General features: G+C 27.5%; 1 protein-coding gene and 2 long non-coding RNA genes across 6 annotated transcripts; 1 reads left to right on the forward strand and 2 right to left on the reverse strand.

Moving 5' to 3' along the window:
• Positions 1-14468: 14468 nt before the first annotated feature.
• On the forward strand, positions 14469-15560 carry LOC105843598 (uncharacterized). The gene is made up of 2 exons (XR_010639425.1): positions 14469-14813; positions 15317-15560. It is a non-coding gene; the product is annotated as an uncharacterized LOC105843598 (long non-coding RNA).
• A 15695-nt stretch (positions 15561-31255) lies between these two features.
• On the reverse strand, positions 31256-33256 carry LOC136082370 (uncharacterized). The gene is made up of 2 exons (XR_010639638.1): positions 33096-33256; positions 31256-31605 (listed from the first exon to the last, which is right to left on the reverse strand). It is a non-coding gene; the product is annotated as an uncharacterized LOC136082370 (long non-coding RNA).
• A 971-nt stretch (positions 33257-34227) lies between these two features.
• Positions 34228-53090, reverse strand: LOC100215770 (histone chaperone asf1b). 4 transcript variants are annotated; one of them, XM_065801469.1, is made up of 4 exons: positions 52991-53090; positions 52781-52904; positions 42131-42240; positions 34228-34892 (listed from the first exon to the last, which is right to left on the reverse strand). In XM_065801469.1, exons 2-4 carry the CDS (start codon positions 52887-52889, stop codon positions 34653-34655), a joined length of 459 nt encoding a protein of 152 aa, XP_065657541.1. In that variant the 5' UTR covers positions 52890-52904; positions 52991-53090; the 3' UTR covers positions 34228-34652. The 4 variants fall into 4 exon arrangements, with proteins under 4 accessions (XP_065657541.1, XP_065657540.1, XP_065657542.1 ...); XM_065801468.1 differs by having other exon boundaries at positions 42131-42246; XM_065801470.1 differs by having other exon boundaries at positions 42131-42246; positions 52841-52904; positions 52991-53083.
• Between the last annotated feature and the right edge of the window lie 18999 nt (positions 53091-72089).

The raw sequence follows: 72089 nt of genomic DNA on the forward strand, positions 1-72089 counted from the left end.
TGACTATAATAAAAAAACGTGTGATTTTTTAGATTATACCATTAAAATTATTTTTTGATTTTAATTAGTCTAGACGTTACGTGTAAAAATATTTTGGAAATAATGTGGACATTACAAAAACTATTTAAAAAGATTAAATTTTATACCCTGAATAAGAAAAAAATATGCGAGCCTTTCTGAAAATGATTATGGAACAAATTTGAGGCATTTTTTGGTACTAATGGCGTTTCGCTTTAAAGAAAGTTTGCATTAAACAAAAAAGTATTTTTTGCCAAACGTCATGGTTACATATGCCATAGCTGGTTTTAAAACATTGTTTTAAAGCCGGCTATAGAATATGTAACCATAGCCGGCTTTAAAACACGGATCTCCAGTTTTGAAGCAAGAACTCTAACACTACGGCTGCTATATAAATTTAAAAAAGTAAAAACCTATTAAGTTCGAAGTTATGATTTAATAACGTCAAGTACATCATGACAAATTGTGCGTTGTGTACTTATTTTAGAAGTTAGACGGGATGTCGTTTCGCCATCTTTTTATAATGTTTAAACCTTCGCACCAATATTTTATATCTCATACAAACATCTATTTACTCAGTTTCAAAAAATCCTGAGCTTGTATTACTTTTTTTGGCAATAAACTTATGGTATCTTAATTTTTTGTATTATTGGATTTCAACCTATATAATTGACATGGAAATTTCACTATTTGATCAAAACACGTTACATCAAAGGATATATAAAGAGTCGTCATCACTTGCAAAAGTTTACTTGTACTGTTTAGCTTTATTTTTTTTTTTTTTTGTCCGAACAGTTTGAAAAATTTGACTTAGAGATTCCCTGAAAGGAATTTCCCGCTAAAATGCAAATGAGTTTTTGAATGAGAAGTTTTTAAGTGTAAAGTTTAAAAAAGTATAGTAATTGCAAACTTACAAAGAAATCATTTTTATTTAAAATTTGGTAATCTTATTGCCCATGAGACAATAATAAAGAAATTTACAGAAGTTATTTTGCAAGTTCTTTGTTAATAACTCCATGAAAAAAGAGAACTTTTTTGCAAAAGGTTGATGCATAAAAGATTTTCTTTAATAACCCTTATCAAGTCATCTCATCAGAAAGTCATTTCGAGTATATTTTTTTCATAAATAAAATCTTTTGACATATCTCTTGTGCAACTTAACCAATAAAGTGTTTAATTGGTTTAGGATAGATCATCTTTTTCAAGTTACAATTTTCTTCAAAAGAACTTTATTAAGGTTTTTTTTTTTAATGGTTTTGTTATATAAGAAAGAACAGCTGCTTTGGTGTGACCACAACCGAATACACCCGTTGAGTTCTGTAACAAAATCATCAGGCAAAGCCCTTTTATTTGGAATCTTTTCTCCATCTGTGCAGTTTTCCTAATTAAATTAGACTACTTTGTTTATACTAACAATCTCTATTCAGCATAATATGCGCGCTCTTTCTTATTCGAAAAGCAAAGATAATATTGCATCTTTGGTAAAATTAAAAAGATTACTCTGGAGTCTTGTGTGGTTGAGGTAAAAAAAAGCGACGATTGCGTAATTCTCAGGAGATAATGCTTTGCCATTCTATACCCTATATACATATTGCAGCCTTGGCACAGTGCTTTGAGTGCTGGTTCAGTACCATTAGGTCCGAGATTCAACGCTGGTAGTCCTATAAGCATCACTGATAAGGAAGGAGGCAGGAACTTTCTAGTTAAATGCTCTTCCGCGGTGCTCTGTGACAAAAATAAATGGACACTTGAAAAAATGGACATATTTAATTTAAAAAAAGTGGTACATTAAAAACAAGACATCAAACAACAATTAGAAACAAGAAAATTGATTTTTTTGTTTATTTTTTTTCCACTCAAGAGTTTAAAATTATTAGTAAAAAAAACTAAATTATTTTAAACCATTAAATTTTAGAAATGTACAACCCCCTGCAATCAATTTTATAAAATTATTCTAATTATTCTGGGGCACTCGATTTATAATCAACATTGGGGAAGCTTTACATTGAACTCTTTTCGTTTAGTTTCTTCTATTATTGTCTCGAAAAATTGTTTCTACACAAAGAACAGCTCAAAGGACTTCCACATTGTAATTAAAAAAGTTTTTGTAGCGTTTAACTGTGACTATGTTAACAATAATAACAGCGCCAACATAGAAAAGAAATAAATCTATTTAAGAAAGAAAATGTTTTTCTTTCTAGCAAACGTTTTTATTATGTAAGTAAGTTATATACCAAGATTTTGCAAGAAAAACAAGATGTAAAACATGTGAAGCTGTTTCGTCGATTTTTCAAATCTATCTTTCCACATTTTCATGAGTCTTTTAACAATATCTAAACAAATTAAATGCATATAAGCTATATGAATTTCATTAGCCTGAGAAATGTAGGTAGTTAGATTGTAATAAATTAAAGACATATTTTTATATATTCATAACTATATCTATTTTAAACTCTAAAAAGGGACGAATAAAAGGGAGAAAAGGAAGAACTCCCTACCCAATGTTCAAGAATGCTCTTTTTAGTAGGTAAAAAAAAATACAGAGTAAAAGGTTTTTTACTCCTTAACTGATTTTCAATAACAGAAAATATTTTTTCTATCTTGGAATAACGTTGTACACTATGCCTACGAGGGAAAGAAGTATTCATTTTCTAATTAATATTTTACACTAGAATTAATAAAGAAAGAAAATTACATTTGCAATTAACAAACTAATAAAAATCGAAGTAAACCAATTGAATGCTTATTCCATGCTTATGTATCACTAGTTGATATTTTGACTTTTTTCTTTGTGAACTTTAGGAAGTCAGACGAGAAAACTTTGCGCTAATGTATTATAGAATCTACAGAAACAAATATGTTCCTGCGGCTTTACTATGATGTTAGAAAAAAACAATAGGGTATTTTGTGAAACTTTTTGCGAAAGTTCTATTTTGTTAAAAAAAATCATTTTATTTAAATTTTCTTCTTTGATAATTTTAACTTATAATATTAGGTAAAATACATAAATAAATAATAATAATAAAACATAATAATAAGTAACAGCTTTATATGTACTATTATTTGCAATTTTATTGCACATAAAACAGTATCATTTTATTGCACATAAAACTGTATCATTTACTTCTTAACTAGTATCACACAAATTTGAATTTATTTTAATTATAGTCTTTCTTCTTTAATTATTTAATACAATTAATTATTATTACAATTTATTAATTATTTACAATTAGGATTACAAACTGAAAAAATATGTGAGAAGTAGAAAGCTTTAACAATAAACTGGTGTTAAGTAAAATGTTAAAAGTGCAAAGGTTTTATAAAAGTTACTCATGCACTAAAGCAAAACCTGTTTTTTTGTAAAAAACAGGTTTTGCATTTTTCTAGCGCCAATTCTCAAATTAACTTTTTTTTTTATAAAAAAAAAAGTTTATTATGTAACAGATTTTATGAAGGTTATTGACACTTATTGGTACATGTGTGGTCTTCTGTGGCGTCTATCATAATCCTATAGATGCTCTAGACGATATTTTGTCTAAATTTAAATGCGCTTAGTTGGGGAAAACTTTGATTAAAAAATTATGCGGAAACATATTTGTTTACCGTTTTTAATGATAGGGGTACAAAACTGCTTTTGTAAAAAGTTAAATAAAATGTATGAATAAAATAGAAATTTCATTTAATTCCTACTCTAAAACATCTTTCTTTTTATTATAACAAAACTGTGAAAACCTAATTTAAACTAAATTTGAATTTTTTAAAAAGACAAGAAAATAAACAATAAAGACCCCTTAAAACTACAAAATACCCTATTGTTTTTTTCTAACATCATAGTAAGCCGCAGGAACATATTTGTTCCTGTAGATTCTAAAATACATTAGCGCAAAGTTTTCTCCTCTGACTTCCTAATGTTCACAAAGAAAAAAGTCAAAATATCAACTAGTGATACATAAGCATGGAATTAGCATTCAATTGGTTTACTTTGATTTTTATTAGTTTGTTATTTGCAAATGTAATTTTCTTTCTTTATTAATTCTAGTGTAAAGTATTAACTAGAAAATGAATACTTCTTTTCCTCGTAGACATAGAGTACAACATTATTCCAAGATAGAAAAAATATTTTCTCCAAAAAAATTATAGACCAAAAACTAAACTCTGTGCCATGGCTCAAATTACTAAAGTTTTTGATAACAAATAGTGATAACAATGAGGGATTTACACTCTTGAAGTTTATATTACATAAGAAGCTTTAATTCAGTGGATTCGACTCTGAAGATTTTTTTTATTAAAAAAAAAAAAAATATTTAATAGTAATTCCTTTTAAATGTAGTCATATCATAAAACAAATTTATCTGGAACGAAAAAAAAAGTTTCCTCTTAATATGTTTTCGAAATATCTAAATGTCTAAATACTAAACAAGAACATACATGTAGAATCGTATTTAGAGCAACAAGAACAAAAAAGAAAAGAAACGAAGAAAATGTAGAACGGAGCATGAAGAGTTCAAAACCCTTTTAATAATTATATCAGAATTGCCATAAAAATAATTATATCAGAATTGCCATAAAAATGTTTTGAACACAATGATCGCTCAAAAACACTTAAACACTATGATCTCTCACAAACACTTTCGACGTTTTAAAAAAGCAGAGATTTTATTTTACACTAACTTTCAACAATTTAATCCATCTTTAGAATCAGAGCTACAAGCTACATAATCAATCATTGGATGTTTTCTTTGTTTGTTTATTTTTGCTTTGTTTTGAGTTAATTTTTTTTTGTTTTTTTTTGTTGCTACATATATAGTTAGTTCTATATTGTTTTATTAGCTTTGTTTAACTTTACTTATGTTATATAAAATAATAAACTTTAGCATACACCTTTTGGTTAGACTTACTAATGTCATAAAAATGGGAAAATGTTTCAATTCAAAAATATTGACCATTATTAATTTTGAATTTATTAAATCTATGTGAATTCAATTATCTAATATTTTTTAATACCCTATTACATTCTTTACATGAATGCTAACCGTATTTTATAATATTATATTTCAAAATACTGTTTAATATCCTAATTCTTAAATTTTCTTTTAAAATCTTTTAATAAAATATCCGCTGAATAAGCAATAATGCGTTTGAATTTTCTTTGTCATGAATTCCACCCAAAAATTGAACGATGAGACGAGGGGATTGTTAAAGGTTTTTTTAATTAAAGTCAAGCATTAGTTAACATATCCAGCATAAGGAATTGTTATTAATAGTGCACTATTACTGGATAATTATCAATTAACATAATTGACTTAATTTAATGTAGTTTAAAAAAAAGTTTTGCAACTGTAGACACTCGAGTTTTTCGAGTATTTTTAAAAAGATAAAGAATTAAAGCTCGTGTAAAGAGATCACAAAAAGATTGCAAAAAATTTGTTTCAGCAATAGGCTATGCTATAGCAAACATTTATATTGAAAACAATCTATTTGATAAAAGATAGTGAACACCTATGACAAATTTATTTAAATAAGTAAAGAATAGCATTAAAACAAATAAGATCTCCGAAAATCTAAAGAATTTAGAATAACTTAGCATCAATAGATTTATGATATCTTAGAACTTAGAATAACTTTGTAGAAATAGATTTATTTATATTTCACACTCACGTTTAAATACGTCGATATATTAAATAATTGTAATATAATTGTTTCATTAAAAGTTTTTTTTTATATTAACCGCGAAATATTAGTTAATAAAGAAATTCTTCACTGTCTTCCTTGCCGATGTTGTTTTTATGACCAGACCGCGGCCTCTTTAATTCCGTCAACGCTTTAACCGCGGTTGTTCATCAAATTTAAAAATGTTTAAAATTTAATAAAATATTTTTTTCTATATATATCAAATATTGATTTCATTTAATCAACGTAAAAGCAACATGAAATCAACGTAAAAGAAACCAGAAAATAACATGAAGAAAATCTTATAGAAACATATATAGTAAGAAATGTGAAAGCAGTATTTGTCATTTTCGCGGCTTTTTCACTAATGAAGCATCTGAAAACAGCAATAAACTTTGATATAAGTACTTTGATATTTTGCAGCAATAAACTTTGATAATTTTGTTTAGAGCGAAACATACCTGAAACAATTCTTTTTTTAAATTGTTTGAGTTTGGTGACCCAACCCTATAAACTTTAGTTTAACTATCAACTATAAACGCTAAAATAACGGTAGAGCACAATATTAGACTGTCACGTTGTGTTTTATTTTCACCCTTTAAAACTTTACGAAACTTAAGGTTGCTAAAAAGATATATTTTTTTCGTTGTACAAATAAAAACTTGGCTGTTACTAATACAGAAAACTTCAACATTAATATAACAGTAAAACAGGTTTTATTAAAATAAAAACAACTTTTAAGTAATTTGCAAATTAGAGCGTTGTTTATTTTATTAGTTTGATAAAAAAATATACCAAAAATTTGCATTTATAACACAAGTTATTTTTTTAAGAATACTAATACGTTGCAAAACCAAATGAAATAAGTTATACACAAATATATATTAATAAAAAACAGTTGATGTTATTAAAACGATTTTCTCTCATCATATTCTCTCTCTAATTCAATCTGTGGCAAATTTGTTCATCTTGAGATTGTCACCAACTTTATTTGCTTTAAACAATCGGAATTTAAATTCCTCAGGATCGTCATTGGCTTCCTCTATTGATAATAAGTCAAAAATTTTACTAATAAGGTTACTTAACGCAAGCATGACTTCTTTTTTATACGATTCTACCTTATAATGCTTTGCATCAATGTTCTTTTCGGTTTCCAGTGAGTTCTGGAAGTTTGTAAGTTCATCAAATAAGTTTCGAACCGGTACAGCGGAGAGCTGGTTGACGTTTAAAGCTATGGTAGCCAAGCAAATCAAAAATTGCACTTTCATTTTTATCAAATTTTTTCTGCCAAGATTTTTTAAAGTTTTTTTATAAATTGATTATTTGACGTTTAGCACCAAAGTGTTACCTTTTGACAACTCAAAACGTTTTGGCGTGTAGCTGATAAATTGACAAGCGCATGGTAATATAAATAGCAAAACCGTAACCGTCAATTAATTACCGCAAACAACGTTAACCTTTGCTATCCGTATTCTATTTAATATTGTTCTTTAATATCCTGTATTAATTAAAAGAATAAGCAAGCAACCTTTATATTTTCCCGCTTTTTGATCTAATTTAATATTGCGTTAAAGAAACACTTAATTACATAATGAAATTGCATAACCAATAAAAAAGTTCATAGCCTTATGTCAAAAAATAATAGCTTTAAATATTGACGGTAAAGGAAAAAAGTATTAGAAAACAAATATCTAATAAAAATAGACGTAAATATTCTAAAACTGTTATTTAGTTTAAAACATGTTAATGCTAGTTTTGTTTCTTAGCAACTAGTTACTAATAGCTACTTAGTGAGAAAGTTAATCTCAGTAAAAAAACTAGAAAAAAATTTTTATGTAGTTTCTATGAAATATTAGTTTACTTAGAAGTTCATTTACGTGCTCTAGATTACACTTTATTAATGATATGCATGTTATCTTTTTTTGTTAACATTATATTTTTAGGTTTAAAATTGGCTGAAGATAAATATTACAACATCATGAATACTCGTGAGTGCTCTGTTGATCGGTCACCGAAATATCCGACAAGAACATGTGAGCAGTGCTATAAAAGATTTAGATTCTAAAAATCCTTATCTTCTAGATTTGAAGCAATTATGTTGAAACTCACTCGACAGCAAAATGACCAAACGCAGCTTCTTTTTGATTCTTAAGGCAAGACATAAATTAAAAAAAAATTTGTTAATTTTAATAATTTTTTATTAATTTCCTTAAGGACAAAAATTTATATTTTAATTTTTTTAAATGGTATGGGTATTTTTTTTTTTTCTCAAAAAAAAAATAATAATAATTTTGTATATAAACTAAAAATTGATTTCGGATACATTTTAAATTGACTTTCAGTAAAGTTTTTTTTTTTTTTTTTTTTTTGCCATATAAATTTATTAAAGTCGTAAAGCATAATATAAATACAAATAGCAGGGGCAAGAAGAAGACATAATTGGTCTTATCACCAAGCCCCCTAGACTATACCTTAAATATAAGACAACAAAAATTAAAAAACGTAACACTATATAATATAAAACGTTTTTATAAAGACTTAATAAAATAAAAATCATCGGTCCTAAAGTCCTACTTTAAAAGGAATTTGTACAAAGAAACTATATTACTAAAAAGCAAGCAAGCAAATACGCATAATTCTGAAGCTTTCCTTTAACACCAGTTTATACGTTTAAATATGTGAATAATTCTTAAAAAAAAAGAAGAATTTAAGCAATAAAAAGTGGCACAATCCTTTTCTAAGATTGTCAAACCCATAATGACAAACCTCTAATTGTTGGGTAAATTTAACAATAGCAATCATTAAAACTTCAGAAAAAGCTGAGCGCTACGTCGATCATCAGTAGTTTTTGCTTTAACTTATACTTAAACTCATTAAGCGTAGAAATTGCTTTAAGTTCATTAGTTAATATTTTATTCCATAATTTCGGCCCTCTAATAGAAATTGAAAATTCGGTTGCCGCAAAATAACTTTTGGGTTGAATATAACTATTATTTGAAAATCTGGTGAGATATCTATTCTGATTTATTTTGAATAATGGGTAAAATATTTTAGGAGGTATATTTTTATTAATTTTGAACATAAATATAAGAACTTGATAGACATTTAATTGATAAACATTCATTATATTTAAATTAACAAATAATGCTTGGGAGTGAGTATAACGGCCCACATTGGAAATGATTCTGATTGCATGCTTCTGTTTATTAAATAGTTTTTTTATTTTATTTTTATTTGTACTGCACCAAGCAATATTTGCATAATTAAGATGGCAATGAATGAACGAGAAATACAAAAGCTTTAAGCAAGTTGGATTTAAAAAAGGCTCAGCTTTGCATAGCAGGCCTATGTTCCTTGAGATTGTATTTTCGAGATATTGAATGTGATCTCTCCACGTCACATTTTCATCAAGAAGCACGCCGAGAAATTTTAAAGTGGTTTCTCTTTTTATGTCCTGATTGTTTCAAGGGAATTTTATCTCGGTCATGAAAACGATGGAAAAAAGTATATTTTGTTTTGGTTACATTTAAAGATAATTTGTTTGCATTAAACCATTCAGTAAGATTTAATAGCTCTTTGTTTACTGACTTAAAAAGAATATTTATACCATTATGTGCATAAAATAGATTTGTGTCATCAGCAAATAAAATTGTATCTAGTTTAGTACAAGCTTTGCTTAAATCATTAATAAAAATGAGAAATAGGAGTGACCCTAATATAGATCCCTGAGGAACCCCACATGTTATGTTCATATTAGTTGTTTTACCTTCATTATAAGAAATGTATTGTTTTCTATTTGACAAATAGCTTTTAAACCACGCTATATTTATATGTTTAATACCATAGTTTTCTAATTTTGTTTATAAAATTTTAAATGTTAAAAAAACTTTATTCGCAAAATCAGATTATAAACTCATTTTTATGTACTTTAAATATCTTTAGTGAATAATTGAATGCGCTCTTAAGTTATCACGGCAGTTTTAGTCCAAGTGGTTACAGTTTATTTTAAGTTTTAAAGAAGGTTTCTAAAAGTTTAAAAATTTTTTTATTGTGCGCGTTTTGTTTCTTCGTCAGAGGGTAAAGCCATCAGACAATCAATTGATAAAATATTTTTCTAGAGGTTTCATAAAAACATTATCTGCAGCTAAGAATCTGTTGTTTTTTTTATCATAGTTTTTTTAACAATGAATATTGTATTGAATGTTTTCCCATGCCGACGGCGCTTTCCAAATGGCTATCGATACCAATTAGGTTATTAGCATACTACTGTAAATTTACGGGGGTTGCAAGTGTGACTCCGTCCCTAAAGAAAGTGATTTTTTTTTTTTATGAAATTAAATTCGCATCAGATCTTCGATTTGATTTAGATCTTCAATATAAAGATCAAATCATATTAAACATCAAAATAGTGTGCTTCATCAGCTCATTTTATACAAACTCGGGGTACCATATCAATCTATCTAAACTTGGGACTTTCATTTCTTGGGGTACTACCTTACGTTGGTACCTTATGAAATAAAAGTCAATTTTGAAGAAAAAAAATTGATTTGATTTTTGTTCATAGATAAAAAATTTTAATCCAACATTTTACCATTATGTATAAATGATTTGGCTTTATGTCGTAACAACACTATAGCAACTAATACATAAAAAAACATTTGTTAAAAGTTTGCGAAATGATTACTATTGAAATAGTTACGCTAAAGAGCTGAAATTTTGACATTTCTTGATAGTTTTTAATAGCAATAAAATTCTTTTGAGAGAAGGCGTTTTAGTTCTTGAAATTTTTGTAATACTTATCCTATTCGGCTCGACTAAATTTTTAGAGTTTCTTAAACTTTTATGCACTAAAAAAATAACAAAAGGTAGGAACAGCAAAGTAATTATTTAGCTTTTGCAGAATTCTTAGAAAAACTTCCAAAGTGTTCTTTTATTCTCATTTATTTTCACTCAAATGAATTATGTTATTATATTTAAAATATACTCCGAATTTTATTCTAAAATGACTGGTATATTTTGAGTATTTATTTCACAAAAATTTAGTTATATTTACTTATCAACTGGGTAATCGAGGCAAAGATTTTTAAACTAAGAAATCATTTTATCCAAATTTTAAATGATGTATTTATCTTTTTTAGAATGAAATTTGCTCTAGTTCCAATGAAATTATATTAAATATTGGCCTTGGAGTACTGCCCCAAGAAAAACCTTGAAAAAAAGTATAAAAAAGTTTCATTAAAAAACTTGGTAAAAGTTTCAAAAATTTCTGGCAGTGTATTTATACTTTAGATTTAGCAAATTACAACTTTATATCATTGTTTTGTAGCATGCAAAAAAACAGGTTATCAGAAGCATCTTTGCCTTTTGACACCGAAAATACTTATATAATTTATAATTGAAAGAGAAAGCCTTTTAAAAATGGCCACACTTTAAAAACTTTTATTTTCAAGTTATAATTTTTTATATATTGTATATATTTTTTTTATACATTGTGCTATATAAATGTATTTTGTTATATATTGTTGTGACTAAGTTTTTTAAGAATTCTAACTAATTCCTTTGCTGTTTCTAATTTTTATTAATTTTGCAAAGGGGTCGTCAATAAATTACGTCACGCAGTTTATGACATTTTTTGACAATAGTTCGTGTAAAATTGTATAAATTAACATCGCTATCCTAAATATGATACCAATTCTAAAAATCTATTCTTCCGATATATAATACATGCAAAATATTATATATATAATATATAATAAATGATAATATTTTATACATGAAAAATATTATTTTATGAATTTTCTTTCACTTTTGTGCACCAACTAAATAAAGTTCTGCACTTGAGCCATATAAATTGAAAGCGCAAGATGTACACTGCACACACAGCCGTAACAGCCCGTTAACAGGCTATAACCTCTCTGTTAACGGAGTGTACACATCGACTAAGTAAGATTTAAGCGTATTTGATTTTACAATCGACATGTAGATACACCAACTGAGGGTTTTGATTTGGTCAGATACTCTTTTAATTAAAAGAAAGTCTTCTCTAAAAAAAAAAAATTGTTGCGTAACAAAATCGAGATCCCCCCTCCCCCTCCTAACGAATCGTCATAAAATCGCCTCCCCCTCCACCCCCTCCTAAGCGTGACGTAATTTATCGACAACCCCAAAATTACACGGTGCTTTTTTACATTTATAAAAAATTATACATTGAATTAGTATAATTCTTTCTAAATGTAAAAAAGTAACTTGTATTATATAAACGCATGACCAATATTCCATGATTTTGTTACCTAACTGTATTACTTAAAAAAGATTATCTAATATAGTTATAAGTAAAAATAAAAAGTGACATTTGATTTATTCTTAACTAACTCGTGCTCAAGCCTTTAATGATTTTCTTTAGTTTTTTTGTTTAAAGTACTAAAAATTAAAGTTCTCAAAAACTAATTTGATAAGGGACAATAAAATTGTCGTACAATAAGAGAAGCCTAATTTTTTGCGATAAGTAAAAGTTATATGAATATGTATATAATTTATATACTAATTTATGCGTGCGTGCGTGCGTGTGTTTGTGTGTGTGTGTGTGTGTGTGTGTGTGTGTGTGTGTGTGTGTGTGTGTGTGTGTGTGTGTGTGTGTGTGTGTGTGTGTGTGAGTGTGTGTGTTTATACTTATGTCAAATAAGGATGCTTTGAAAAAAATTACGCTGGTTAAGCTTGAGAAAAGTTATAAAAATATAAAATTCTTAAAATTTATATTCATTGATAAATTTTAAATTTCATACAATGATCTCTTAGAGTTCAAAAATTATGAATAAAAATTATTTAAATTTGAATATGTATATATATATCTGCCCTACCCCCTTTTTATTTCTCTGAAAGATTCAGGATATAAATTTATATTGTGCTATTATTAATTATAACATAATTATTGTATAGATAAAAAATATAACGGATATTATCGTGATTGAATAAATCATCTTGATAAGCTATGAACAGATTTGCAATTATACACAAATATGTCAGAAAAAAATTAGCCAACTTAACTGTCTGACTTCTAAATAGAACTAATATCAAAAGTTTTATTCAGAGAAATAGTATAAACTTTATAAAAATGTTATTTATAAAGGTAAATGCTTTTCCGCGGTGCTCTGTGACAAGACAGTTAGGTCTTCTTGGGGCACCTAAAGCAAAAATAAAAAATAATAGCATTAATGCGCACTTAGCAGATGTGTAAAATAGTGGAGCGTTTAGTATTCCCCACGTTCTCTAGAACAGCAAACATGCAAATTGAATTTGCGATTTACATAAGTTTGTAATTAAAAATTCATAAGTTTACTTTAGCAAATAAATTGAAAAATTAAAGCTTGAAAACAACAAACAGTTGTATAAGTTTTAATCAACAATGATAAACAAACGTCTAACTGGATTGATTTTTATGAATTGATTCTGGATTTAACGTGGGCTTCTTGAGAGCATTAACATTGAATTATCGATAAATTGTATTGCTTCAATAAAATCTTAAAAATAATTTGTACAAACTAGTAAGAAAGTAAAGTCCTCCTTCCCAACCAATAATTTACTGAGCTTTATGTTATTGCTGTTTTAAACGAAACTTAAATTCATTAAAAAATTTATCTTTTATATGATAATACGTTAGGGTTTTATTTAAAAGGGGTGTTTATTTAATTTTCTAATCGTTAAATATAAAACTAAAAATTGAATCAAAATACATTGAAATCAAATGCATCCCCACTAAAGAACTTCTAAATGATGAAAAGAGCAGTAATTAGCCTTGTTTCTAACTTTGATTTTCTTCCTTCCCCCTTCCTCAATTCTGAAAATTGCTCCATTGCCATTCATTTTGTTTTAAACGTATTTTTAAAAAAATTTAACGCGCTTTTTAAATAAAAATAACGATTATAACAATTATAACAATAATAATAAGAACAATAGTAAAAATAATAACAATAATAACAGCAATAATAATTATAACAATAATAATGGTAAAGATAATAATATAAAGTATTTATTTTTGTGCTCCAAGGAGACGTAACGGTCTTGTTACAGTGCACCGCGGACGAGCACTTAACGAGGAAGTTAAGGCTGCCTCCTATACCGATGACGCTCTTACGGCTAGAGCAAACACAAAACCTCGCATATCTTGATTTCAAGTTCAGAACGGTAACTACTGCGCCAAGGTTGTTATGCTTTATTAAAAGGATCTCCCAAAATTTCATTTTTATCAATAAGTACTCGAAGAAACTTTAACAAGTTTTTTTGTTTTAACTTAAATCAATCACATTATAAATAGCCCTTCTTTTTTTGTTCACGAATTATTTAAATTCATTAATAAGGTGCTAAATCTTTAAAACTCTTTTTTTTTAAAGATAAGTTTCTCTTACTTTTGCTTCAGTTCGGGATAAATTAGAGTTATCGTAATTTTTTTAGTCATGACAAACAGATCATTATTCAAAAAATTCTAAAAAATTTTAAAATATCAATTCTAAATCCCTAATAAAAATATGATAACAACAATTATTTTGGACAAATTTAAAACTGGTAAGGTTAAATAATTATTTTGTTTTTTTTAAATTGTGGGTAAATGATGAAATTTAATGTTTTGATTGAGTAATAAAATATTAGGAGTTAATTCTATTAACGCTCTAATAAGGCAAACTTTTCGCTTTTTTACATGTTTCTGATAACCAGAACTTTGTCACTAATTTTTTTAATTTGAAATTCTTTACAAACTTTTTTAATTTAAACTTTACTTTAGGAATATATTTTTATTGAATGTATTTCCGACATTTGGTGTTTTAGTAAAAATTTTATCTATTACGACCAAGCTAAACTATGACTTTTGACGTAAAATACTTTATTTAAATATTCAACTCGACGGGAAATATTAAATAAAGAAGTTTAACCTAAAAAACATTGCAATACAAAGTGCTAAGATCAAAACAAACGAAAACGTTTCGGCATTAGTACAAGTGGAATTAGTTTTACAAGTGTTCTTGTTTTGCTTTCAGGTGTTGAACATTTTCCCGCGAAACAACAATCGCAAACTGTTTCGGTATCACACTGAAGATAAATAAAAACGAACACAGGGTTTTGGGAAACACCAGGTATTTATCTCCAAGTTATATAAATAGTGCACACTCCTATTATTGCCAAGAATAATATATATTCATAAGTTTTATGGTTATGCAAGATATTTAAGAATTAACGTAAAAACTTACTTACATTACTAAATTTTGAAATGTTATAAAATTGTCAGAAAATGTTTATCAAATATTTTAATGTTTATTCAACGTGATTTTTTTTCAAGATTTGTTAAATTTTTCTGCGGATTGATTTCGCATCTAATCGTTTTGCGTGAAAACCAAATATGATAACAATTTTTAAATGACACATTTAAGCGTTTAAAAAACATTTTTTTTACCGTTTTTAAGTTATGCTAAACGTTCAAAAATATAAGTAAGCTTAAAATGATAATACGAAGAAAAAAAAAAAAAAAAAAACTAATACAAAAGCATATAACATAATATGCATATCCATACTGCAAAAAATTTAATGAGACATTGACAAGTTTTTTTCGGCAGCTTGTTTATCAGTTGTTTTTTTTTAGAAATAAGCAACCCCCTGTAATTTAAAAGACGTCATTTGAAGTTATCGCTTTGTGACATACTTTGTGATTTCTTTTGGAAAGATCGATAAGTTGGAAGCGAGAAGAAATCAGATAGTTATAAGCGAGAAGAAATGCGTATGGCGTGTTATACATATGGAATAGTTATCATCTTTATTGTAGCTGTACCGATTTTAACTTCATCTTTTAGAAACTCTGAGTATTTTGAAAAAAAAAACTACGCAAATAGTGATTTCAGGAAACAAAAACGCGAAACAGAAAACAATAATGAAGAAATTGTTCGTAAAAAAGAAATATTATTCGCTTTAAATAATCTTGTCGAGAAAGTTATGAGTTACGTAAGTTACTCAGAAGTAAAAGACCCTCCTTTTTCTGGACAATCATTTAGATTATTTAAAGGAAAAAAAGTTGGAGATCTCTTTTGGAACCAAAATTAATGAGGTTACCCAGAATAATATATGTGTATATATATATATATATATATATATATATATATATATATATATATATATATATATATATATATATATATATATATATATATATATATATATATATATATATATATATATATATATATATATATATTGCTTCTTTTAGTTTTATAAAAACTTTAAATAACAATTTTATTTCTTTAATAAAAAAAGTTGTATTATTCGTGAATACATAGTATAGAGGCTCATACATTAACTTATTAGTTATACCTCGGTTATACTCTACGTAACAAAAGGATTCCTTTTCTTAACAATAATGTAAAGGATGTTGTCACCTTGGTTGCGGAAAAGATGTTTTTACCTTAGTTTTTTTTATAAAAATAGGAAACGCATTAATTCCTGTAAATAAAAACTAAATTCGTCTTTTAGTTGAATTGTCCATTTTACTTGTTGTATTAATTTTACTTGTAATAATTTGCTTATCTTTTTCTAAAAAGAATCTGATTTCGTCTGCTGGATGATTTTTTTAAAAACTAGCTTATGCGTTTGCTTAAATTGTTTATAAATAGTATGTTTGGAAATTACGTTTAAATTGGTTCTAAAAGTCAGTAAATTTTGAGTAATCTTTTTCAGCAGACTTCTATGTTTGTTTATAAACATGGAAGTTGAGCAAAATTGCTTAAACTTTTTTTATAAAATGTTTATAAAAATATTTCAGCACTCAATATTGAGTGCTGAAATATTTTTATGATTTCTTTAAGTTTATTAATTATTAATTTGATGATTTCTTTAAGTTTATTAATTATCTAGATATCGGTTGTTTTTTTTTGATTTATTTACGCATACATTTACGATTAAAAATCACATTATTTATTACCTAGCAACAGATCCAGAAATATAAAGATCTCCATAATCAGCTTCGTTTTACACATCCATTACAAAAGCGCATGTGTGATTGGGACTTTTACATGATCTGCTTTTGTAAATAATATCTTTACCTGAAAGCCTTTAAAATAAGCTGCAACAGGCTTAATAAGGGCAGATCCAAAGGAGAGACAATGGGAGCAATCGCCCCACACCCCCTTTAGATTTAATACTATTATTATTTTTTGTATTTTTATAAATTTAACACAGCATACTGTTTGAAATAGAAAAACTTAATTTAAATAGGGCATTAAAAAATAATATGAAATTTTAAGAAAACTTAAAAGTGCGAATTTTCGCTCCTTTAAATTACTTTGCCCCTTTCCCACACTCTTACCAGATGGTCTGGATCCATTCAAACAAAAAAACCTCTGAAAATTGCCCCTTCCTTTAGTTAGTTACCAAATAACCCCACTATTTCACGTTAGTTAGTCAAATTACACGGAACGGTGTGTTAAGTAAACCCAGCAACAGCTAGCCGTGCAAACTCGTTCAAAATTGTACGAAAGATGATGCGCTGTAGTAATTATGATAGCTGATCAAGTTTTGCTTTGAAGCGGTTGACACTGATAGCACTGACAACTTTGTTTGGCAGTGCGTTATGTTGGTGAGCGACGCGGTTATTGAAGAAATTATTGCGAACAAGGCAGTTGTTGTTCATTTTACAATGAAAGTGCTTTACTAGATTGTCTGGATCCGTCTCTAAGGCTGAGTAGATTTAAACTTTAAAGACCTAGATGCAAACTGTATATTTCTGAAAAGATTTTCAACGCTGGGGAGCCTGTTTTTGGACAGCTGGTTAATAAGATACATGAGAAGAAATAGTAGACTGGAACTAGTCTGTATCTTCTTTATTTCTCCTTTACTTATGTTTTTTTCGAGAGGACAACCTAAATTAGAAAGTACTTTGAATTATTAAATTATATGACATATATTAATTCATTTATTCACTCATTAAACAATTGTATTATTTACAAAATTTTATTTTAATTTTTAGTTATATGTATAACGAATGTTATGTATATATAATTTTTAGTTATATGTAAAACGAATGTATCGCGTGATTATTTGGGGCTTGGTGATAAGACTTTAGGGCTTAGTAAGAAGACTAAATTTGTCTTCTTCTTGTCCCGGTCATGTAATTATTTTTTATAAGTTACGACAGCAAATTTTTTTTCCTTATTGGCAAAAGTGTAAATAAATAAAAATGTAGCATGACAAAAGAATATGTATCTAGTACATATCTCAAAAACCGTGTAGTATGATCAAACACCACGTAATTATATTAAACTTTTTATTTGACCACGGAAAACTTTTTTTTAATTGACCAAAGCTGGTTGGCATGATCTTTGTTTTTATTTTATAAGCATAGTTGGTTCAGATTTTGTTAAAAAAATTCATATGTTAAGCTAATTGCTGAGTTTTACTCAAAATAACGTTTTTCAGCACAAATCTAATAATACTGGAACTCTCAAAGGTGTTTAGTTGATGCATAAAAACCATTTAATTAAGGTATAGTCTTGCAAAACAAAAACCTGTATGTATGAGGACTGAAGAAACTTTTTTTGTTCTTGCTTAGGGGATGTACAAGAACGGGTTTTTATAAGCTCAAGCCTACTGTTGAGCTTATAAAAACCTACTGCGCTTTTTATTATTTCGGAAAGAGCAACGTTGACATCACGGGGTGAGAAAAGTTGTTGTAGAAAAGTATGGAAACTTCTGTAAGAATTCTGTAAGAAATTGTAAGCAGATTAGTTTATGTAGAATTTTTCAACTCGACAACAGAACTTTATTTTACCTATTAATAACTGCAAAATAACTGGATCAAGAAAAGCTTTTTAAGAACCTGAAACTGTTTCTTCCTGATAAATAAAATTATTTCTTCCATAAAAATTGCCAAGCATTGACCATTTTCTTTCCACCAGCTGATGTAAGGAATCTTTAAAGAATTTTGTTTTCAGTAATTCGTTTTCAACGAATAGATGATCTGCTCACTAATAGCCTTAATTAAATTTAGGTTTTATGAATTGTGTCAAAAAGAAGTTCAACGTTTTCTGAAAGAGTATAGTTTACTTATGACTATGTATATAGTCGACCAAATCAAAAAAACTTCTATTTATTATTTATGACACTTTTTATTTATTATTTATGACACTTTTTGTACTAGCTTTATTTGCGCCTTTTTTGTAGTTGCGCAATTCTTTTTTTGTAGTTGCGCAATTCCTTTTTTATAGTTGCGCAATTCTTTTTTTGTAGTTGCGCAATTCTTTTTTTGTAGTTGCGCAACTCTTGCAATTGTTTTACGCCTTTTTTTTGTCTCTCAAGTTTTTTTCAAAAATATACTTTCTATTTCAGTTAAAAGTTACAGAAAATTTACTGGAAATGAAAATTACAAAAGATATTTTGTTTTATTACATTGATAATGAAAATTATCACTAAAAGTTAAAATTAAAAAAAAAAAAAAATTACAGATGAGTTTTACATGGTATATATCAACAAATAAAATATTTTACAAACAGACGAGGGCTCAAAGAAGATATGGATGATGCAACATTACCTCAATCTTTTCATAGAGCCCCTTAATATAATAAAATACTGTCAAAAAGAGTTATAAAAATCCATTATAAATATAAGAATAATAAAATAAAAAATAAAAAAATAAACTAAAGATATAATAAGAGAGTAGTGTTTCTTACACGGGTATTACCTAAACCGTTACCCAGGTAATTTGCAAGTTTTTTCTTACCCATTACCCGGGTAAGATCAGGTAATTTTAAATATTACAAGTTTTTCAAAAGTTGTTTCCGCAAATGAACATTTTTGGCTGTGTTCAAGTTTGTGAAGACATTTAACGGTATAAAAAAGTTTTTTTATATATATATATATATGTATATATATATATATTTATATATATATGTATATATATATATATATATATATATATATATATATATATATATATATATATATATATATATATATATATATATATATATATATATATATATGGATGTATGTATGTATGTATGTATGTATGTATGTATGTATGTATGTATGTATGTATGTATGTATGTATGTATGTATGTATGTATGTATGTATGTATGTATGTATGTATGTATGTATGTATGTATATATGTATGTATGCATATATGTATATACATATATATTTACACTTTTTAAAAAAAAAATAAGAAACTAGGAGAAACTAGCCTTAAAATCTCAAGAAACTATAAGTACCAAGTAACTTTTCAATACGAAACTTTTTTTATTTAGAGTTTTAGTAGTAAGTTTTCACCTACATATCACATTAACCTAAGTCGAAGTTAAAACCATAGTATTATCTACAATAAAGAATTTACACATTACAGATATTAGTTTTTATCTATAAGTATAAAGACAATCTTTTATCAAGCGGTTTTTCAGATAATTTCTTGATACCATTTTCTGAAAAATATGGAAAATATTCTGCGTTCAAATACCAGGTACAACTATCACCTAGAGAAAATTAAATCACAGCAGTCGAGTTTTCTAATTACAAACAGTGGTCCATCAATATGGAATCATCTCCAAAATAAAAATATCAAAGACCTAAAAAGCATTTCATTGTTTAAACGACAAACTAAAATGCATCTCCTTAATTCCTGACATATATATTTTAGTTTACAGTATTTGTTTTCAGATTTTTAAATTTTTTTCTTCTTCTTCTTGTTTTTTCTTATTTGTTTTAATAGTTTTTGTTTTCAGTTTTTTACACTAAAATAATATGAGCTTTGTTTTATTGAATTTTTATTTTAATTTAAAAATTAAAGCTTTTTTTTTTTTTAATGAGTGACTAAAGAGGCTCTAGAAAAAGGTTGTGATGATAAACGCATCATCCTTACCTTCTTTGAGTCCCTGACTGATTATAACAGTATACATACATATATATATATACATAAATATATATATATATATATATATATATATATATATATATATATATATATATATATATATATGTATATATATATATGTATATATATATATATATATATATATATATATATATATATATATATATATATATATGTATATATATATATATATATATATATATATATATATGTATATATATATATATATATATATATATATATATATATATATATATATATATATATATATATATATATATATATATATACTTGCCTGATGATTGTGATAACACATGAAACTCAGAGTTGCAATATTAAATTATATTATAAACATTAGCATTTAGCTGATTCCTTGTACTGCGGGTAGCAGTAACATATATACTATATATATATATATATATATATATATATATATATATATATATATATATATATATATATATATATATATATATATATATATATATATATATATATATATATATATATATATATATATATATATATATATATATATAGTATATATGTTACTGCTACCCGCAGTACAAGGAATCAGCTAAATGCTAATGTTTATAATATAATTTAATATTGCAACTCTGAGTTTCATGTGTTATCACAATCATCAGGCAAGTATATATATATATATATATATATATATATATATATATATATATATATATATATATATATATATATATATATATATATATATATATATATATATATATATATATATATATATATATACATACATATATATATATATATATATATTATAAAAAAAATTAAAAAACGTTTTTTATCAAGGTTTTTATGTTTACGATGTTATTTATTTTTTACATGATTATATGAAAAATTGTTATATTGTTAATCAGCGAAATAAAAGTTAATAATAAAGAAAAATAAATAAAGAAAAATAACAGTTGAAATGAGTATTTAAATTGAATCAAATGGAGTTCCGTTCGAAATTTTCTTTAGGAAAAGTTTTTTGTTTAAAATCGATTGGATTGAAACATCACTAACAACTCATAATAAATAAACTTAATAGTAATAATAAACAATAATAAACAAAGACATTTGATTTCATATGAAAAACATATAAAATAATCAATATACGGAAATACAAGTTTAAATAATTTATATCGCAATATAACTCTTAATAAGCTCAAAAGAATTTTTAGTATCAGATAAGGGCATAAAATAAGACACTTTCTTGTAATACTTAACTTTCTAGGTTTCTTATAAAAAAAATTATAATTTTTTTTTAAATATACGTAATTATTATTTAACATATAACTACTGTTTGTCATTATTTGTCACTATATTTAAAAGAGGAAAATAAATTCTTTTTTTTAATGTCCGACTTTATAGACTTCAAGGCCGTTTTCCACAATACGATATATACGCGCGAAGCGAATATATCGTCTTTAATTTCCACTTATTATCGTTTTAATTTCCACTTATTTTCCTCTGCGCAACTTTTTGTTCGTTATCAACAATAAAAATGGCAGCGATAAGTTTCGCTGTATATTTAACTAAAAGCAATTATAACTTTTTTTTGCTTTCTACTTTGAAACATGTGTAAATTTCTTTCCATGCATTAATTTTAACATTTCTTTGTATATAAGATGTGGTATCATTTTGAAATATGATAATTTAATATATTTAATAGTTTTTATCTTAGAGTTAATAGTATCTTATAGTTTTTTTTGAGAAAGTATAAGAAAATAAATGCTAAACTCTGTAATGAACATTTCTGTTAAAAACCGTTACTGCCAGAACGAACAGCGGTCCACGAGGGATTTTTCACAAAAATCTTCGTGTGGCCACTCCAAGATAAACCTTCTTGTAAAGTCCAACTTTTGGAACTGACAGTGTGCAAATTAGCATTTGTAAATTCTTGATTTAAGTCTTGCTTCTTAATTGATGAATTTACAAATGCTTGTCAATGTTCAGACTGAGTTCATAGGAATTCAATAAGAACGCCAGGTTGAGAATTTTGTTTCTTTGCCATTTTAAAACAACGTGGTTTCGCTTTTTTTACTGTTGACATTACGTGATATAATATTTAAAACTTGATTGGTTTTTGCTTATGGCGATTCGCAAAAAGTCGAAATGAATCCGACTTTTTTTTTCGCTGCAGCGAAACGCTGTTCAGCATAATTGCCAGAAATGTTTTATCGGCGCATGCTTTTCGACAAAAAAATTCGCTTCGCGCAAATATTTCGTCTTATGGAAAACGGCCTTCAGTTCTCAAAAATAATCACGTGTTGGGGAGCATTTTTTTTGGTATAGCAAAACCGAGTGTAGTGCGAAGTGCAAAATTTGTTCAGCAGTTTTGAAAGCGTATGGAACAAAATGTCTTATATTATATCACCTTCAAATAAAGCAAAAGTTTCAAGCTAAGTCGTTTTATGAATCTGAACTTGCATGGTTTAGATGGTTTTCAATCACTAGGAATAATCCGTGTCAACGGAAACATGAACACTGAAAAAGCCATTCAACTTGTTAAGTCAAGATTGTCTGAATTCCAGTCGGATTTGGACAACGACATAGTTGCAACAATCACCGATGGTGTGAGTGTTATGATGAAATACGAAAAAAAACACCAGCCCCATTTATGTTGGCTGTCTTGCAATCTTTGTGTTTGCGATATACTTTATAAACCTCATAAGATAAACGATGGTTTAGTTTATGATAAAACTGAAGAGGAAAAGGATTATGAAGAAACAATAGAGGAATGTGATGAATTAAGCACTGAGACAAACTTAGTTTCTGGTATTGGTGCTATCGTTGCTAAAATTCGTACAATTGGTAAAGTCTTCAAAAAGTCCTCAGTCAGAAACGATGACAATCTTCAACCTCAAAATATTCAATCCTTTGGAAAGGAAAAAGCTTTATTTTTTGATTTTAAAACGAGATGGAATAGCCAAATTAAAATGCTACGAATATTTTATGAAGTTCGCAAAGAAGTTAAATTAGCAATAATTGATCCATCTTGAAAAAGAATTCGATGTTTCCGATAAAGAAATGGAGAATATTAAAGAACTATGCATTGCTCTTGCTCCCATTGAGATGACTGGAGAACATTTGTGTAAGTAAAATGCTGATCGTTTTCTGGCTGAAAAAGTTACTAAATTTGTTGCTAAGAAGCTAAATGATCAAGGGACATCAAAAAGACTTGCTCTCCAAGAAAATTTGAAGTCCGAATTCAAGAGAGAAGAAACCCGATCTTGTATACTTAATTCAATATTTAAAATCTCCGGACACTTTGGATGAGCAAAAGGATGAGTTTAGTCTAAAAATGAAAAAACGTAATATAATATCTCTGGCTACTTCACTTTTAAACAGACTATATCAACAGAAAGTAGGTGAAGAGCTAACAGTTGGTTTTGAAGTTATTATTACACCTGATCAAACATTAAAAATTAATGAAAAAAATTTCTTTCAAATGAGTTTGCTTCATTTATTTAACAAACAGAGCATGAAGCTATCACCGTAGATAAGATTGGATATAAAATTTTGAAAAAAGAGATGAGTTTATTTGAAGTTGCTCGTGCAAGGCCTAAAAATCTTGAAAAACTTTTTAAAGCTTTATTAAATATTAAACCAACATCAGTGGGGCCAGAATGAGCTTTTTCAGCCGCAGAATTTTTGCCACAAAAAAAGAAATAGATAGGGAGATGATACCCTTAACACATTGATTTTAATGCGTCAGTTCTAAAAAAATTTAAAAATAAAAGTTATAAAACTTCTTCATTTTCTTTCAAAATTTGAAGTTCTTTCAAAAACTTTCAAAATTTGAAATTCTTTTGAAAACTTGTTTTTTTTTAAATCAAAATTGACTAAACTTACACCCCATAGGTTATTTAATAGCTGCTGTAACATCTAATTGATAAAATTATCCGGGTAAATTTAAAATTACCCATTACCCAGATTTTTGGCCGGGTAATGGAAACACTGTAAGAAAGCAAACTATTATCACAATTACAAAGATATTTTAATTTATTTCGTATACATATAAAGTTTGTCTAAAGTTAATATACTTTTCTTTAATTTATTGTTTCGCTAACTATGCTAATATTACATGGGGTAGTACACAACCATCAAAACATTAAAAAAAACTTAGTTTGCAAAAACATGCGTGTAGAATTATTTACAGGTAAAAAAGTTTGTCTTTTTTACTTTAGACAAACTTTATATACATATGGACAATCTCAGTACATCAGAGCAATGGTTTTACTAATTTTTGATTGTAAATATTTAGTATGGGAAGCCAAGATGAGGACATTGGCAATACGTTGTAACGGAGCTCTCCCAGGATCAGTAAAATTAAGCAACCCAAGACCACGGCCTTGTTAACCTAGGCGACAAAATGTATTAAAACTTTTGGTCACATTGCCAAAAAACAAGACGTTTTTCATTATGAGAGCTAAATTCCTATGTAAATTGTTGCTTTGTTTGGATTTATTGGAGTAGACCTTGTAACGGATCAATGATACAGCGTTGAGGAGATAGTGAAGACTTTCTCTCAATTGCTCAAAATAAATTCCAAGACCATTTTATTTATATGGCAGAATTTAAATACATAATTGATTAGGATATGAAACTTTAGCATAAAAGTGTTTCCATGCCCTTATATAAAACTTAATTTATGTTCTAAATATGAAGAAAATGTTTTCTTCTATAAATAGTAAATAGAAAAGATAACTATCCAAATCAAAGACAATTTTCAGATTTTGCAGCATTTTATAACAACTATATTATTTTAACTTAATTTTCCGTACTTAAAAAAAAAGAATTTGGTATACAGTGAAATTTTTTTTGTTTTTGCAGTATTCCCAGATTCAATAGATAGCCACAGTTTACTACATTTAGTCTGAACAATATTTTAAAAGAATAGTCTAACTTTGTGCATATCTAAGAATAGTCTAACTTCGTTTTAGTATGAAGACAGGCTTGTGCATTAGGGTGGAGTGAATTTTAGTTTTTTTTACAATTCGTTTAGCCTGGGTGTGCAAAAGTTGTCTATTCATTTCAGAAATACTCTGAAAAAATACTAATGCTCTAGGAAATTATCTTGAGGTTCCTCAAGACCTTTAAAATTTTAATAGGTCCCTAATATTATGTAAAAAAAAGTTTTTCAAAAGTATGTCATGTTGGGTCTCAAAAGAAGCAAAATTTTATAAAAAAATTTAAAAGTAACAATTATTTTTGAAAAAAAATTGTTAGTTTATAGTTTATTGCAGAAAAAATGACCTTTTAAACTAAAAATGAAAAAAGTTTAATTTTTTTAATTATAATTTCAAAAAATTCTTAAATAATAATTTTTTTATAAAATAGTTGTTATTTTTAAAATTTTTATAAAATTTTGCTTCTTTTGAGACCCAACATGACATACTTTTGAACAATTTTTTTTTACATAATATTAGGGACCCATTAAAATTTTAAAGGTCTTGAGGAACCTCAAGATAATTTCCTAGAGCATTGATATTTTTCCAGAGTATTTCTGAAATGAATAGACAACTTTTGCACACCCAGGCTAAACGAATTGTAAAAAAAAACTAAAATTCACTCCACCCTATTGTGCATATCTGTAAACAGCACAAGCCTGTCTTCAGTTAGTTAAACGTTTTACTTCACTAAAAACTCCATAAAAATATTATACTGTAGTTTAAATAAAATAAGTTATCAACTCACACTAGTCCAAAATGGCTCAAAACTTGAACTTGAGTTTCCGAAGAAACCCTTAGGGGGATTAAAGTACACTCGCATTTCAAAAAATGTAAAAATCGAAATCAAACTATTTTGTCCAAGAAAGAAAATTGATTTTGAATTTTTAACATTTTATAAAGAAATGCCTGTTGACATAGTTATTGAAAAAAATAATTTTGACTCATTCTAAACTGGAAATACCATCCAAATTTTTCTATATGTAGCATATTTGAGTGTTTGGAAATTAACTTTTATATTCTTGTGTTTAAAAGTTTATAAAAGTCTTTCTTTTTGTTAAGATTTTCACTCATTCCTAAAAAATCTAATAAAAGAATGTTAATATTCAAAGATCCTAAATTTTTAATGTATATTTCTAAACACCTGATTTGTAAGTTCAAAGTATTAGAAATTAAGCTAAAAATGCTAAGTTTGTAGTTTGCAATCTGGCAAAATGTTTTTTTCTCTTTTTTTGGGAAAAGGCATTGACCCTTAGTTGCTTTGGTATATGAATTGAGTCAAATCAAGTTATTTCATTAAAAATGCCTAACTCAGCTAAATACCATGATGATTGCAGAAAAACTTTTTGTTTTCTTTGTATGAGAAAGTCTGAAAGAGTTTTAACCTCCTTCTTGATTGAGCGAGTCAAAGAAATATTTTCTGATGAAATTGATTTTGCCGATCAAAGGGTTCCCTTGGGAGTTTGTGATCGCTGCAGAGTTAACCTTCAAAAAAGGCACAATGGCGAAAATGTGACTCTTCTAAGTCTTTTTAATTTTGACCAAATTGAAACCCGTCCCTCAACAAGAGGCCAGGAATGTGATTTTTGTCTCATTTGCAAAATTGGTCACCTCAAGCTAAATGAGAGACACCCATTGGAAACATCAAACATTTCATCATCATCATCATCATCATCATCATCATCATCATCATCATCATCATCATCATCATCATCATCATCATCATAATTATCAAAATCTGAGAAAAGATGTTCAGACTGATTAAAAATCATTAGAAGAGGTTTTCCACACACTTGCAGTAAATCTATCTTCAGGCAGAATATAAAGCTGCTTGCATCTAAAGATTTGAAGGTTGGAGAGCAGATTGCATCATCTGTAATTCTTTCAAAAGATGCATCTCCCCATGGAACCATCAAAATAAGAAGATCTTGGGGTAAAAGAACATTACCTATAACGCAAGGTATTGTTATGGAAGATTTATTTTACTTTTTATAATACAGATATATTTGTAATTTCACATATGAATTTAAACAAAAAACTAATATTATGATTTTTCATCAACTTCCCATGGACAAGCCTTTGTTTAAAGGAATACAGTAATACTTAATTTGTACCAAATTGATAAAAAGTAAAACAAAATTCTACATAGAATGGACTGTTTCATTTTTCTCACTTCTACTACGTTTTTAGGCCCTGCATATCAAAAGGAATTCTTCAAAAAAGAATCTGAGTTGACTGCCCAAGATTGCATGTGCAATCTAACACAGGATTGTCAAATACAAGAATCAAAAAACTTGCTACAACTTTCAATCAAGTGTCAAAATCCAATATAGCTGTGATCAACTTTCGTGAGAAATTCTCTCAACTTGGTAAGCAGCTTTCTGATCACTTCACCCAAACTACAATTGATTTTCATGATCAGAATAAAATCAGTCATCAAACAGTGGTCCAGTGCAATCAACTCTCTGCATTTACAGATGAAATTTTGAAGAGAAGACAAGTTTTTTATTGATCATATAGTAAAACTTGGCATAGATGGAGGTGGCAGTTTTTTTAAAATCACCCTTGGAATCCAGGAGGATCTATCATCTCAGCCACTCTGTTCACCTAAAAGAAAGTTATTGACTTCTCAGCTTTGAAAGGACAGTAGTGCTAAACGTCAGTTTCTTGTAGCCATTGCTGAAGATGTTCAAGAAAATTATGAAAATCTGAGAACAATCCTGAACCTAATTACACCAAACAATGTGAAATACTTTGCTTCATGTGACACGAAGGTAGCTAACATCCTTTGTGGATTGCAGTCACATGCTGGTACCCATCCATGCACATGGTATGATATAGATTCCAAGAATCTGTCCCTCAAAGGCAATCTTCGCACTTTTGAAACACTACGGAATTGTTTCAAAGCCTTTTAAAATGCTGGCAGAGATTCAAAAAAAGCAAAGCAGTTCAAAAATGTCATTCATGATCTCTTTATCTCTGTGGAAGATCTTCTGCTTTTCTTAGACATTATTCCTCCAATGGAACTTCATCTACTCCTGGGTGTTGTTAATCACCTCTACAAAGCACTGAAGGACCGCTGGTCAAAGGCTGATGAGTGGCCATCAGCACTTCACATCAAATGTTAGCCTTTTCATGGAGGTCGGTTTGCTGGGAATGAGTGTCACAAACTTTTGAAAAACATTTATGTATTGCAACAGCTTGCTAAGAAAAATTGCGCTTTTGAAACATTTCCTATCATTGACACATTAAAGAAATTTGATTCTGTTGTGACAGCTTGCTTTGGCAATGCACTGCATGAAAGCTATATTGATAAAATCAACAGCTTTAAAAGCTCTATCTTCAACTTACAATGGTCAGTGTCACTGTCAAAGGTCAATGGTCAGTGTCAGTGTCACTCCAAAGGTCCATTCAGTATTTTACCACATTCAAGACTTTGTTGCTCAGAGAGAAGAGTCTTTGGAGCGTTACAGCGAACAAGCAACTGAGTCTATTCATCACAGCTTCAGTGTTTATTGGACTAGATTTAAAAGGCCCTCTCATCACCCAGAATATGGAATGAAATTGAAAGCATCAGTGGTCGAATTTAACAGCAAACATTTGTAGAATGTAAAAAGAAATAATCAATGTGGTTTTTATTTGTTTGGAAGAATAAATGTACATTAAAATTGTTTAGTGTTTATCATTTTAACTTAGTTGTGATAAAAAAAGACTCAATATTATGAATATTATGCTTTTGTTATATTGAAACAAAATTTCTACAATTACCGCTTAGTACACTAATGTTTTTTTTAAGCTAAGGATTTTTCTAAACCCATACACATAATAACGGAATGTTCCAGCACACAAATATGCTACATATAGAAACATTTGGATGGTATTTCCAGTTTAGAATGAGTCAAAATCATTTTTTTCAATAATTATTCCAACCGGCATTTCTTCATAAAATGTTAAAAATTCAAAATCAATTTTCTTTCTCGGACGAAATAGTTTGATTTCAATTTTTACATTTTTTGAAATGCGAGCATGTGTACTTTAATCGAAAACTTCGAAAACTCAAGTTCAAGTTTTGAGCCATTTCGGACTAGTGTGAGCTAACCATGTAATTATTAAAAAGGAACAACTTTGATTGGAAATGAACATGAGGGAGATAATAACAATTACAAATTGTTAAGACTTGTCAGGATTGGGAAGTTTTAAAAGAAATAATTTACCAAACAATTTTTAACAAATTGGTAATGTTAGAAGATTTTAAGCCCTTTCTTTAACGCCAAAGTTTTCTATACTGATCAGTCATGTATCTAAATTCTGCCATAGAAAAAATGGTCTTGGAATTTATTTTGAGCATTTGATAAAAAGTCGTTACTACTTCTTCAACGCTGCAACACTGATCCGTTGCAAAGTCTATCAAAATGAATCCATATATGGAAACAATTTACAAAGGAGTTTAGCTCTTATTATAAAAAACATCTTATTTTCTCTTATCCTAGGCAAAAAATAGCCGTGACTGAATGTAATAAAATTTTGGTCAATTATCAGAGAGAAACAAGATGTTTTTATTATAAGAGCCAAACTTGTAAATAAATTATTTCCATGTTTGGACTCATTTTTATTGACTTTTTTATAGACGAATCAGGGTCGCTTGATTTCACTGATCCTGGGAGGAAGTCCGTTACAAGGTATTACTTATGTCCCTTACAGTTTTTAAAACGTTACTGAGTTATTCAGGTGATAAATAAATGATTTGCAATTTTGTTTTTTAATTTTCGTTTTAATAATTTATAGGAATGTAATGATGTGAACTTTTCACTTTCAATGTTAATTTTCATTACCAATGTAATAAAATAAAATACCTTTTGTATTTTTCTTTTCATGTAACTTTCAACTGAAATTGAAAGTAAATTTTTGAAAACAAACACGGGGACAAAGAATTGCGCGAAACAGTTGCAAGAAAAGCGCAGCTACAAAGAAGTCGCGAAATAATACAAAAAATGTCATAAATACTCAATATGAGTTTTTTGATTTTGTGGACTCAGAGGCGATTCTATGTATAAAATAAGGGGGAGGGGCGGGGTGAATCCTTAAAAAGTACCAACTGGTTCCTTTAAAAAAAAAAAGTCCTTAAAACTAAAATCTACCCGACCGAATTGTGTCAAATACCCGACTAAATTCGTAAAAAAAACCGAAACATATACCCACCGCCTCTCCCGTAAAATCGCCTCAGGGTGGACTATATACATAGTGATAAGTAAACTATACTCTTTCAGAAAATATTGAATTTTTTTTGGACACAATTCAAAAAACCTCAATTTAGTTAAGGCTAACCGTGTTAATTGTGTTAAATGTGCTAATTGTGTTAAATGGCGAACGAAAAAATGCGACGATAGTTGCGTATGCATAGATTGTGATGATTGTAAAAGTATTACGAATTTTTTTATTTGTTAAATTTGTTGGTGGTCGTTTTTTTTGTTCAAAAATCTCCCGATTACCAGTTAGCGCGTGTTTTCACACTTACAGTCATAGTAAGTGAAAATAACAATAAAATTTTAATAGACCAATCAATATCAAAAGTTTTTGCGAGTGGTTTCTATCGGTACAGGCAATTTGCGCTCAACATGAATTTTTTTTATAAGAAAACAAAGCATATCCATTTTTTTATTTATACCTTGAGATTATACTCTTACATTGATAACATAATATCAAATTGATATTTGCAGAAAAAATATTACAAAAATTGGACACTCCAATTATAATTATACTCCTGAATAAAAATCAGTTATTAAAAAACTAAAAATCTGCATGTAAAATAATTTTTTAAACTTAAAATTTTGTAAAACACCAAAAATAAACATAAATAAATAAAAATAAATCTCCAAAAACTTTTAACGAAATTATGAAATATAAGTAATCTAATTAGTATTTAAAGTAAAGGGAAAACTCTTCTTAGAAAATGCTGCTACGAAAATCATTTTAAATTGGCTTGTAGTTGAAGGTTCTTTTAATTTCGTTACAGGAAGGTAAGTTGTCAAGTACAGCCTGTTAATACCTAAAAAACAAAAACAAAAAAATTACTACTGTTCTATCAATTTATCATACATGTTCAATTTTCATTCAACTTGTAAATTCTATTTCATAAATCTACACACACTGTAATTTGCATAGCTTGTTAAATAGCCTAGCTTTAGATATGTTGTGGATAAATAGCTAGCCTTAACCTAATCTTAAACCAATAAAATAATTTAATATTAAACCAATATAATAACTTAACCTTTTACCAATAGAACTACTATATACAACTGCACCTTAATTTATTCAAAAAAAAAAAAAAACATAACATTAAGAAAGGTGTCATCTTGTTGATATTTTTTTTAACAGGTAATATTTATAAAAATAATAATAGAAATAAATTATTTTCACATTTTGAATATGCTATCTTTTTTATGAAGGTTATATGAAAATTTCTTGAAATGATATAAATAAAATCCAAGTCTAAAAAAAATATATTAATTAATTTGAATAAATATAATTTCTGAAATCGAGATATAAACATAATGCAAAAGGATTCTCAGGAATATAATGTAACCAAAAATTTTGTTGCTTGAACTTTCTTTTTGATATTTGTCAGCACAAATTTTTTAATAAAAAGCCATAAAACTGAGCAGCATTGCAAGTCATTACATCTGTGATACCTATTTTGAAATTCACAATACTTACTTGGATCATGGCTTTACTTAGATAACCTTAACACAAACATCAAGGTTAATAATCTGATACCTTGTATTAGATTATTATAACCTGATTCCAGGTATATCTGATACTGTGTATCAGATGTTTATCAAATTTGAAAAACAAACCACAAATTGTTTTTGTTTTTGAACATGCAACGCATAAATGAATATTAATGAACATAAATGAGAGAAACAGTTTTTTAATACATACACCCACATTTGTATGAAAAATCATTAATATAAAACATTTAAATCTGTAAAAATAGAAAATTTGTGAACACTTCAGTTCATTACTTATAAAATGTAACATTATATTCAAATAGTACATTTTTTATTTGGTAACATATTATTAACTTATTTTTAAGTTAATAATATGTTACCAAATTTTATTTGGTAACATATTATTAACTTAAAAATAAGTTAATAATATGTTACCAAATAAAAAATGTATCCTTTATAAAAATATTTAATGAAGTTACATTACAAGTATGGAAAATAAAAAATAAAAAAAATGCAGAATAAAATCCAAACAATTTTAAAATTTAATGAACATAACTTTAAAATTCACGAATACGAAATAAAACATAGAAAAAAACACAAAACAAAAATATAAAAGAAAAATAATAATTAATATAAACAATTATTAAGATCTAATAATAAAAAAATAAAACTTGGAGCTTCAAACACTTTCAAGTATTTTTTTTTCCTTCACAAAGCCTGTTTACCTCAGCCAAATAAAACAAAAAATAATATTTAGTGTGTTTAAATATCCTAATAACACAATAATGTAGAATAAACATAAACTTACTTCATAAAATGATCTGAATGCATTTCTTGATTAAACATGGATGTGCAGTCCATGTTAGTGCTAGTTACACGTTGCAAGTTTGGATATTTGTAAACATTTTTTCATACTGTTTTATATATATACTACTTATACCTACTAATAAATATTATTTTTATGAAATATATTTTATCAACTATAAAATTAAAAAAAAAAAATTTTAAATGTCAAGGAACATTTGAATAAAAAATTTTAAAGCATTTACATTTTAACATAGAAAACAAAGTCTTAAAAAATATATATATATTTTTTTTAAATCAAATAATAAAAAAGTATTTTTTAAAAATGGCTGCCAACTTTTTGGAAATTAGTCAAAAAGTCACATAGAAACATCAGAGATAAACTCATAATTATCTTTTATTTCATTTATAAAAAAATTACAAATGGTCCTGAGTGCGTTAGGTCCATATTTAGATTTTAACGTTAATTTATTATTTTAGGTTCTAAGACTTTTTGAAAATCAAAAATGCCAACTTTTACAAGAAAAAGTAAGATGCCTGAAGATATTTATTAACTTTCAAAATCTCTAGCTAAAAAGAAAGATATTAATGCAAGTATCAATTTCAAATGTAAAACTGTGTGTATAGAAGAGGTAACATAGTGGTTTATCGAGCATATTTTTGTAGACTTATTTATATGATTTAAATAATACAAAGAATGTGTAAAAATACATATATTCTTCCATGAACAAAAAATATAACTTATATTCCAACATATTAACACATTAAAACATTCAACTTTTGACCAATTAAGCAATGAACCTTGGTTACTTAACTGCATATTTTAGTGTAGACTGAACCAAACGTAAAAATATTCAAGTCTGCGCAACATTTAGTTTTAATAGTTGCGCAAACAATTTGCGCTGAAAGATTTTTGGCCAAAAATTAACACTGTGCATAGTTGATTTAAAGAAGAGTACTTCAACAATTCTATGAACTAATTAAGATGGTAAAGAAAAAGCTGATAAAGTTAAAATAAAAAAGAGTTTAAGAAGACTTGGATTGCTAGTGGTGTTTTTGCTACGGTAATGAACAATTACCAAAGAAATTTTTGCTTGTAGTTTAAATTTACGTAGAAAACAATTTAAAAAAACAAATTCATATAAATATAAATTTCTTTAAGATATTTTTATTTACAACAAACAGAACAAAATATATGAAAAACAAAAAACGTTTTTTAAAAAAAAACGAAAACACCTGAATATTAAAAAACGTTGTTATTGAGTAACTTTTTAATTCTCTTAAATATTGCAGCAAATTTATTTTTTAGCTAAAAAAAAAAAATTCGATGTATACATAGTTTTTTTTTAAATAAATAAAAAAAAAAAATTAATAAAATACAGAAAAAATAGGTACAACATTCCATCTATACTGGTTAAGTAAAGAAATAAACTTTCTTATTCTCTATACTTTGCACTCTGCGTTGAATTATTTTAAATTTAACTGTGCTCTCAAACTTTTTTTAATATATATTTTATATACAATGCACATTATATCATTTGTATGTTCAAGTTTTGTGGATTTATTCCCATACTATTGGAAATTTGGTCACCCTAGGTTGAGAAGCTAGTATATTTCGTTGCAGCTGCTCATAAATGATCGTTGGTGGAGGATTCTCTCTGAGTTCTGGATCACTGTAATCTGTGTTTACATAGTACCCAACGCGAATAAACTCAGCGCCTTTGTAAGAACATGTCAGCAATATGACTGTCACACCGCAAATATCTGATTGGGGAATTAAATCAGGATTCGGCGGATCAGCCTAAAATTAAATATGTAATAAAGTTAATAAAATTTATTATGCAACAAGTAAAATACGTCAAAAAGAGTTAACATAAATAATTAAAATCGGAAAAAATGTAAACATTTATAAAATAAAATACATAAAATAAGTAAATAAATAAAACAATAAATTAATAAACAATAAAACAAGTAAAACAATAAAGTAAACAAGAAAAAAGCGCAGAAAAGAATTCAAAAAATAATAAATACAAAAGGTTAAAAGTAAAAAATTATAAAAATAACTGTTGGTAATAATTGAGAGAACACAAGATTATTTGATGCCAGACTACTATTACTGCAATATTTTGAAAAAATGTAAGCTTTTTCATGTTGAGGTTTTTCACATAAGATTTTTAAATCATATGAAGATGCTTTTGTATAACTTTACAACAAATTATAATGTAAATAAAAAGAACAACTAATTAATTCAATGAGTATAGAATTAACAAAAAATAGTTTTGAATTTCAAGAACTACAAGCTATAATTTATGAACTAATGTGGTGCACAAATTGCATCAACAACTGTAATACTTATAACTTCAATAAAAAGTTATAAGTAGGGACATGCGTAAAACAAAAAGATATAATTAGCAACAGACTTTAAACTTAGGTAAGTTTATGCATATATCAAGAATGCTTCCTAAAAAATTAAACTGATTACAGAGCATGTAATCAATATAATTTTTTTTACAACAAATAAACCCTAAAACCTGACTGCTCTCCATCCTTAAATGCGAGGGCAATATTATTTGAGTGCTCAAGATTTATAACTATTTAGAGTTTATAAGCTCTTCATTTTGGGGAGGCTAAACATTAAAATATTATTAGACAAAATTTAAAATATCAATAAAAATAAACTTGTTTTAGTATAGTTAGAGTATGAAAACTCAATAAATATTTTATGTTATACAGTGGTTTTCATAAATTTAGACGCACTCATTTTTTTTTACATATATGTAAGAAAATACTCAAAATAAAAATAAAATAAAAGTGCTACCGCTATGTTTGATATATAATTTAATAGAGGAAGTGAAACTCTATTACAGAGTACCTTCATTTTTTTTTACAGGATGTTTATTACTCATTCTATATCAATTAACACAAAAAAGTTAATTGATAAGCTTGATTTTATTTTATTCATAAATTTAGACGCACAATCAACTTTTCTCCCATATTTCTCATTAATAGACCTAAATTAATTGATTTTGTCAAAAAACCTTATAACCTTTTTTAGAGCTATTAGAGCTAATCCAAGAAATACAATGCGAAATACATCTCAAAGCACAGTCCGCCGAATACTTATCAAATACAAGATTGGTGTCTACTCTGCTTTGAAGAAACCGCTCCTGCGTCCATATGATAAACAAAGGAGACTAAAATGGTGTCATGAAAGAAGGTATTGGACAATAAAATAATGGAAAAACATGTGCAGTGGTAAGAGCAACTTTGAGCTTATCAATTGCAAATCTAACATAACAGTCAAAAGAATGGCTCACGAAAAGTATTACGCCAGGTACATTAGACCGACTGTACAAAGTGGAGGAGGCTCGATAGGAATCTGGTCATGCTTCAATTACAAAAGTGTTGGTATGTGCCAAACATACACCGGAAGAATCATAATATCAAGACAATACCATGGCCTCCATACTCATCTGATTTGAACCCGATTGAAAACATTTGGGCTTGGATTGACCGTGAATTGGCAAAGGTTCAAATTTCCACACTTGGCCAGCTGAAGGATGTCCTTAAGGAGACCTGGTATAGGGTCCCAGAAGCGATGTGCAAAAATCTTGTTGAGTCTATGCCTAGAAGAGTTCTTAGTTGTATTAAAGCAAAAGGCGGGTACACAAAATATTGATTGGTTCATAAATTATGCCTCCTAATTCATTGTGCGTCTAAATTTACGAATAATTTTTTTTGTCTTATTTTTTTAATACCATGTAGTTGTACCTAATTATTACTTAGTATTTGTAATTTTTTTGTAAATTTTTTTTAAATTTTGTATTCTGCATGTATTTATTTAATAAATAGAAAAAAAACTAAACCGAAATCTTTTTTGTTGTTGTTTTATCGTTAAAAAACTAAAAACTTCTATTCTCAAATATGAGTGCGTCTAAATTTATGAAAACCACTGTATGCCCTTACCTTCATAAAAAGTGGTTTCTTTCATATTCAAGAAAAAAATGATCATATAAGAAACTAGTTTATGAGATTTAATTAACCCACCTGTGAACATCCTCTGATGATAAAAATTCATACTTTTAACAGTAACTTCTTTTTTGTTCTCAGGCATCCTGAGAACAAAAAAGAAGTTACTGTTAAAAGTTAAGTTATGAAGAACCTAAAATTACTGCTTTCACCAATTGCAAAAAATTATTACAGTGTTTATAATTTCTTGAAAATTTGAAACTGGCGATAAAAAGGCTGGTGAAAACTTGGTTATTATTAAAAAATCTTTAAATTTGTAATCAACATTAAGAGAGCATTAAGTACTAATCTTCCTATAGTGAAAGTGTTAACAGGTGAAGGAGGAGATTCTATGAAAATATGTGTTAAAATCTTTGAACAAGATGAACTTAAAGTCAACAGAATAAAAAAAGAGAGAAGTAAACGCAGGAAATCAGAAAGTTACATGTAGTCTGGTGGGCAATGTATGCAGTTGTATAATGATATTGCTAAAGATGTTTCTGAAACTTATGATAAAACAAACTCTAGATATTCCCCAGCTAGATACACTGGTTTTTCATATTGCAAGGGATTTAAAGTTGGCTAATATGATTGCTTATCAACCATGGTGGCATCCATGCATATTTATATCGTGAAAGTAATGACCGTAAAACCAGAAACTCTAAGTTTGTGTGTGTGTGTGTGTGTGTATATATATATATATATCCTTATATCATAGTCGAAAGAGACTTTTATGATAAAAAAAGTCTCTATCAACAACATTTAAGCGACTTTAACTATTAAGTAATATTTTAATGTTGTCTTGTCTCTTTTATCGTTTTTTTTTAAAAACCGCCATTATAATGACTAGAAAGTTTTTTTAATTAATAGTGCTTTTATTTTTTTTAAACATATTTTTAAAACATGCACAGAGTGTTGCTACATCAACTATCTTATAGCCTTCAGCTACAAGGAAGTGCAGCTACAACGAACAAAGGTTTGGTTTTGTCAAGAAATCTATTATTGAAAAAAAAAAAAAACTTTTATCAAATTTTTAAAGGTTTTCTGGTCTGGTTTATAAATGTTCTCTTTAGAACTACAGTTTATGGAAGATACTTATTAACTCCCATGCAAGACTATACATACACACACAAAAGTTTTTATTTAAGAGCTTTAAATTTTTTAAATTTTCTATAAAATTACAATTATTTTGAGACCCAACTTGATAAACTTTTGGAGAGAAATATTTTTGGTAATATTGCACCCACCATGTTGTCAGGTATCTTGGTGTGGGAACTTTTTTTAATTGAACAAAATAAATGTGATTTTCTCAATCAGTATTAAAATGTTCTTTTATTCTTACTACAGACCGAAAAAAATTTTTTTTGTCATAACCCTAATATATACAAATATATAAAACCGGTGTGTGCTTTGGTAATGTTCTCAAGAACCTAGTTTTTATTTTATTTATGAGAGTTTAACAGAGTAAACTATAACAAGATAACTGTTTCAAGTATTGCCTTGATTCCAGCATCAAGCATTCTATAGTCAGATTGAAAAACTCTTATAACTTACGCATAACATTAAAAATTCACATTATGTTGGCCCACAGTTTATTTTGTGAAAAAAAAATTACAGCCAAAATTTGCAGAACAAGCTGGAAAAATCATTTGCTCCAAATTTAAACCAACTTGGACATGATATAAAAGAGCTTTAAGTCACAGGGATCATGAAAACACTTTCCAACATTTTATCAAGATAAAGATAAGTATAGTCTTTAAAAATCTTAAAGTAAGGAACACTGACCATGATAAACAAAGCTTCTTGCAGGCTCTACCACTACTGCATTCAGTTTGTATAGTGGAGTAATTCAGTTTGTATTGTGGAGTAATTTAGTAAATTAGTAATGAAGTTCTAAAGAAATATTGAAAATTCTTTAAATGATAACTTTAATTTTCTTGCAGTCAGAAACTTGACAAAAAGAATAAAGATAAAATATTTTCTAAAAGGAAAAGAACCAACCCCAACCCCCATCCACTCTGAAAAGCTTAAAGTTATTTTAAAGTTTTTCTCTCACCCTTTCTTCCTCTACCTCTTCTCTTTGCATAAAAATGCATTCCAGGATTTTAAAAAGGTCTAATTTTTATTTTTCAAAATAAATATCTAAATAAAATTTTTTTTTTTTTGATTGGACAAAGTTCAAAATTTGGCTGTAAACACATCAAAACATTTATTTCATATTTTATATATCAATGTAAAGTTGAAATGCTTTTAAACCAAAGTCTGTTAGATGTTTTTTATCTGAAAGGGTAATATGTTTATTATCAATTGCTCGTCAACCCACAGAGTTTGCCTTTTCAGATGAGCAATATGATTAAGGTATTAAGGTTAATTTTTATTAAATAAAAATACACTTTTAAAGAATAAAAACCCACAACCAAAAATTTGGGTAAAAAAACTCACAATCAAATATTAGCATTTGAAAATTTTTTTAATTTTAAAATGCTAATTTTTGATAACTCAAAAACTTGTGTTACATAATTGGTGAATGATAAAAACATATAGCAAAATTTTTGTTATTTAATCTGCAATGTGCACACAAAATGTAAATCTCAAACTGTATTTTTCAGCTAATGTATGACACCACACTTTGGTTTCTAATTAAAAATTTTATTAATTTAATTTTGAAAGTTAAATTAATAAAATTTAAAAATTTTATTAATTGGTTACTTTAAAAGTTTATTTATCATTATTTTATACTTTATTTTTTATATTTATATGTTGTTATGTTTACTTATAGCATAAAAAAAATTAGTATTCTAGCTATTTTGGTCTAACTAAAAATTGTTATTTACATTTTTATACTTACTTTTTTTTCTTAAAATTTTTTGAATCTTATTCTATTGAAAAATGTTTTATTTTACCCAGTCTAAGATACACTAAGAACTAAGAATATAATTGAAGAAATTATGAGCAATAGGAGAAAAGTGGTATAAAACAGACACGGATCGGAAAAAGGACAAATCTAAAATAAAAATGAAGCCACATCATTGCCGACTTTGAAATGACAGAAGTGTTAAGTTAGGTGCAAATGGAGATGCGTTGTAGTTGCCATAAAAAAAAAATATTGTTGATTCTATATTTTTTTATCTTAAAAAAGATTTTGATTGTCCTTTTCAAAACATGTCTTTTTCATACCTCTTTTCCCCTCCTAAGAGAGAAGTAATAACTAAAAAAAATTTTGTGTTTCTATTACATAACCCTTGTGACAGGTACTTAAAGATCTTTGTAACAACATTATTTTATTTTACTTCAGCTATCTAACTCTGAATTTCATAGAAAATTAATTTACAAAAAAATGTTAACTTTATAAAACATGCAACAGAAATTAATTAAAGAGTCAAACTGGTATTTGCAAGCCATAAAATATTTTGTGGGGCAATCAAGCACTCCAATCTATATGATTTTGCAAGTTGCTCAGGCTAGAATATACAAAGGAAACTAAAGAACATGTTCTGAAAGAAAAATATAATATAAACCAGCAAATTTAAAAGCTGAGTGACTTTGAAATGACATTACCTGATTTTATAGTTTTAAATATTAATTATAAGCAATATATGATGCTTATAGATGGTAAAATCCTGAACATTTTAACAAATACTAAACCAAGCCAAGTCTGCCCTAATTGCAGAGCTACCCCTCCTAAATTTTTTACCTGCCTGCAATGATTGATAAGGTGCTGATACATGCTAAACATCGAAAACTTTGGGGAAGAAGCCCCTGAAGCAAGGAATAAATTTTATAAGTGAGATAGAGAAATCCATGTAAGGAAAATTAGCCTGTTAATGAAGATATTTTTAATAGATCAATGGATACCTCTAATCCAGTATTTCTAGCATAATCTTGAAGTATCACCTAAAGCAGCAACAAAACTTAACCTTACGTTCAGAAGTTATTACAGTGTTACCACTGCCACAAGTATTTATAGCTTTGCCAACATCTGCAATAAATATTGTAGCCAGCTCAGAAGACAAAGATGAAGATGATTTTGGTTAAGAAACTGGACCATTAGACTATTTTGAAATTGATTCAGAATAAAATAGTGTAAGTTTTCTGGATAACTGTAAATTTACTGTTTTGTATTACACAGGTAGTATAACTTTGTATTTCACAAAATTTTATTTTATTTTTCATAATATTTCTTAACTTTCAATCCTTGTGAAATAAAGTCTGTATGTTCTTTACTTTGCAAGTAGTTAGATATATAACACTGTTTCTAGGGAGAAATAGTTTTCATAGTAACCACATTATGGGCAAATATTGTTTAAATCAAAAAATATTTTTTTATATTCTTAAAAACACTGAAATAAACTTTGAAACACTAAAAATTTAGATCTATCTAAAAAAGTACACAATATTGAATTAAAACTATTTTATTGAAAAAACAAAAATCTGCAATGAAATATTCTAAACAGTATGGAAAGAAACTACAACTTCACTTGACTAACATACAATAAACTGAATAACATGACACAGACTTTGATTGCATAACTCGGCTCCCTAAAATCTAGATATGCCTGCAGCTAGTCTAAGCAAACTTGTCTGCTGTACTTTTTCACTCTTGAAATTTAAAGACAAGTCTTTTTCCTGTGTTCCTTTTAACTAAACAAATATGAACATGTGACAATACTTTAAAAAAAAAGTTTGTGTTCTAATTGTATTCAAAAATCTTGATCCAACACTGTCTGATCTAAACAGGTTTTGATTGGACATTTTGTCCAATAACTTTAAAAATTTTTCACTTTAAAAAAAATTAAATTGACCCTTGAAGTATATATATATATATATATATGTAGTATATATATATATATATATATATATATATATATCTATATATATATATATATATATAATATTATACTAAAAGTTATTAAAAAAAAAAAATTAGCCATACTGTGTTCAGAAATTGAATTGACATAACCATGTGTTGAATTTAATGATATAATTAATAAAGAATTTTCAAAAAACCCTAGATAAAGTACAAATTAATACCTGAAAAACAAACATGTGTTTTCCTGCTTGAATATCACCAACAAGTACGGTATCAAGAACTTGATCATATTCTGGATTTTCTGCAGCGCCAACATACACCAACTTCCACTCTAAATCTATCATAAATTTATTATCATAAATTACATAAATTTATTTAATTTATCATTTGTGATTTAGTTTCAGAACAATTAATTTATTTAGTTTATAACATATATATATATATATATATATATATATATATATATATATATATATATATATATATATATATATATATATATATATATATATATATTTATGTTTAACAATTTATTAAAAACTTTTATTGAAATCTCCTCTTATACTAAACCATACTTTTACATAAAACTGTACTGATATAAATATTTAGAGCAGTGATTCTTAACTAGAGTTTATACAAAAATCAACTTTTTGAAAAACAAGTTTTCAACTTTAAAAGTACAAAAAATCCATGATTAAATGGTTTCCGAATTATTTGCTTGAAAAAAAAAAACTGAATAGGGAGAAATATTTTATTCAATTTATATGAAACCACAAAAATCAAAACTAGTGAATCCATTTTTTTGTAAAAAACTGAATTACGGATTTTCGGAATTACAGGAGATGAAATCCGGAATTCCGGTTTAATTCCGGAATTATTATAGAAGAATTTAAAAAATATAAAGAAAAGAAAGTACATTATTTTTTAACATAAATGTATTTAGTTCAAAACAATAAAATTAAAACAAATTACAAAATAAGGAAATATTTCATATTAAAATATTTTTGAACTACGTAAATAAAATTGCAAAATGAAAGTTCAATTTTCATTTTGATTTTTGAAAAATCTTCTTAAAAAGCACAAAGTATCCAATGTTTTGTCGTTGAGCCTTGATCGAATTTTTGTTGAAAATGCTCCTGCAGCGGAAAAAGCGCGCTCTGACTCCACACTAGTTGGTGGAATTGTTAATAAACTTTTGTAAAGATCTTCCAAAAGCATTCCGCAGGATCCCCCTTCATCCCAAAATTTAATTTCACTGCGAATTTCGGAATGAATCGATGATTTTTGTAGAACTTTTGACCGTGATTCCGAGAGTGATTCCTTTATCTTTTGCTGAAGAATTTCCTGCAAGGATAACTGAGTTTCCAATGATTCGATAGGTTTATCGTCATCCATTTTAGTAGACTCAGATACTGTCGGGTCTATTTCTAATGCTACTTCACCACTAAGTCTTTGGATTAGGGATATGATAATTTTGGTTATTTCAGTTTTCGAGCGACGCAAAATGTTCTTGTGAATTTTGGTTTTACCCCCATTATGCAAATATTGAAGAACATCGGATACCACAGTTCTTCTTCGATTAATTTGAACTTTAAACTCTTTTTTCATTTCACGGCCAATTTCTTCATTCTCATCAAAATTTTCTTACACAAACGTAAATGTTGCATCCGCAGAAAGTAAATTTCCATCAGCACGGCATAACGCGTCTACGGCTAATTTTATAGGCTTCAAATTTCTAGAAACTGTAGATATTATATTCCATTCTGAATCATTCAAAAATGTATCCGCTTTGATATCAATTATTGCCTTTTTTATTGAATTTTTCAAAAGATTAAAACGTTCTAACATGGACATCAGGCTACTCCATCTAGTCTTCGAATCAAGCAATAGCTGCAATTTCTTTCCATGATCTTCCTTCACATGTTTTTGCAACACTTCATTTTTTAAAGGGGAACGTCGAAACATTCGAACAATTACCGGAACTTTCATGATAACATTTCGCAACGTAAACTTTTCAGTAATTTCTACATCACATTCATTTCTCGTCCCCACTTGCATTCCTTCATCATCACTTAAATCTTCTTCATCAGAGCCCAGATCTAGGACACTCTCATAATCATCTTCATCTACCTCTTTCTCTGTTTGTTTGTAGATCACATTTACAATTGCAATCTGAATTGCATGAGCAAAACACAAAATTTGTTCACATGGTAATAATCTACCCACTTTTTGTATCATAGAAGCACCATCAGTTACAATACACGAAATATCGTTCCTTATATTTAACTGAAATGATTCTAACTTGTCCTCTAACAATTTTACACAATTTTCAGCCGCAAATCGACCATTAATTTGAGAAAGACCCAAATTCCAGATATTTTTGGACCCATGAACGTTAACATTCATATAACGTCTATTTCGAGAGGACGTCCACTCGTCTAATGTTAGACTAAAGCATAATTCTTTTTTAATTGATTAATTTCAGCAATTTGCAATTGTTTAATTTTTTTAGTATAATCCATCACGACTTTCTGTATGCTGGTGGGTGATTTTGGAATATCACCGAATCCACGCATTGTTAAACATTTTCTTAAATCGTTTGACGTACAAAAAACACGAAACGGTAAACCATCAGAAGCAATCATTCTAGCTACTACAGCAGGAAAAGTTTCATCTTTTTTTGACTTGAAAAAATCAATGATCGTGTTCGTTTTTCTGGTTGTGCTCACAACACTATCGTTACTGTCAGATGTAGAAGCTGTTGTATTTTCATCAAACTTTCGCTTGTTCAAAACTGTGTTGTGTTTAGAACGAAGATGTGTGTGCATGGGAGTTGTACATCCACCCAATATCTTTAAAACTTGCTTGCATTGCATGCATTTCGCCACCTGATTTGTTTTCCCTCGTAGAAAATATTTCCACACTGAATTTGATGAGCTTTCTTTTGAAATGTCCATAAAAGTTTCTTCAGATTTATCTACCATACTTGGGTTGGGATTTAAAACAATAACAATGTAAGTCTACAAAATTTTTGAAACATAAAATTAATATAATGACTTACTTTGTCTGCTCTGCATACAATTTAATTTCTTAATGTTAATATTTCATTTAAAAAAAAAAATTTAATGCACTTGCAGTAGCCTAAGCCTACTAAAATTTAAATTTTTTGAATTTATAACAGTGAAAGTACACAATGCTGCCATCTATAGTAAAAGTTCTTCTAAATTTGAAATTCTAAAAATTTCAAAAAAAAACTTTTGTTTTGTTTTTATTTTATGTATTTATTCCGTTTTAAAAATTTTAATTTTTATTACTAAAAACTGTTGTATTATACTACTGAGGATGACGACTTTGTCGTTGAAAAACGTTTTTAGTAATAAAAATTAAAATTTTTAGAACGGAAGAAATACATAATATAAAAACAAAACAAAAGTTTTTTTTGAAATTTTTATAAAAACAGTTCTAAATAACTTCAAAAATAAAATAAGAATTAAATAATCGAAATTCTAAATTCGAAAAATCCGGAATTTGCGTTTTTGAATTCCGGATTTTTAAAAATTCAAAATATGACGGAATTTCGGAATTCCGAAATCCGGATTTGGATTCACTAATCAAAACCAATATTAAAGTCAAAATGTACAAAAATGAATTACACATAATCCACACCAAACAAAGAAAACTTTTAAATGCAAAAAGTTCAAATTAGGAACAATATTTATACTTATTCCACTAATTTGAATTTTTCTTTAGGATAAGATTTAAAAAAATATGAAATGCCCACTGAACAGTGGCTATAGCCAAGGGCTGTATTTTTACCATTGGTTACCCTCAAAATTATATTGAATGAAAAACTATTATACAGTTTAAATAGTTTAGATCTGTTTGTTATTTGTTCTTGTATATACAATTCTTTAGTTGTTACAGCTTTTATATACATTAATTCTAGAATTCCACATTTAATCATCAACCAAACTATAGCGCAGTGATGATTGTAAAATTTAAAACTTTACAAAGTGGTAAAAATTTTCTAAAAGAGAAATGTTGTGCAATCATTACAATCATAAAACTAATACTTTGTACCAATAAAAATCTGAAAAAAAAATTGCAAATTGAAACATTTTCCAAACCCATTTTGGGCCCCCAAATTTGTGAGGCCCATTTATTCCTGTTAAAAGTATTTTTCTTTTTAAATCATTTAATAATATTAGCATAATCATATATCTCAGATTTGGCTGCACATTTTTGGAATTTTATAGCACACAAAATTGTCGCATCACAGTTGTTGAGAATCACTGATATAAAGTATATCAATAATCTTTTTATTGAAACATTAGATTTTAGGAAACCAGCAAATTAAGCCACTTTAGAAGTAAGATTATATAGAAGGATTATAAATATATATAAGAAACAAAAATGAAACCTTTTGGATCTTGTGGAAGTCTAACTATGGAATATTCAGAGAGATCAAAGTCAGAGCTTTTAAAAAGCAAAAATCACAAACACCATTTTAATTTAGAGAGTATCAAAGAGCAAATAAGACAAACATGTTTTCTTCTTGTGCTGGCGTTTCTATATTTTATAAAAACAAAAGTTGTGAAAATTTTATTAATGGCAAAAAAAAAAGAGTTCTGTATAGCAGTAACACTTTTACAAAGCTGTGACAGAAATGTAGAATAATTTAACAAAAATAATAAAAACAAATTCTAAAGTTTAAATAATTTGAAAGTTGTTTTTTTAAGTTGTTTTTTACAGACAGACATCAAATGAATGAATATGTTGTCATATCCAAATGTTTGCATCAAGCAATGTTTAACAAGCAAACCATATGCAAGTTTATGAAAAAGAGCATTCTGATACATATTGCCACAACGAATTTCTATAAAAATATGATCCTTAACTGACTAGTGAGAAAGAATAGAAGGAACTTATAAACTTTTTATGGTGATATGCCTAGTGATAAAAAAAACTCCATTCTGATCTGCAAAACAGGTTAATGCCAGGAACTGCATCCACTTGTAAAAAATTGCTTAAACTCTTTCGTAATATCATACTTAAATAAAACACATTTACAGGCATGGATAGGAATGGCATGCAATCGAACGCTATTGCTGGCCACGCAAATTTTTTTTTTTTATTGTCATGATGCTTGCATGCAGTAAATTCATTTACACATCGTCATGTTACACCCCTGATCATCACCCAGTGGGAAAAAGATAGCCAGATGACACAAGACATGTTTAAAACATGTATTACTACAAATTTTATGTCATAAACGCATCTTTTACCAATAGGTAGCTATTTGCTAGATAGTTCCTAGCTCATTTCCCACTGAGCATAATATTTGTGTTGGAGAAATTCTTTGTGGTTATTTACTTTACATTAAGTACTTTAATAACACATGTTTACTTAATTAATTAAGTAAACATGTGTTATTAAAGTACTTTAATAATGATTCTACCTAAATAAGTAGATTAATTACAAAGATTTTGCTCAAACACAAATATTATGGCAATCAGGGTTTGTAACATGACGACGTCTAAATTAATTTACAGGCATCATGATAATTATCTTATCACATTACATTATTATTCTACTTAAGCATGGTCTGATAAAAAATACCTTAATATCATGATGATGCAGTGCCATGTCTAGTGTGTTGGAGGCCCTTAAAAAAACTGTGGAAAGGAACAGGTATAAATGCATAAGCCACAAAAATAAAAACTTTGAGTTAATTCTATTTCCACATTCTATATAGTGAAATCTATCATCTATTAAAGTATTACACCAATTAAAAAATTTTTGTTCCTAAATATAGACAAAGAAAATATCAATTTCTGTTGATGTGCAACTAAGAGTTATTTAGTTTTTCGTTGTTTTCTCAAAATTAGTTTTCTTGGACTTAGCGGGTTTAACAAATGGGCTTCTCAAATATGTATGAAACTAAAACCATTGTCAAAAATAATATTATTGAGATAAAAAAAAAGGTATAAATATAACCTATTTAATATAATTTAAGTATGTTTATTAATTTTAGTTTATGTGATTAATATTTAATTATAATAACAACTGGTTTTAATTATTTGGTTTTAACTGTATTTTCAATATTATGCCAAAACTTTACAAAAAAAACATTTTGGAGGTTATACATCACAAAATACACTTAAAAAAAATACATATTGTATATATTTATAAATATATATAATAACTATATATAATAAATTTAGATAAATAATTTTTTATTTGATAATATTGTTGTTTATAAAAAAATTCAAAAATCATTTCTAATATCTAACATGTTAAAGTAAACCTGTAATATTAAAAATGACTAAATTTAAAATAATAAAAGGAAGCGAATATAAAAAAGGAAAACCGTTAATTGCTCCTTGAGAATAATTCAATAAAATAAATATTCAAGCTTAAAGTAAATGTCTAACAGGCTTGATAAACGGTTTGTATATAATTAAATATATATATATATATATATATATATATATATATATATATATATATATATATATATATATATATATATATATATATATATATGTATATATATATATATATATATATATATATATATATATATATATATATATATATACAGGGCTCGAATTAAGCGTATCGCGATTACTTTTCGCACCTTCGCGATTAGTTTTTTCTTAAAATTTGTTTTTTCGCAATCTTTCTTTTTTTCGTAATTTTTTATTTTTATTTTAGAAGATTGATACTCTATTCGCGAATATTTAGTGTTCTTTTACTGTATAAAACTGCAGTGACTTCTTTAACGATAATTTTTTTCTAAAGCGGAGCACAAAGTAAAAGAAAGAAAAATAAAAGATTTAGAAAATCAATTAGCAAAAATGTTCAAATGCAGGAAAAAGACCGATTGTTTAAGGAGGGAAAATTTATAAAAAACAAACGATTAAATACCTATTTGAATCAAGAAATAAAAGATTTTGATTGAAAAAAGAAATAAAAGTTAATTGATTGAAAAGCCACTTTCTTAACTCGAATTCTCAAGGGCTTTATTCCAATTTAGCTCATTTATTATGAACAAATTAAATGATATTTTTATAACTTTATTTTGCGAAGAATAGTGGAAAGCAATAAAAACTCTAAATAGTTATTAAAAAAAAACTTTAAAGTTTGTTAGTACACTTGCTAATTTTAAATTAATAACAATAAATGGATGCAAATAAGGACCACAGATTCAGGTTATCTACAGTTAAAAAGTGGAAAAAACATTTTAATTGCGAGTTAGAATACAATTTAAATGGAAATGAAGTTATAAGATTAAGATGCAATTTATGTAAACAATTTGAAAAACGGATAAGTCAAACAAAATTGTTTTCCATGACCTGGATCAAACCAGGAACAATATTAATAAAAAAAGATTCACTGGCATCGCACTTAAGCAGTGCGCAACATAAAGAGGCCACGCGAATTCATCAACAAACAACATTAGGTTCAGTTTCATTATCTAACCATGTTATTAATAATACTCCAATTGGGCGTGATTTACGCAAAATGGCCGTAAAAGGCGCTGACTCGTTACGAAAAAGTTTACTATTGCGTATTACTTGGCAAAACTTAAATCAAAAATCAAAAAAAGTATTAGATCATAAAAGATTCTATTATTTAGACACATTTTTTTCTTTCACTTTATTTTATTGAATGAAAAAAGTGAACGCTAACTTTTATTAAAAAATACATTGAATGAAAAAGCAATAGATAGAAATATCATGGGAATTTGATAAGGTTACTTAGATAAGAAAACTTACTTAATAAGAATTTAATTATCATTCTTGTTTGTGATTGTGCGGGTTTTCGTGAAAATTTTAAGTTTTAACATTTTATCACGATAATGTTTTCGTCATTTTTAATAGTTTTTTATAACTGTTTCAAATTTATAGATTGTTTTGTTAGAGTTTTAAATAATTTTTTTTACTTTTAAAAAACTTACAGAAAATTAAATATTCTAGTTGTTTTAAACAGTTTAAAATATGTAAATAAAATAGAAAATGAAATAATTAATTAAAAGAAGATTATATCAAGTTCATTGATTTTACAAAAGTACAGCCATTAGATTTAATGCAAAATAATAATAGTAATAATGTAAATTATAACTAAAGCTACTTTACAACCGCTGAACGTAAATGTTATGACATCTTATGCAAAAATGAGACTTATTATAAATGTTATTATAAATAAGTTAAAATAAATAATGCCCCCTCCCCTCCGGCGGGAGTGGAGGAGGGGTTATGAGCAACAACAAAATCGAGGTTAGATTTTTTTACATTAATTTGAGTCCTGATTGGAATCTCCTTAGTTTGAAAATCAATTAAATGCTAAAACACACTGAAATACAACCATAAAAAGTTTGATGCAGCTTACTCTTTATTCCTAACGACCACTGAATCCACTGAAACTATTGCAATAATTGCAAAATTTTTGAAAAAATCAAAAGGACAATATTTTGCATCAAGAAAGAGAAATTATTTTTTAATAAGCAGAGTTAGCCTTGTTAGAAAATGAAGAATATTTTACACAACTGACTCGTGTAATAATTCTGGCTAACACTTTATATACTTATTTTCATGCTGATGCTTGTTGTAAACAGTTTTTTATCTGTTATAACTTTTTGCCATTTATTTTTAAAAGTTAAAAGGAAATAAAAAAGCTAAAAATTAATATTTACAAAATGTATTTTGTTATCTTTTTAAAAGTGTTTACAAAGTTAATGTTAGCAAAATTTTTTAGCTTTAATTTTAAAAAATAATCCATTTTATAATCTTTTGAAATCGGACAGAAATTTCAATCTTTTTATTAAAACATTTTTTATATTTTGTATTTCATTTTATGCAATCTCATGGATGTCTTTTAATTAAACATTTCTATTAAAATTATAAAAGTAATCTTATTTAAATGTTTTTTAAAATGTAGTTCTTTGTCATACACATTGTCTTACATATTCTTCTAGATGAATAGCTTTATTTTTTATTGTTGATTGGTCACTAGTTAGTAGTTAGCTATCTGTCTGGCCAAATTGCTATCTTTATTGTTACGAATTATTGCTAGCTTATATAGCTAGCTAGTTGTTAACTTATCTGGCTAGCAATCCTCGTGGCCAAATCGCTGTCTTTATTGTTACAAGTTGTTGTTTGCTAGTTACTAGCTTATATAGCTAGCTAGTCTTTAACTTATCTGGCTAGCGATCATCATGGTCAAATTGCTGTCTTTATTCTTACAAGTTGTTATTAGCTAGTCACTAGCTTTTTAGCTAGCTAGTTGCTGCTTACATAGCTAGGTAGTCGCTAGCTTACATAGATAGCTAGTTGCTAGCTTAGATAGCTAGCTAGTTACTTGCTTATAAAGCTTGACTGATACTTGATAAACTTAATGCCATATTTAGGTTTTTGCTTGAAAGGCAATGAGAGACTGCCATAAGATATGTATCTAAGATTATAGCTATAAATATCCTTTGTGAATATAAAATAGTTATTGAAGTTGCTGGTTATGCTATTGTGGATCATGTCCTATACAAATATACAATTTGACAAGTAGATGAGCTCATCAAACTTCAAAATTTTAGGAAGACTATATGGTATGTCAAAACTATTAGGCTGAAAATGAATTATTCTTAATGATTTAATTTGAAGGTTTATAAAGGTTTTTTTGTGAATGTATAAAATTTGTCAACATATCTGACAGCCATACATAAGGGTTTCATAATTGATAATTGCCTTATTTTGGTAAGCATTTCAAGCTTGATTTTATTTGTTGGATGAACAGAAGATTTTTATTCAACAATATGCTTAAATACTTTATTTCATTAACAATATTTCGTTTTTGACCACAGATTATAAAAATTAACTTTAAATATTATTAATATTATTATAAACATTAAGTTAAAATGTTTCAAGATCAGCTGAGTTCATTACATAATATGGCAAAAATACTTTTGGTTTATATTACTTTACATATTATTCATTTGATTTTTAATCATATTTATTCATTTTTCAAAATACCTTTTGCATCTGTGTTACTGTTAATACATTTATTTCTTTATAAACAAGATATCTAAAAAAGGTCTTTTAACCACTCAAACCTACAACACTAATGTTCACAGCAAACTTTTGCTGATGAAAGCCTTCAATTTTTGTTGTAAGAAGTGGAATTCTTTGCAAAATCAATTACCCTATATTTCATTCTATGCTTTAAATAAAATTGCACTTAAAACAAAACTTTTTTTTTTCTTCTTGAGTTTATATGTTGATAATAATATGCTATGATGACTTCAAATATATTTTATCTTTATAAACATGACTTTTGGAATCCTGTGGATAGAAATGATGCATGTATTATTTATAGGTAAATGGTTTAATACCTAAACTTTTTTTTTTATAAACTGAAACTATTTTTATTACTTTCTATTAATTTAATAGTATAAAAACATAAAAGATCAAATTAATATTAAAAAAAATTCCTTTTTTAAATGAGTTTTTTATACACTTTTTCTTTTTTTATTTTAATTTTTGCTTATTTGCTTGGGTTTACTTTTATTCTTTTTTGTTGTATTTTATTTTTATTTTGTCATCATTTGTGTATAGAAATAGCAATTAGAAATATATTAACTTTATAATGTTTTTTTTCAAGTTACTCCAAAATTTATGTTTTAATTCCAAAAATTATAACTAAATACATTTATTTAACATTTTTGAATATACATTTAATTACACTTTAATTAAGTGTTGGTGAGTTGTTGTTTTTTTAAAAAAAAAAAAGATTAAGAAATAACTTTCAACTTCTTCAATATTGCATAATCGTCTCTATTTTTTACTTCTTCAGAACTGAAAATGAAATAAACTTACCACTACTAATATCCAAACATTCAAATGTTATTTGAAATTGAAAAGGTTCAAAGAATTTACATGGATTATTAAGAACTCCAACATCTGTCACCCGTACACGAGCAGCCATCACTTCTCGAAAACTCTATATAGAAATTAGGCTAATAACTCTAAAAACGCATATAAACAGACTCTATGTTACACTACTTTTTGAGATGAATTATTCCTTACGCTGATTTTAAGTTGTCCTGTTTTGTTTTGTTTGATAAAAAAAAGTTCGAACCGCTTAAAATCGAGCGGGAATACTCATCTTTTTTTAAAGAAATCTTGGTGCGCATATTTTATATTTAAATTAATTTATTCTAATTATTTCTTTTTGTCTCAAAACTAGACATTTATAACAATAGAACGGTTGTCATTAAACCTTTTCTTTAAAGCTTCAACTTGCGCTAATTGGACGAAAAAAGTAAAAATATACTTATAAAATGAAATTAAGTTTAAATTTTACATATCAGTGCTGGCACTGAAAATACATAGGCTTTTTTTGTGAGAACTGTTTGATCTCAACAGTTCTAAAAGTTTCAAGAAATATTGTGAAATCTCCATAAAAATAAAACCCTCAGTAGCAAAAAATTGTCAAATTGATAATGCACGTATTGCGGTAAGTTTTGTTTTAGAGAGAATTTCGATAATCATGAGCGAGATCTCGTCTCGTTCTCGTTTCTCGTGAGAAATGGGACTTCTCGTGAGAAACGAGAAATAGAAAATTCTCGCGAGAAGTAGAACGAGACTTAAATATTATGTTATTTTCCAAGTTAAAAATTATTATAATTTACAAAACGCTTAAATAATTTGTTTTTTTAATTAATATTTTGACTCCGTGATTTTAATAAATCTAATTAAAAATTTAATTTGTTTTTGACAAAAACAAATTAAATTTTTAATTCAATTTTTTTTTTAAATCTAATTAAAAAATTTTAATTAGATTTTAAATATTTTTAATTAGACTTTACAAAAACTTTTTGTATAAACTGGTGCACTTTTAATTAGATTTTAAATATTTTTAATTAGACAATACAAAAACTTTTTGTATAAAATGGTGCACTTTCGACTTAATTTCATTAGTTTACCAGTGGAATTCAACTTGACACATATTGTTCATATTGAAAAGAAATATTCTTGCCTCATTTCAACGATCAAAAATGTCACCAAGAAAAAACAAAATCTGGAGATATTTTCAAAAAACAAGTGACGGTGCTGAATACAAGGCGTGCAAAAAGTCTTTGAAAACAAAAGATGGAAACACAAGCGGACTTCATCGTCACCTCGAAAAAAAACACAGCCAAGATTACGTTGAGTATTCTGAAAAAACTGACGACTCTCTTCTTCCTCCTCCTAAGAAGAAACAACGAACCATGGTCAAAATGCTTGAAACAAAGTCCAAATATGACAAAAACAATTTTATTCAAAAACAGTTTGACTCTGCAATGCTGGATTACTTTTGCACTGATCTGGCATCCTTTTCAGCAGTCGAAGGAAGAGGTTTCAAGAAATTGTTTGACATTGCAAACCCTAAACTGAGCCTTCATCACAGAATAACATATTCAAGAAAGCTTTCAATTCGGTCAAGAGAAGTTCAAGCTGGAATGAAGAGTATAATAACGGAGATTACGCCAAATCTAAAAAGTGCTGCATTTGCTTCTGACCTTTGGACTTCTAGAGCTCAGGACAGCTACATCTCTTGGACTCTTCATGCTATTGACGAAAATTGGAGACTACATCACTGGACACCCCATGTCCAACAGTTCCCAGGCAGACACACAGGTATCTTAATTGAAGGAAAGCTGGATTCTTTCTTAGAAGAACTAAATTTGCCTGCTGATTTGCCAATGTACTGCGTGAACGACCAGGGAAGAAACATGAAACTTGCAGTCAAAGCGCCTTGACCAATACTTGTGCAACAATCATATTTTGCCATGTGCAGTTCTAGACTCATTTGAAATGATTGCTGGAATGGATGAGGCGTTGCAAACATGCAAAGATTTGGCTTCATTAACTCACCAGTCAACAGTTGCAGCTGAGTAGCTTGAATCAGAATCAGACGCTCAAGGAATCAATTTTAGACAGTTACGCTAATCTGTTGACACAAGATGGAATAGTGAACCGGATTGCATGGCTTCTGTCCTACATCTGAAGAGTGCAATTATCAGCTTATGTGCAAATGAAGATTTTTTTTCTTCAAAGACCATCAGTGCATCACAGTGGACATCAATCAAGGGAGCAGTAGAAATTTTGGCACCACTTAAAGAAGCTACAGAAACGTGGTCGGCTGAGTCTATTCCAACAATTAACACTGTCGCCGATTCTCTTTATTTAATCCATGACAAAATTGATCAATTTATTGAGACGGATGGTAAAAATGGCTACGGTGTCTTGTATGCAAAAAACTTGAAAAGCTTCATTGAGAAAAGATTTCCTCTTTGTCACACTGGAAACTTATTGAGTGCTGCAGCAAACTACTTAAATCCTGCTTTAAAGGGACTTCACTTGAAGCTCTTCAAAAAATTTCAAACAACAAAAGAATGGTTAGCCTCACAGGTTAAGGAAAATGTTGAGTGCCAACGTGTTGCCAGAGTCCTTTCAGCAGATTTGTCCCCTAATTCAAAACTGAAGCGCAAGTTAAACGTCAGACTTGAAACACAAGAGCCAACATCTGAACTGAATCCTATTTTGAGCGAAATGTGCCAGTATGAATATCTCCCTGATGCCAAAAAAGACTTTCCGATTCTTGATTGGTGGAAATTGCATTCAAATACATTGCCAGAACTCTCTTCATTAGCTAGACAAGTTTTAGCTATTCCAGCAAGTTCAACTAAATCAGAGAGAGTTTTTAGCTCAGGTGGAAATGTCGTCCGATCATCCAGACACAACTTACACCCAAAAAAAAGTAGAACAAATCATCTTAATCAGAGAAAACATTGTCTTGTTGGAGAAGTTTGGCAAAAAAAGTCTGAAATAATATTTGAAAAAGTTGTTTACATTTGACAAATGTCATTTGTGTTCATATGTGAAAACCATGTTTACATTTTTTTTTTTACTTGGATTTTAATAAATTTGTTTTCAAAAATTGTTAAATTTCTCGTCTCGTTCTCGGTCTCACGAGAAGTACTAACTTCTCGTCTCGGTCTCGTCTCGGTTTGAAAAAACCTAGTCTTGCTCATGGTTAAATTTCGACAAAAAAGGTTTACCATATTTTTTTTACGAGAATTGTAACTGATAAACAAGGAAGAGAAGGCACAATTTTTACTAATTTTAATATATTTCATAAAAAATAGGGGAAGTTTGTGTACCTAGGGGAAGTTTGTGTACCTAAACTTTTTTAAGAAATTGACAATTGTGCCCCTTCACCTCGAAACCCGTGTAGTTAGCCCTAGTTATACAGTTTTTGTTTTTTAATCCTATTTTGATTCTCAGAAAGTGTTGCCACATAAAGAGTGGTATCCGTAGCAAGATTCTCGATATTAATTTTGAATATAAAGCTTATAAACTTTATTTTAGTCTCATTTAAAATAATAATGTATTCAATAAAAGGTGTCATTTTTGTACTTATACAATTTAGTTTAAAAGTTTTATATTGTTAATTAGTGTTCATTAGGAGTAGTGTTGTGACAAAAACTAAAAATTGTAACTAACTTAACTAAAAAAACCGTAACTAAAATTACCCGACTAACTTTTTAGTCTAACTAAAATTAGTCGACTAACATTTTAGTCTAACTAAATTTAGTCGACTAACTTTTTAGCGTAACTAAAATTAGTCGATTAACTTTTTAGCGTAACTAAAATTATTCGACTAACTTTTTAGCTTAAATAAGTTAGTCGACTAACTTTTTAGTCTAACTAAGTTTAGTCGACTAACTTTTTCGTCTAACTAAATTTAGTCGACTAACTTTTTAGCGTAACTAAAATTAGTCGACTAACTTTTTAGTCTAACTGAATTTAGTCGACTAACTTTTTAGTCTAACTAAATTTAGTCGACTAAGTTTTTAATTTGCGAAAAATAAATTGTTACTTTTACCCAAAAAATACTTTTTTAAAATCTTGTTATGTGTTAGTTGTGAAGAGGTTTGAGCGCCATTTTTTAAATAACAAATTGCTGTAAGTTACAATTTAGATCTCCATGGCATCTTTTTCAAAGTTGGTTTTCAGGGTTTTTCGAATTTTTGGGGAGGCTTTTTTTTCTCGAGTTTGCGGGATATACACTTGTAATAGTACAAAAACTGTATCCAATTACTCCCCCCTTATTACTAAGTACTTGTTTTAACTTTCAATGAAAATCGGCTTAAATCTGGATTTTTTCAATTTCTTGTTAAAATGACTCATAAACTATTAGAAAAAAAAAAGGTGCCATATTTTTGAAAGACGTTGTATGCAGAAGCTTTTTCGGATTTCTTTTATATAATACCAGCAATTATTTTTTGAGGTAATAATACCTAATTTATTTTGTTCTACACTCATAAAACGCAGTTTTTACAGTGACGACAATACGATTGTAATTGTTAGTAACAATTACACAATATAGAAATAATAAAAAACATTAATTGCGTAACAATTTGTTATGCAATTAATGTTTTTTATTATTCCTATATTGTGCAATTGAATATATATCTTGTTCAACTCTCAATTTCTTTTTTTAATTATTATTAAAATGCTAATAACTAATTATGTATTCGGTATAAAATATCGGCTGTTTTTGGCGGAGTTGTTCTACTAACAAACCAATTTTTATTTAATTCAATAAAAGAAAATGTGGGGCAATACTAGGTACAAACAAAACATTTTTATTACCTAATTGTCACAAATTATATTACGTATTTTAAATTTCTTAAAAACAATAAATTTTAATGAATGTCTTTAAGTTTATTTATTTGTCTTAATTCATATTATATAATTTCTCAACACAACAAAATTTTAGGAATGTCTTAACTGACACCTCAAAGTAATGGTTTCCCGCTATATATTAGATAAACCGTTATTCTCAAAGTATATTTAAATTTACTTTAAGAAGTTGCATTTTGTCGAAAAATAATACGTTTTCTCCAATTGAATATGCTGCTCCAATATCTGATTTGATGAATCTGATGAAGAAAAGATTTGATAAAAGAAAGACTATAAATGAACAAAACCCTGCAAATCATAACGATAGCGAAACAAGTTCAAGTTTTTTATCCGGTCAAACAGAATATGAAGTTGATACTCAGTCCATTGAAGAAGCAGCTAAAACTACATACGAATATTACTCAATCGAGGAGGAAACATCAAAATGGATATGCAATCAATGTAATAGTAACAGACCTAAAAAGTACTCTTGTAAAACATCAAAGATTATATTAGATTACCATCTTGAACATGATCACGAAATAATAACGCCGAAAAAAAAAACGAACTATGAGTGGCTTGTCAAAAGAAGTTAGCGATAAGATTGATAGAGCTATTTTAATTTTCATTATTGCCTGTTGTCTTCCATTTATGTTGGTAGAAAGTAATGCATTTAAAGAATTTGCTTTGTGTTTAAATCCAAAGTATAAAGTGCCTTGCCGAAAAAAGTTAAGATCTCTTTTAACTGATTTATATCGAGAAAAAGTTGAACTTTTGAAATCAAAATTATTATCAATTAAAGTTTTATCTATTACTACTGACGGATGGACGTCCTGTCAAAACTATAGTTACATATCTGCAACTGCACATTTCATTTCTGACAAAACAAATTTCACCAGTTTTTGTTTGGGCTTTGCATACCTTAATGGCCGCCATGATGCAGATAATTTAAAAGAGGCTTTGCTAAAAATCGTAGAAAAGTTTAAAGTGGATGATAAAATATGAGATGGTAAAATAATGAGTATAGTATCAGACAACGCTGGTAACGTACGCAACTGTCTAAATTCTTTAAAAGTTTGTTTAAACATTCAACCAATAAGATGCATGGGACATGTTTTGCAATTAGTTGTTAAAAATGTCATAGATTTAGTTGAAGAAGGTGAAAAAGATAGTTCGTCTAAATTCTTTTTCATTGCAAGAACATTAACTAAGTGCAGGAAAATTGTTACAGCTTTTAATCATTCTTCTCAACTTCATGATTTTTTAGAGGAAAGTCAAACACGACAAGGTGTCGAAAAAAATCACATACTTCATTTGATTCAAGATGTGAAAACTCGTTGGCACTCTACGTTTCTCATGGCAGAGCGAATGCTTAAGCTTCACTCCTACGTAAAAGATATCTTTAATTTGAAACAACAATACAAAGATATGATAAAATATTCACTCGATGAAGATAATATGGTTAACTTAAAAGAAACGGTAAATGCTTTATTAAGCTTTAATCAAGTAAGTGTTTTACTATCTGGCGATAGGTATGTAACGTGTTCTTTAATTATTCCAAGTATAAAGTACCTTCCCAGACGGCACAACTCGTTTAAAAGTTACGCGTGGTTTCTGTTGCGTGTTTTAAATCCCGAAAACACTAAGAATAACACGTGTCAAGAAAAGGGTTTTAATTCCGTGAAATTAACTATTATATTTTACCAAAAAACCAGTGTGGATATTAGGTTTTTAGTGATGGTTTTTCAGTTCCAAAAATGGAGTATTAAATTATCAATGTTTTCGCAACGAATGTGAAACCATTACTTTAAGCACGGGATTTTTCAAATTTATTGCATTTATATATATATATATATATATATATATATATATATATATATATATATATATATATATATATATATATATATATATATATATATATATATATATATATATATATATATATATATATATATATATATATATATATATATATTTAAATATATATATATATATACATATAAATATATATATATGCACACACACATAATATATATATATAATATATATATATATTATGTGTGTGTGCATATATATATATTTATATGTATATATATATATATATATATTTAAATATATATATATATATATATATATATATATATATATATATATATATATATATTTAAATATATATATATATATACATATAAATATATATATATGCACACACACATAATATATATATATAATATATATATATATTATGTGTGTGTGCATATATATATATTTATATGTATATATATATATATATATATATTTAAATATATATATATATATATATATATATATATATATATATATATATATATAAACACATATATATACACACGTGTATCTATATACATACACACTTGTGTATCTATATATTTTATACAATGTATATTTTATATATGTATGTATAATACATATATAAAATATGTATGTGTTTATTTATGTATTCATATGTATATATGTGTGTATGTATAAGTCTATATATTATGTATGTATGTTTAACATAATGTATGTATGTAACATAATGTTACATACATACATAATATATATATATATATATATATATATATATATATATATATATATATATATATATATATATATATATATATATATATATATATGTATATACATATATACATACATACACACTTATAAATAAATGTATATATTATGTATACGTAATATATACACATATACACACATTTGTGTGTTTTTTTCAACGTATGTATATTTGTGTGTATTTGTATCTGTATATGTGTGTTTATTTCTGCGATGAATATATATACATATATATATATATATATATATGTATATATATATATATATATATATATATATATACATACATAAAATACATTTTTTGTGTTAACAGTATTATTGTTATTACTATTACTATTGTTATTATTGTTATATGTTTGAAAAATACTAGTGTTGTTCTTATATAAATGTGTGTGTACTAAATGCTATAGGATATCCTAATAATAATAATTATTTAACAAAAATGAAAAGAACAAGTTCAGCATAGTAGAAAGAATATATGAAAAAATATCGATCAGCCTTAGCTAGAAATTTATTTCCTGAATGTTTAAATTTGTCTTCGAGCTGCAAGGCTGCACCAATATACTACCTATGCTTCATCGAATAAACTTTCTCTACCAATATTGACAGCAAAATCTAGTAATACTTTGTTGCAAAATACTGTCTGTAAGTAACTTTACTTATCTGTAAATGAATTGTTTATATTTGAAAATTATTATGTAAATGTTAAATTAATTTTTAATTGTTTAAGAAGATACAAAAATGAGTCAGCAGTATAAAAAATATGGCATGAGCCGAAGCCAGCAAGAAAATTTCTTGCATAGTCTATCTGATTGCAGAAATGATATTTTTTTTGCTGATAAAGGTAAGGGTCTATTATCAAGCAGACTATGGCTAGTGATATGCATTAGCACATATTGATTTTTTTTTGTTTTGTTTGTGTGTATGATATATATATATATATATATATATATATATATATATATATATATATATATATATATATATATATATATATATATATATATATATATATATATATATATATAACATTTTTAAACCAGAATATGTGGGTTTTAATAAGCAACAAAACATAAATTGAAAAGATTCTACTATAAGTCTTCTACTTACTTATAGTTTACTAAAATAATCTTACTAATTCTACTAAAAGTCAACTACTAAGTTTTTCACATGTTCAACGAAAAAGAGAATGAGAAAAAATATTAATGCTGGTACAACTGTTAATGAAAATACTTGTATTGAAACTCTAGTTATTTATCTTTAACTTAAAAAAATTTAAAATGACACTAATATTTCTGGTAAATTTTGTTTTTGCAAATTTTATCTTTTAGGAGTTTTACTGTTATCACATAATCTAGATGAAGACAATATATTTATAGAAGACTTCAGAAACTTAATGAAGATAATAATATTAATGTTGATTAAGGTAGGTGACTATTAATGAACAGGGGGCATGTGTGCATTTGGTTTTTTTAAATATTATGTATAACTTATATTTATATTTATTACCTATATTTGAGTGTATATTAGTCTAATTTATCTTAAAACAGGATATTTGCACTTTAACAAGCAACAAAACCTAAATGAGATGGTTTCGAATCAACCTTTAAAGATTTCTATATTTATAAGCAAAAATCAATTAAAAGAGGATTTACATCCTGGTACAAATGCTAATTAAAATACTTGTGAATACTCGGGCTTCTGGGTCTTTCCAAAGTAATAAATTATTTGCATTTAATTTAAAAGTTTATAATATTTAAAAAGTACAATAGTATATTTAATGAATTATGTTTCTTAATGGGTTTCATAAATTCTTTAAGGGCGTCTCTTATTTAGGTTGAAGTAGGTGGCTCTAAAAAACAATTTGAAAAGAAGAATGAAGGTTCGATTCCGTTTAAATGTACATACACAAACAAACGTGATTAATAAGGAAAAAAGCAATTTTACTCTTCCATCAAATCATCACTCTGGTTTTTTCAAACAGCATTTTTTATAGTGCATTTACTTAGGTACAATACAAAACAATAGACTAAGATAATCATTTATTTTGTTATTTATTATAAAACTTGTTTTTTATTTAAATAGATTAAGGCGAATCATCAAAAACCATTAACAATACAGATCGACCAAAAAATCAGACAAACGAAACCTCTCCCATGGATGATGCCATGTTTTAGCGTAAAATGATTGTGTCACACCATTACATAAAAAGAAATTTGGGCTACTGCAATAGTTTTTAGATAAAGATTTAAATGAAATTAAATTTGAACAGGTTACCTCAATTGAGGAATTAGTAAAGTTCGAGACCCGACTTTTAAGAAAAATTAAAAAGAACATTCGATGCTACTGGAATTGTTTGTAAAAATGCGAAAGCGTATTGTTATACGATTTTAGATTTTATAATGACGGAAGAGGCGATCAATCGAAATTAAATATGTATGGTAACCATATGCCAAGCGTCTTTTATTAGCTTATTTTTAATGATTTGGTTTTTTCTTTCTTTGTTTATTTTTTCTTCGTAGTATTATTGTAAAATAATTTACCTTAAAAAACAAAAATAAAACAACAAAATTGTCGTAAATATAATGTAGTATATATAAAAAAAGGTTTACATGTTTAAAGCTATAAACGTGTCTAACAAAACCTACGTATTTTTGGTTTATCATTTAACCGTGCTGAACAGCTGTTAGTTCAGGCATAAGTTTGGAAAACTTATGCCTGAACTAACTTAAGGCATTAAATAAAGTTTCCGTTTGGAAACTTTATTTAATGCCATAAGTCCGTTTTAAACTATAAAAAACACGAATTTAAAACCTCTTAAAACACGAGTTTAAAACCTCAAAAACACGTATTTAAAACATAAAAAAACTCGTGTTTGAAACGTTAGAAAACACGTGTAAAACTCCAGTTAAACTTCCCGTGAAATCCACGTGTTTTTGGTTTACGCCTGGATCGTAACAAACACGTGTTTATATGGGTTTTAATTCCGAGATTAAAACCAGATGTGCCGTCTGGGTTGAGAAGCAGCTGAGTAAGAATAAAAGTGAAACTCCTCCTTTATTTGTAATATTGAAATCACATTTGTTAGAATCTTTACAAACTTACAAAGATTCATATGAATTAGAGAATAATTCCTTTTTATTGTGTGCCACTTTTTTGGATCCAAATTTTAAAACTTTTCAATTCTTTGAAAAGTACGAAAAAAAGAAATATTTAAAAATTGTGAAAGAATATTTGTCAGATTTTTATCTCTCAAAAAGAGTTGGTGAAATAATTCCAATTAAAAAGGTGACAAAGGAATTAAAAAAATTTAAGTTGTCATTTGAGGATGAAGAAGATGATTCCGGAAGTGATAGTGACAAAAATATAACCTTAGATTTAAAAAAAGAAATCAGTGAATATATAAGATTGTCAGTGCACGAACAAAATGTTTTGGCATCAAAATCAATATGTTTTTCCAATATTGTATTGCATTTCAACGATGATTTTAGTACACCTGCTACCAGTGCACCAAGTGAGCGCCTTTTTTCTGACGCATTAAACAATTTGTATGCTAAGCGAAACAGGATGACGGCTGAATGTTTTCAAATGTTGATGTTTTTGTACGAAAATTTGGAATTTTTTAATTTGTTTTAAAATTGGTGCAATTTAATCAATGTAATACGGAAATATCTTGTTGTAATAATTAGTTTTGAATTTATTTTATTGTTCTCAAATAAAAACTCTTAAATTTAGAACTTGAACTGTTTTGTTTTAAAAACAATCAAACAAGGTTGCAACATGTTTAAAAAATGATTTTATAAAGTTGTTGCTCTCATGTTTAGGGCGGGGGGGGGGGGGACTCCAGAAACTTGAGGGCTTTTATGTTTCCAGGCTACAATCATCGCAATTTTTTGCAAAGTATCATTATCCGATTTTCAATTTTTTTTTTTAGAAAAAGCAATTGCTTAATTAGACTATAAAACTAAGTGCAAAATATGAATGTTGCAAGTCTTCCCGATTCTATGTTATTTAAATTTAAGTTTTTTTACATTTGTAAATGTATTTTACATTTTCATGTATTAATTACGGCCCACCCAAGTTTATATTTCATAATGAATGATTTCATTACCCTTACCTTTTCTTTATTATTCTACAGAAAATGGCGTATCAAATGCGGTTTATTTAAGTTGATATTTCAAACTTACTTTTTAAATAAGATTGCTTCAAGCTAACTTTAGATCTTACTTTTCACGCTAAAACTCTTATTTTCTAACAAACTATCTACTCCAGCTTGAAGCAATTTAAAGCCAAAAACTGCTGCTGCCTAGTATACAGCCATATTTAATATAATTAAATGAGTTTATATATGACTAAAAATTAAATTTTTGATACCAAAAAAAATACATTATTTTGGGAAAAATATATCGTAATATATTTTGGGAAAAATATATCGTAACTTAATTTTTTTTTAACAAAAAGTGAAAATGTACTTTAAAATGATAGATATTCTGCATTTTTTAAGTAATTAAACAGTGATAAAAAATTTTCTGGTTTGATAAAGCGACCGCAGCCATTTAATAGAATGTTTATCTTATTTTACAGTTATTAAAAACGATTTAATTGCGGAGGTTGCATTTTTAAATGCGGACGATGAGCTTCTCGGTAAATGCTGTTAAATGTTTTGCATTTTAAAAACTCTATTAATACGTTTAACATTTGGTATGCATTTTAGAATAAATAAATTGCCGAAGCTTAAATGTACTTAAATTGTAACAAACATAACCTAAATACGCCAACCAATTTAGGCGCAATTCCGTGCTTATTTGTCCGTACGTTGAAAAAATGAGAAAATGATAAAGTTTTAATTATGAATGTAATGATAGCGTTGCATATACAAGCTTTCGCATTAAATGACAAGCTTGTTGAGAAAAATGATGGAAGTTAGCGTTAATAAATTGGTACTTCTTATCGCTGATATGAAATTAAATATTTAGAGACCAAGTATATTCGCTAGTATACAGGGCGGAGGGGGGGAGGGTGGTAAGCTGAAAACTGCCGTAAGAATATTTGCCGATTAAAAATTATACTTGCTGAGTATAAAAATATATAACTCGATTGCTGAGATTTGCTAATAATTATAATAACATCTTCATTTGCCGAATGATCAAACTAAATATCGGTAATAGCATGACCTATAAGAGATGGACGTGCAACCTATTTTTTTTTTTTTTTTTGCGAACCATGCTCATTGCGCATTATTACAACTCTTTTGTTTTAAACAATAGAAATTAAATTATAAAGTTTGTCGGATTCGTCGAAAACTTTTGGTCTCGTCTAACCAGTTACATCAACTTCCTTTTAGTTATTCAAGATAACAGCAATAGATAGCGATTCCACGGCTCAACGAAAAACATTTGACGTTTGACAAAAAACACGTAACTTTCATGAACTTGACTCTCTTATATCTTTTTGTATCCTTAAGCAAACACCTTGAGGTTTTTTTGCATCAATTAGTGTTACTCAACCTCTTCCCAGCCATATATAGAAAGTACTATGGTTTATATGGCTTCATTTAAATTTTATCCATATCTTAAGATCACTTTTAAGAAGAAAGCTCGAAGCGGGAACGTTTTTTATAAAACAAAGCTTTTGGAGGTTAGGATTCCTTAGTACCGAAACACATCCAATTTTTATAAAACTTTCCGTATATATTAAAAAAGGGATGACGAATCTAATGGAATGTGGACACTTTTTAACTTTTATACATAAATCTTTAGTTCTTAGCGTTTCAAAACTTCAAGGTTTATTTTCATGCAAAAAAAAGTGTTTTTTAAAAGTGTCCAGGTGGAAATTGCAAGTTTACTCTTTCCTCTTTTTATAACAAGTATTTATTTATGTTTTCTTGAAGAATAGTTTCTAAAGATTTGTATATAGAAGTTATGTATATATATATAACTATATACCTTCGCATATTTTATGACGTTTTTTGTTTTGATTTTGCGTGACATAATGCAAATTTTCGGTGCCATAACAATGCAAATTTTCCATACTTAAGCCCTATACCTTTCGTCAAAAAATCATCAATTATTACACTATAAAAAATTCAGTAACTTTAGATCCGCTTAACTTCAAAGGCCGAATGACCCCTCATTTTTTAAGTCAAGTCAAGCTCTATACAATGATGTAAGTTACATATGTTTATTTAAATTATAAAAAAATCGTCTGGAATGGCTACAATAAAATCAGGTTTTAAGCTTAATTTTATATAGCTAGATATTCCTAATATTTTAAGAAATAACACTGATAATAATATAGAAATTGAGATCATTTACTTAACTACTTTAGTACATGTATAACTAGAGATATAAAAAATAATACAAAATATCAACTAGTTTTGTAGCTACTTAGAGAATATTGGTTTCATGTCCAGGGAACTACACCATCTACTATATTGCTGTAGACTTATTGTATATGAATATTATAGAATTTTCTATTTTTATGTTTAACAACAAAAATATATACAGTTAAGGATAAATAACTCATACATAAAATGTAAATACAATAAAGAAAAAAATAATTTGTCACAGTTTTAAAGAATTTAGCAAAGCCAATTTATGGCAAACCGCAGGAGTATCTAAGTATTTAATATTAACATAGCATGATTTACCAGCTATATATAAACTAATTTTTATTTGACAAAAACAAATGGGTTATTATGTGCCTTTTATGACAAATGAAATAGTATATGAAGTATGAAAAACGAAAACATAAAATATCTGGCTAAATTTTGCAAGATGATTATAAACTTGAATAACTTTTTAAAAGGTTTTGCATTATCAAACGAGTTATAAAAAAGCCCATTAGAAAATGCACCTACTAAAAAACAATGCTCAGTGAAATATATATTATGGAGCTTATAGAGTAGTCGAGGCAAAAAATGGCGACATATCGGAAATAATACTCAAAAAATACACAAACTAAGGCTGTTGAATGAAGGACCAAGGAGTTGCATGAAACCAGACCATGACTAAAAATATTATTTAAGCATTTTTACTTTTCGCTTTACTTTTTTAGTCATTTTAAAATTATCCTTGCAGATCTATTTTATTATTGATGGAAATTTGTTTACACGAAAAAAGTTCCCAAATTTACAAATGCTTATCTTGGAAAAATGATGAAAATCTGTTCGTGACGACAACTGATTTCCTCTTCCTTGGTGTAATTTGTTTAGTAATTTGTCAACACGTGAAGTAGTTACTTATCCTGAACAGTCTTATTAAACAAATGCTATAAAAGTTTAAACTAATACCACGTAATCAGAGTTTCTGTTTAAAAACTAAGGGCAGCCATTTTAATAGATTTTTTTGTTGACGGGTGAAAATTTAGAGTTTGTCGGAAACTCGCATGGCTCGCTGATTTCTGCGGCCCCTTTGATGTAAAACAATAGGTTGCACGTCCATCTCTTATAGTTCGATGGTAATAGATAGTGAGTGTCATACCCCCAACACTACCTTCCCTTCTCGCTGGCTCCAATACTATATATCACTAATACTTATCTGGGATAATTTTTCCTATGTTGCTATTTTAAGCCTTTGAAATAGGGTTGTTAACCGAAAGAATTCAAAGATTTCTGGAAAAAAATCTTTTAAAAGGGTATATACAATTAGTATTTGTTTTTATTCGTAACGAATATATAGAAGCATTTAAATTTGTCAAAGTAACTATCGCAAATAATACTTCTAAAAATTAGACTTTCGCAAGTTGCTATTTCAAATAATGCTCTTCCAAAACATCCAAAAGTTTCACTTTTGGAAGTAGCACTTGAGAAATGAGCGCTTTCAATAACTACGTTTCGAAATCTATAAAGGAAGTTTATTCGCCTAACTGCAAGAAATGTGAAAATAAAATATCTGTATATATCAAACTGTTTGTAATGAAACTTTATCTTCAGTATAGCAACATATTAAATTTTTACTAGTTTTTTTTTTCAAATAATGATCAAAAAGTTTATTTCGAAAGGAAAATTTTCGATAAATCCACTTGAAGAACGGTCACTTACGGAAGAAAACTTAAAATTCGTCATAAAAACAAGATTGAAATGTTCCATTTAAAAAAATCCGTTCAATGAACTAAGTAATTGAATGCTCATTACTCATAAGTGTCAATTATCGCGCATGCAAATTTTTATGAAGTAAAAAACTGATATTATTTTTTAACTGAGTCCTTTCGGTAGGTTTCAAAAATCTTCTTTCGAAATGAATCGATTAGCAAGCTTCTTTTCGCTTGTGATTCTTGCGAAAATTTCATTTTTCGTATATTGCTTTACCAGCGGCGTGGGCAGGATTTTTTTGATGTTTCAGATATGACACTTTTAGGCATCGTGCGAACTCATAACTCAAGAATGTTGTTAAGTCAAATGAAAATGTTTCTCAAAAGCATCGCGGTGATTGGAGCGTGAGAACAAAAATACCCCAACAAGTTCGCTTTCCCAACCCCGAATTAGACGTTAAATTAAACTGCAGAATGTTAATTAAACGTTTTAATTTGTGCCTTTTTTAGATTCCGTGCCCATTGGGTGTTTATAAACAGTTGTAACAACCGCATTCGTAGTTGTCTCAGAGCTGGGAAAAAATTCTAATAATCAAATTTGATTTAATACGTTACGAATTTGATTTGACTGGCCCCTATAAACCATAATTGGGACATTCAACCGCCACAATAATGTGCCATCGTGTGTGAAAATTTCATGGCATAGGTTATTCAGTTTTTAGTACTAAAGCTTGTTTTAATCGACTAATTTTAGTTACGCTAAAAAGTTAGTCGACTAAATTTAGTTAAGCTAAAAAGTTAGTCGACTAAATTTAATTAGACTAAAAAGTTAGTCGACTAAATTTAGTTACGCTAAAAAGTTAGTCGACTAAATTTAGTTACACTAAAAAGTTAGTCGACTAAATTTAGTTAGACTAAAAAGTGAGTCGACTAAATTCAGTTAGACTAAAAAGTTAGTCAACTAATTTTAGTTAGACTAAAAAGTTAGTCGACTAAATTTTGTTAGACTAAAAAGTTAGTCGACTAAATTTGGTTACGTTAAAAAGTTAGTCGACTAAATTTAGTTTGACTAAAAAGTGAGTCGACTAAATTTAGTTAGACTAAAAAGTTAGTCGACTAATTTTAGTTAGACTAAAAAGTTAGTCGACTAAATTTAGTTAGACTAAAACTAACCTTAACTCCTACCCCTAATTAGGAGCAATTATGCTTCATTTATGTTTTGCATAATCATACTATAAAATGTAATTTTGATGCTCAGAGCTGTATTTTTTAATATTTGCTGTAATAAAAACTTTAGTAAAAGTTTTTTGTTTTATAGGCAAAGATGATTTTGTCCAATTGTATGGCTGGTTAGTGTTGAATGTTACCAGTGCACTTTACAAACACACACTCGTTTTTTAAAAACTTTAACAGAATCCCGATTATACACTTATCATAGGTAATAAGGGCAAACAAAACAGAAAACAAACAAAAAATAAGGTTATTCATTAATTTCATTTATCAAAAAATGCATAATTTCATAGGAGCAGTATATTACCATACTAGCAAGTTACAGTATATTACCATACTAGCATACTAGCAAATATTACCATACTAGCAAAAAAAATGCAAATATATAAAAAAAAGGCCACAAGGCCACTATTAAAAATGTCATTATCACGGAAGTGATAATGAAATTTTTAATAGCGATCATCAATGTCCTTATCACTGTTTTATGACATTTTTGAGTTGACATTAATGAAATCAATATTTATATTGGTGAATCTTCCAAAAGTGACAGTTAAAACAAAAATACTTGTGAATATACGGATTACATATAGGAATATAACGAAAATACTTAAATGAAAAAGAAGTAAGCGATTATCTACGGTTAAAGCAGCCTGGAAAAAATCACAAAAAGGTCCTTGTAGCAGAATATTACCATTTCACCGCATATTCAAAAAGGTAGATGGTGCAATAGGACATACAAAAAAAGAAATATATAAATTGGTTTTACAAGTTGTGCATTTTGTTGCACAACTTGCAGAACCAAATTAGTGACAACAATATTAAGGACCATATATTATTGTTCAGAGAAGTAGAAGCTTATAGAGTTTTGGGGAAAAAGTTTACCCTAGTGGCAGATAATTCAAAGCAGCACCAGTATAAATAAGCCTATAACAAACAAGCCTTGTAAATTAGGAATAAAAATTTGACCGGCAACAAATGTTTAAAGCAAATGTATTGTAAATAGGTTTCTATTTTTTAGAAAAGATGAAACCTGTTCATCACCCAGTTTATTGTCTTAAAACTAATGGAACCATATTCAATAAAAGAAAGAACTGTAACAAATGACAACTTTTTACAAGCTTACCACTAGCATCGAAGTTATTTGTAAAAAAGACCACTTTGGTGGAAAGTTTTGTTTTTTACTCTTGCTTTACAAAACAAATAATTTTTTTTTTACTATATTTAAAATCAATCTCCAAAAAATAATTTTTGTATTGAATTTGAAATGAATTCAGTAAAAATAAATAAAGTCGGTAAAATAAACAACAATAACCAAAAACGCTTAGTTTTGTTATAAAATTCCATTTTATAATTTAGTTTTGTTATAAAATTAACAAAACTAAGTGTGATAGAGGTTTAACAGATCAAATGCAAAGAAAACACATCACAAGATCCGAAACTAGAATATGACCTCTACAAGTACTCTTCAATATACTAATTCTAGCAATAATCTTGCTTTCGACAACGAGTTCCAAATCAAGTATTTAAAGTTTATTTAAATAAAAAAATGTATACGTATTTTTATTATAAAATTTTTTTTTTTTTCTCCTCGTACTTTTTGACTGATATTAATTGAGTGTATCGGTGAGCAGACCGGAGAGCAATATTCTAAAATCAGTCATAGGTACCAATGGCTGTCTTTATCTTTATATACTACTTACCTAGGTAGATAGTATAGGTATTAGTGATGTGTAAGTAGTGAAGACTTTTATAATAACACAACAATCACAACTTTTGAAGCACTTTAAGATTAAATATACTTAGATGTTTGCTGCACGACTACATTTGCAATACAATTTTGTAACTTGAGTGAGGGCTCATAGTCACTTCAGAGTCTTTTGGATTTGTAAACCAAGTTAAATTATAAACTCCTAATTTAAAGTTGAAACTTATATCTTTACATATATCAATACATAAATTACAAAATAAAGCAGATGCTATTTTAAATTTGAAAGACTTGCTGATAACATCAACAAGTGAAAAACTTTGTTGATGGCAACAATCAAAACATTAAGTTTTTTGATTATAGAAGGTAAATTATTACCATATAGCAAGAACAAAATTGAAACCAAAATGCTCAACTGTAGAACTCCACTGAGAATGCTAGTTGATTTGGATAGTGAATTTCCGACTAAAACCTATTGATATCTATTGGAGATAATTTAAGGAGGTGATCTCTTAAACTATACATCGCAAGATTTCTTAAGAGTTGATAAGTTATAGAACTAAATGCTTTTTGAAAATCGATTTACTTCACATCGATAGTTAAATGGTTTTCTAAAGTTTTATTCTAATCATTTCTAGATTCGATGAGATAAAGAGCCATCTCTGTTATGTGTTAGGAGATTGTTTTTATTTAGATCGTCAGCAATTTTTAACTATATAAAAGTACTTTCTGTGACATTATAATTAGTATATGGTTCTTTAATTATAAGCATCTAATGAGAATCCGTTTTGAAAAATTAGAAAAACCATAGCTTGAAGCCGCTGTTTAGACAAGGGGTTTGACATAAAAATCGATTAAAATATAAATAAAAGCAAAACGTGTGCGGATTTT

The sequence above is a fragment of the Hydra vulgaris genome, chromosome 07 (assembly GCF_038396675.1).
Source record: "Hydra vulgaris chromosome 07, alternate assembly HydraT2T_AEP".
Taxonomy (NCBI): Eukaryota; Metazoa; Cnidaria; class Hydrozoa; order Anthoathecata; family Hydridae; genus Hydra; species Hydra vulgaris.

Excerpts from the sequence above, each read along its gene's own strand:
- LOC100215770 (XM_065801468.1), bottom strand. The coding sequence starts at position 52,889 with ATGGCTGCTCGTGTACGGGTGACAGATGTTGGAGTTCTTAATAATCCA. Across the intron at positions 42,247-52,780 it reads ATGTTTGGATATTAGTAGTG|ATTTAGAGTGGAAGTTGGTG; the intron begins GTAAGTTTATTT and ends AATTTATGATAG. Across the intron at positions 34,893-42,130 it reads AACACATGTTTGTTTTTCAG|GCTGATCCGCCGAATCCTGA; the intron begins GTATTAATTTGT and ends ATTTAATTTTAG.